General features: G+C 40.2%; 6 protein-coding genes across 8 annotated transcripts; 4 read left to right on the top strand and 2 right to left on the bottom strand.

Annotated features, from left to right (window-relative positions):
- Positions 1-9896: 9896 nt before the first annotated feature.
- LOC143550206 (uncharacterized) lies at positions 9897-13153 on the bottom strand. The gene is made up of 5 exons (XM_077040904.1): positions 12998-13153; positions 12618-12885; positions 12426-12516; positions 12186-12328; positions 9897-10075 (listed from the first exon to the last, which is right to left on the bottom strand). The coding sequence occupies exons 1-5, from the start codon at positions 13151-13153 to the stop codon at positions 9897-9899; spliced, it is 837 nt and encodes a 278-aa protein (XP_076897019.1).
- A 5474-nt stretch (positions 13154-18627) lies between these two features.
- On the top strand, positions 18628-20760 carry LOC143550203 (uncharacterized). Of its 3 annotated transcripts, none has more exons than XM_077040901.1 (3): positions 18628-18745; positions 19703-19789; positions 19977-20760. In XM_077040901.1, exon 3 carries the CDS (start codon positions 20002-20004, stop codon positions 20680-20682), a length of 681 nt encoding a protein of 226 aa, XP_076897016.1. In that variant the 5' UTR covers positions 18628-18745; positions 19703-19789; positions 19977-20001; the 3' UTR covers positions 20683-20760. The 3 variants fall into 3 exon arrangements, with proteins under 3 accessions (XP_076897016.1, XP_076897013.1, XP_076897015.1); XM_077040898.1 differs by having other exon boundaries at positions 19943-20752; XM_077040900.1 differs by lacking the exon at positions 18628-18745 and having other exon boundaries at positions 19672-19789.
- Positions 20761-23630: 2870 nt separating this feature from the next.
- On the top strand, positions 23631-27863 carry LOC143550196 (ATP synthase subunit beta, mitochondrial-like). The gene is made up of 9 exons (XM_077040890.1): positions 23631-24182; positions 25629-25704; positions 25791-25879; positions 25921-26038; positions 26123-26226; positions 26320-26484; positions 26576-26800; positions 27170-27481; positions 27577-27863. Exons 1-9 carry the CDS (start codon positions 23718-23720, stop codon positions 27688-27690), a joined length of 1668 nt encoding a protein of 555 aa, XP_076897005.1. The 5' UTR covers positions 23631-23717; the 3' UTR covers positions 27691-27863.
- A 199-nt stretch (positions 27864-28062) lies between these two features.
- On the bottom strand, positions 28063-31683 carry LOC143550197 (protein DETOXIFICATION 16-like). The gene is made up of 7 exons (XM_077040891.1): positions 31319-31683; positions 29414-29958; positions 29050-29136; positions 28905-28961; positions 28595-28833; positions 28322-28440; positions 28063-28173 (listed from the first exon to the last, which is right to left on the bottom strand). Exons 1-7 carry the CDS (start codon positions 31595-31597, stop codon positions 28078-28080), a joined length of 1422 nt encoding a protein of 473 aa, XP_076897006.1. The 5' UTR covers positions 31598-31683; the 3' UTR covers positions 28063-28077.
- A 2616-nt stretch (positions 31684-34299) lies between these two features.
- LOC143550205 (uncharacterized protein At2g29880-like) lies at positions 34300-35718 on the top strand. The gene is made up of 4 exons (XM_077040903.1): positions 34300-34437; positions 34532-34540; positions 34654-35016; positions 35611-35718. The coding sequence occupies exons 1-4, from the start codon at positions 34300-34302 to the stop codon at positions 35716-35718; spliced, it is 618 nt and encodes a 205-aa protein (XP_076897018.1).
- Positions 35719-61710: 25992 nt separating this feature from the next.
- Positions 61711-67595, top strand: LOC143550199 (protein DETOXIFICATION 12-like). The gene is made up of 7 exons (XM_077040893.1): positions 61711-61967; positions 64509-65053; positions 65147-65233; positions 66274-66330; positions 66422-66660; positions 66939-67144; positions 67236-67595. Exons 1-7 carry the CDS (start codon positions 61716-61718, stop codon positions 67296-67298), a joined length of 1449 nt encoding a protein of 482 aa, XP_076897008.1. The 5' UTR covers positions 61711-61715; the 3' UTR covers positions 67299-67595.
- Positions 67596-71080: the final 3485 nt, after the last annotated feature.

Below are 71080 nucleotides of genomic sequence, written 5' to 3'. Positions count from 1 at the left end.
AAGATGAGGACAAGACCGCCTTCAGAACCGACAAGGGTGTTTTTTGTTACACAAAAATGCCCTTTGGTTTAAAGAACGCGAGCGCAACCTATCAGAGACTTATGGATTCGGTTTTCAACGACCAAATCGGAAGAAACCTAGAAGTCTATGTAGATGATTTGGTGATCAAAAGTAGAGAGGAAAATCAGATGCTCAAAGACATCGAGGAAACTCTTCAGCGCCTAAAGGAAGTAAACATGAAGCTCAACCCGAGCAAATGCACTTTCGGCGCAGAAGAGGGAAAATTTCTCGGTGTAATGGTCACCAAGGATGGTTTCAAAGTGAACCCAGAAAAGGTGGAAGCCATCCTCGACATGCCTTCGCCATCCACCATGAAAGAAGTTCAGAAGCTGAATGGTAGATTGGTGTCAATCAACAGGTTCCTAGCGAACCATGCCAGCAAATCTACTCCATTCGTTAACACTTTGAGGAATTGTTTGAAGAAAAGCCAATTCAAGTGGACGCCTGAGGCCGAGCAAGCTTTCAATGAGATAAAAGAATGTCTGATAAAGCTGCCTGCGCTCACAGCTCCACTTCCTGGCGAAACCCTAACGTTGTACTTGTCAGCTGGAGAACGCGCCATCGGCGCAGTATTGTTGGTGGATCGCGAGGGGATCCAAACGCCAATATACTATGTGAGTCGAGTGCTGACAGATCCTGAGACGCGCTACTCCATCATGGAGAAGTTAGTACTGTCATTGACACACGCGTCGCGCAAGCTTCACATATATTTCAACGGTCACCCTATTGAAGTTCTGACTGGTTACAATATCCAGCAAGTCTTGCGGCGCCCCGCCCTCTCAGGAAGGCTGACAAAGTGGGCGCTGGAGTTAGGTGAGCACACGATCACCTATAAGCCCCGTCCAGCGATAAAGGGTCAAGTCTTAGCGGATTTCATCGCAGAAATCCCTGAGGGAAAAATTGAAGAAGCTCAGCGCGAGGTAGACCCTCCGCGAGCAAATGATGAAGAAGATGTTTGGAGGCTATTCACTGATGGAGCCTCAAACAACGAAGGGTCCGGCGCAGGCCTCAAACTGGTAGACCCAGAAAATCATGAGTATACTTATGCTATCAGGTTGGACTTCAAGAGTACCAACAATGAAGCTGAGTATGAAGCCCTGCTGGCTGGTCTGCGCATCGCGCGCAAGTTTGGAGTTAAAAGGCTAGAGGCCCATGTTGATTCTTACTTGGTAGCAGCACAGGTCAATGGCCTTTATGATGCCAAGGAGAACACCATGCCTCTATATCTAGAGCAGGCAAAAAAGCTCGCTGAGCAGTTTGACTTTTTCAGAATCATACACATCTCGCGCAGCGAAAACAAGTCCGCTGACGCGCTGAGTAAAATGGCATCAACCAACTTCGATCACTTTGGCAAAGATGTCAACGTAGAAGTAATGACCAACCCGTCAGTGCAAGTGCAGTCTGTCCTGGTAATCCATACAACCCCTTCATCATGGATAACTCCAATAATGGAATTCCTGAAGGAGGGAAAGGTACCAGACGATCGCGCACAGGCGAGGAAGATAAGACACAAAGCGCAGAACTATGAATTACTTGATGGTACATTATATTGGCGCTCTTATCTTGGACCGCTCATGAAATGCTTAGATGCTGAGGAAGCAAGCTATGTGATCAGAGAGATACATGAAGGAATATGTGGAATACACGCAGGCCCGCGCATGGTGGTTGCCAAGGCAATGAGCGCAGGCTACTATTGGCCAGGCATGTACTTAGACGCGCTAAAAGAAATCCAAAAATGCAAGGCATGTCAGAGATACGCGCCAAACACCATGCGGCCAAAGAACAATTTGATTCCAGTGACTTCCGCGTGGCCTTTCCACAAATGGGCAATTGATATTGTGGGGCCCCTGCCGCAAGCGCAAGGGCGAGTAAAATTTTTGGTAGTGGCAGTAGACTATTTCACAAAATGGGTTGAAGCCAAGCCACTAGCAAAAATCACAGCTGAGGCGATGAAGCAATTTATCTGGAGTCACATCATTTGCCGTTTTGGCCTTCCTATGGAAATTGTGAGCGACAATGGCAAACAATTCACTGACAGGAAGATATCTAGTTGGCTCAAAGAATTGCACATCAATCAAATCTTCACTTCAGTATACCACCCTCAGGGGAATGGCCAAGTGGAGCGCGCGAATCAAAGTTTGTTAAATGGGCTGAAGAAAAGGTTGGAGGGAGAATCCCATTCTTGGGTCGAAGAGTTACCTAATGTCCTGTGGGCGCACAGGACACTAAGCAAAACTAGCAATGGCGAATCCCCGTTTAGCCTAACCTATGGGACGGAGGCTATGATCCCAGCAGAAATTGGATGCCCATCCCATAGGGTGCTCATGGTGAGCAAGACTGATAACGAGCGCGAAAGAAGGTTGGATCTCAACTTGCTTGAAGGGCGCAGAGAAGCGGCTATCATCAGTGAAGCCAAATACAAGAAAAAGCTGGAAAAATATTATAATCAGCGCGTTAAAGAATGCCACTTCAAGAAAAATGATTTTGTCCTTCGAAACAATGAAGCAAGTCGCGCGATACCCTCAGGAAAAATGTCGCCCAATTGGGAGGGACCTTATCAAGTCTCAGAAGAATTGGGGAAAGGCGCGTATGCTTTGAAAGATTTGAATGGAAAGAAGATCCCGCGCGCATGGAACGCAGCACAGCTTAGAAAATGCTTCATGTAAAAAATCAAGTTTGTAATCAAGGCTTTTAAGCCATTATGAATGATGATTCGCGCTATCTTCAAGAATCTGTTCTATTACCTTTTGCATACATGTTTCACACTTCCTTTATTTTTGAGCAATATGACAACACTATATTGACATCAAAACAAAAATAAAGCGAAGTAAAACATACATGCGCGAGCCTCAAGCTCAAACGCGTTAACGAGTCTTAACTCTAAAACGTCAGGGCCTTAGCCCAAAAATACGAGCCTTAGCTCGAAACACTCACAAACATCTATCCTACGTCCTGCGCAGCCTGATCATAAAAATCCCTAAACACAACTAAGGCAGACTACATGCCAAAACATAGTTGTTAAGGTCTCAGGTCAAGGTCGCGCATGGAATCATGGTGGATATCTGAGTAACACATGCCGACATGTAATGGCTAAAAACTCATAATTTCCTATAAAAATTGCGCGATAACGTCGCGCAAAAAAGGAATAATGAAACGCCAGCGCACGTGTCAGCATAAACAAGATACTGCAAAACCACTTACAAAATATGACAATGGTTAGGTGAATAATTTCCTCACAACCTTGTTCTTATTTTAACGTGCGAGCATATCTTATATTTACACAAGCAAACATGAAGAGATGAATGGAAATGCGCAAGATGTGAAAAAGGGAAAACAAATTTCATTCCATAGCATTGAAATTTACAAGTGTGATGAGTTACAAATTACAAGTATAACAAAAAACAAAAAAAAGAAATATTTTGATGAAGGGCTTCTCAAGTCTCCACGTCCACGTCAGCCTCTTCATCACCCTCAACATCCCCCGCGCCACCATCATCGCCACCAGCCCCCTCGCATTCATCGAGCAACTTCTTTAGCGCGCCGAGGTCGGGCTGGTCAGCAAGCGCAGCTATCTGCAAATCATAAGAAGAGTATTGGGTACAAAAACACTTGGAAAAAAACTCAAGAAAAACTCATTAAGGTCAAAGTACCTGCTCAAGGATGGGGATGGGAGTATTCATATACTTCTCCCCCACCGCAGCCATGTCCGCGCAGGCCGCGTCGCTCTGATAAGGGTACTCGGATGGGTTCTTCTTCAACATGCCATATTCATAGCCATCCGTAAACCCTTCAGCTCGACCCACCAGGCGGGCGGCAGCATTGCAGTCCATCACAAGGGCCTGAAACTCGTCTGAATATTTCATCGCGTAAGCGCAACGAGTCATGCCCTGTGAGATTAGCCATTGGCGATCCTGCGCGAGGCCAGCAACAGACGTCTCGAGGGCAGGAATCTGAGAGTTTAATAACTCAACAGTTTCCTTAGTTTGTGTCAGCTCCTCTTTGACGGACGCTGATGCCGCCATAACTTCTTCCTTCTCCGCACGCGCAAGATCGAGTGCTTCCTGGCTAGACGCTGCCGTCGCCAGGGCTTCGTCTTTTTCGGCCTGCGCGGCCGCCAGCTCCTTCTTTAGGTGCGCAACTTCGCTTTCCAAACTGGATTTGTCACTTATAGCTTGGATAACAGCTTGGTCACGCGCCTCCGCCTCCAGCTACAAGTCACGAGCGCGCCGAGAGTACTTGGCCGCGTCCGCCTCAGCAGCCTGCTGCTTCTCCCGCGCAGCCTGGAGCTCGTGCCCGCGCTTCACAAAAGCGGCGTTGGCACTTGTTCTGTTCTCACTGAGCTCCGCTTCGAGTTTCTCAGCTCGCGATCGAGCATCAGAAAGACTCCAAGCGGACACCTTCGCCTCTTGCTGGGACGCCGCGAGAGCATCACGTACTTTTATATAATCATAGTGAAGCTCTCGGGAGGCAGCAAAGAAGGCAGACCCAGCGGACAGATGATCGTTGAGCAGCTCCGCGCGGGCGCGTTCCTCCTGAAACCTCCTTTCAGTAGGAGGCACGGCATGAGCCCAGAAGTCCTCGCACACACCCATGGATTGGAAAGAGCTATCCTCTGTAATATTCCATCTCGGGTGGAAAATGCGATCGCCTTCCTGCAAAACACAAGAAATGTTATAAGTCATCAAAACATACTTATATGGAAGTACGCGCAGCGGAGCAACAAATGAAAATATACCTGCGGGGATGAAGCAGAAAAGTCAGCGCCAGCCCCACGAGAAGACTGCGCTGCGAATTCTTGTGGCGCTGAAGGGCTGGCGCGGACTCCGAAGGAGTCCTCAGCTTGAACCTCCTCATCCTCCTAATCTTCTTCAATAGGCCTCTTCTCCTGCGACCTGGAGGGCTCCAAACCAGTCTCGCGAGGAGGGCTGCGCGTAGGAGGAGGTGAGGGAGGTCTCGACACCGCCAGTTCGGCGCGCAATACGGCTTCCTGCTCCTTTATGATCCCAATAAGGGGAGACTCAGTACTAGCAGGAGCAGGAGCAGAACCAGCGGCGCCGGCAACGGCGCCAGGAGTGTCACCAGCAGCTTGTACGCCAGCTACAACTCCTATGAACAAATCAACAAGGAAAATTAGTTTATGACTTGATCTCAAAGGAAAAGTCAGAAGACAAAAGTGCAACATTTACCTTGGCGCAATTCCGTTCGCGAGGCGAACATCGCCATGAAGTCCATTCTACCCTTTTTTGAGGGTAGAACATTGGACTTTGAGGCAACCTCAGGAGCAGCCTCGACACCTTTTTGCGCCTGAGGTTGATCTGCTACCGTCGCCGGCCCTGCAAACATTCAAATGCGCAAACATTTAATAATAATTCAATCAGAATCGCGCTCATTGAACCATTATGGATAAGCAAAGTATACCTGTCGCAGGCGCAGCACTGCTTCTCTCTTCAGCCGCGCGAATGGAGGAGGTGACGCCGCCATGCCTCAAGTGGACAGGAGGTCTACCCACTTTCACAGGCAGGGAAGCCAAGGAAATCTTGGTGGTAAACACCTGGGTTTCCTCAGGTCCCTTCGCTTGAGCATGGGGATGAGCGACAGGGGCGTCATTTTTTTTCTGTTTCTTACTGGCCCCTGCGCCAGTTTTCCCCTTAGCTTTGCGCTTTAGTAGGGGCGCCTCCTCTTCCTCCTCCTCTTCTTCCACGAGCTCCAGCTCGTAGTTTTCAAGCGCATCTACAATACGCGCAACAGAAGTGTTAAACCAAATATGATATCATAAGGGCATAAACATAGGTACAAAGGCTTACCAGGCGCATCGCTGTCAAAATTAAATCCCAGATCAACAGGGATGAACATGTCATCAAAGCGATCTGGGAAGCCCACCTCCCCAATGCCCAGCGCAACGGAGCCACCCTCCACTTGATCATCGTAGGCGGCATGGACATACTCCTTCGTCCCTACACAAAACAAGGCAAATGATATCAGCAAAACAAATTAAATTCGCGCAGGAGTAATGCAATGAGTTAACTTACATTGGCCATCCACTTGAATAACAGGCTCCGCCGCGCTGTCGGCCCACCGCCTGCTCATGCCGACCCCCACCAGCGCCTCCTCACAAATTTTCTTGGCGGGGGATGGTTTGGCGGTCAGTTTCTTTACCCAGGCGCCAACTGGGATCTTGATAACATCCACATCCGCAGGCGCAGAATCGATCGCGCGCATTGCCATGCGGATGGGAATCACGCCAGCCCTGATGTAGAAGAACCTCTCAGACCAGTCATGAAGGCTCTTGAATGAGACGGTGCTGCACTTAACCTTCTGACTGCGAGGAATAAATGAAAACCAAGAGACCTGGACTTTTGGCTTGTAAAAAAACTGAAAGCGCCGAGGGGTGGGCTCCTCGCGCTGAGCTTTGCACATGAACTCAAAATGAGTCATGCGCACAAGTCCAAATGGATGGACTTGGGATATATATGAATCCCAAAAAACTGAAGCACCGCGCCTACAAACCTTGTCATCGAAAGACGAAGGTTGCAGTGGGTGAAAAAATGGGAGTATAATGAAATATATCCGGCAGGCGGATTCGCCGCCGTTTGCCCGGCCGTAGGCAACATGCAGCCAAACACAAGGAGAAAACCCTGAGAAGAGATGAGGCTGTCGAGATCGGCCTGCCTCAATTTGCAGGGGATTTCATTCCACCTCTTCGGGGCCTTGGTCCTCCCTACCTCCTCCGATGTGGTCTCAACAACCCTCTTCCCCTTGCCCTTCTGTTTCAATGTCGACATCACCACAGATTTAACACGGCGTCTTCTGGAGGCGATTGAGGTGAGTGAGGGGGTTGAGGAGTCTGAGCTATCAGACATACAACAATCACGGCAGCAAGCACTCGAGTATTCGAGAGCAATAAACAGAAGCTCTGAAAATAAACAACAATGAAGATGAAGATAAAATTTTTCTAAGGGCTTGCTTTTATAGGCCCAGGAAAGAGAAAAATCGGCACTGTTCGGACTTCACGCGCCCCCACTCGCAGGTATGAGCCAACGCGGGCGCGACACGTGTCCCTGACACTGTTTGAGGGGACATAAACGGACATGGAACAGGCACGGAGCAGAGACGCGCCCCCACTCGCAGGTGCAAACCAATGCGAGCGCGACACGTGTTCCTGACAGCTGTGCGAAGAGACGTGAAAGGCAACTGTAGCACCTCGAGCACACGAAACGCCTGACACGTTTCCGGCGCACGTCACCACTAACCAACCACGTGTTTGGACGTTTCGTTTCAAATCAAAAGGATAGAATTTCGCGCAACGATGAATGATAAGAAGAAAAAGACAAAAAACCTACCCAAAGAGCAAACTATTAAGTCTAAAATCTGTCTTCCCTCGCTCGCGCGAGGCAAGACACACATTAGACTGGGGGGGCTTGAAGAGGTATGTACCCGCCTCAACATCGACCGGGGCAGGTCAACCCACAAGATATATACAAGACACTGGAAATCAAAGATATTATGAAGGCACAAAACCAAAACTTATGCGCACAGCGCATATCACATATGCTCAAGCATCACATGCTTACACATATCACATATGCTCAAGCATCACATATGCTCACGCATCACATATGCTCATGCATCACATATGCTCGCGCGTATCACATGCTCACGCACCATATATGCTTAAGCATATCACATCGTGCGTGGCGCATCCGCGCGCGGCGCATATCCCATGCTCGCGCATCATACATGCCCATGCATATCACAATTGCGCATGGCGCAGCTGCGCCACGTGACGCGTATTACATGCTTGTGCGTATCACATCTGCGCATGAAATATCTGCGCGTGAGAATAAAGAGAAGACTTTGCGCGCCCTCAGGGCAAGCGCATATCACGCATGCATATAATCAACCTTGTCCTTATCCAAATCAGGATTAGGGCAACCTTGATTGTGCACGTCAGACAACCTTCCAGAAGGTATCTTTTTAAGGAATAAGAATATGCTGATGTTGACAGATGCCAATGAAAGGTGGACAACTCAGCAAAACCTATGTGCTACCACGTGGTTATAACCAATGAGAAAGCACCAGGTGTCCCAAAGGACACGTGGCGCAGATCAATTGGGGAAGGCCAACAAGGCTGAGCTCAATCAGTGGAAACCCTAGCACTATAAATACAGCATCAACTCCACAAGGAGAGGACAATCATAGACACATTCATTCAGACACAATCATTGAGAAAACATTCAGACTCTCAATACAATCACAATCATACAGAGTAACATACACAATCATATACAGAGTATTCAGCTATTAAGCAATACTCTCCAGATTCCCTTACTCTCACATTATTATCTTCTCCTACAAATACTTATTCTCACGCCGGAGGGTTACCCCAAAGAGGACCCTTCTGTCCCTTTCTGAGGGGTAAGTTAACGGCGCTGTTCATTTTGTAGGTGGAAGAACACAGATCCAGGAGAACCATCGGTGAAATAGTACAATCAAAAACCCGAGGAAAGTAGATCTGCTACCAGTGAGTAGATCCACGTTTCTTCACTGCCAGAATAGTTATAATTGATTATGCAAAATTGGAGTTAGCAACGTTGCATATATTAAATTGATAGAAATTGAATGGGTATTACGACATTACGACACATATAATACAATAATGTTTCATATATTCATTTGAATGGTTTGTGTTGGATTGACAATATATTGGAGAGGGTTTTTTATACCCTCCCGAAACGGTCATTTACACCTCAGCTATCCGGTGAAACAACGCAATGGTTCAACAATCAGACGTTAGGGTTATGATTGACGGTTGAAGGCGATATGATCAGAAAATATAGAAGCATAAAACATGGCTTTCACGTACATCCACTTGACGAAGACATTACAAAGTCACGCTCCCTTCAGGCGGTGGCCTGGACCAGTTAAGGTCATGTGTCTTGCAACGTGTCAATGGCGGTTCATCACCCGACGCGGCTCCCGCTATCCAATAGTACCCGACCACCATCCTTTCCACGGCTGAGTACCACTGAATATGGTTGTTCAATACTTCTCTTGATACTAATTTTGTTTGTCAAGGGACGGCGGAGGAGGCGATGCGGAAGATGATGCCATGATCATTTGGTTGTGATCTTCATTCTTCGGCGACATCATTGATGGGGTGAAGAGAATGGATGGTACGTGATAATGTATTTATAGGTTTGGGAAATGTGGCGGTTGTCGGTTATTTACGGTTATTTAGAAGGTGGTTACATTAAAGAATGACACGACACGACACGACGTGTGAACAATACGTTGTTTAGTTTTTAAATGAAACTAGGGTATAGACCCGCGTGACACACGGGTGGAATAACATGTCACTAAACATATTCAACTTTAACATCAAACATATTACTTGTTTAACTATTAATACTTGATAGATTTACATTGAGACTAAATACATAGCCATACAAACCAAAAATTAATACATTTACATTGTCATTATAACTACCAAATTATATCAACAAAACAACAGTAAAACTTCCAAAACATATCAACAAAACAACTAATATCATTTGCTAGTAAACCATCATAAACATCTTCAAAACTTCAACCAAAAGAAAATCACATTTGCTAACACACCTGGAAAATGTTACAACACAATAGCCGATTATATAAAATGTAAACTAAACAAAACAACATGTATAATAATTAGTAACATATAAACATTACTAAATTGTTATATTGAACCAATAAATCTTAACTTTCAAATTAGAGTTATTAGAAACTGTAAATAGGTCTTGAACATCTACTAATTGTATTAAATCTAAGAACAATATCTAATGAATTTATATTTTACCTTAAAGTTCATCATCAGAATCCAAATTGTCTGGAAGATCTTCATAATCACTCTCATAGTTAGCACATTCTTCTAACCATTTCACCTTCAAACTAACTTCCGCTTCCAACTCAAGATGCGTAAGTTCTTTTCTTGCATTCGATAACTTCAACAGGTCAAGCTCTCTCAACATCACCAAATCTTCACATGACAATAATTGTTTAGGCTTAAAATTCTTATACTCTCCATTCTCAAACCAGATAACAACCTTGTTTTGATAAGGGTAAAAAAACCACTCACTTACATGTTCGTAAGGTAAAACCTATTGCTGAAGATCATGAAGAAAATCATGTAAAACATTTATTAGATTCGTTTCTTGTTGAGATGGAGAAATCTTCCTAAGACCAATCTGATGTATTTGATGTTTTAATTGATTATTGAACATCATGACGGATTCAATATTATCTTTTTCTATTGTGACTAAATTGCTAAACACGAATTGATACTTACGAAACATGTTACAAAATCTCCGGTTCATAATCGCAACCATTATCGGAATTTAGTTATGTTCAAAAAGTTAGGATTGTTAAAGAAGAAGAAGAAGGAGATTAAAATTGAAAATAAAAATACAGATTAATGAAGGGACGGTTGTATTGTTCCAACGCAGTTAATTATTATATCTATATGGTAATTATAATGTATAGTTAGCCTATACTTGATAATATTTAATTAGATATTATAAATATCATAAATACTTTAAGTTTAAAAGTAAATATAAAATTGGTATCTTATAAAACGAACTTTAAACATATAAGTTTATATCCAGAAATTTTTGGTTTATATTAACATTAAAAAGGTATTAATAATTATACATAAATTGGTATAGACTCGCGTGACACGCGGGTGAAACAACATATCAATACAAAAAATCAACTTATACATAGATTTAAGTTAACATACTACATCTTCATATTTTGTTACCAAAATATTTATAAAATTACATTGTCTTAAGATTCAAACTTCAAAGTTACAATAAGTGAATTGAAACAAAACAACCAAAAGACATTAACAAAAACACTAAACATCTTCTTTGATATTAAAACATCATAAAAGTCTTCAAAAGTTATACAAACATAAACTTCCAGTTCCTAACAACCTGAAAAATTATAAAAACAACACAATATTCAATTAAATTAAACTTAACATAACAACATGTTTAATAATTACTAACATCTAAGCATTAAAAATTTGCTATGTACAACCTACAAATCTAAAGTTCATAAAAATACCTATTAGTTGGTCCAAAAATATGTTGACAATATACTTCTTTTATTAAATCTATGAAGAATATCTAAAGCATTAATATATTACATTCTCCTTCGTCATCGGACAACAAACTTTCCAGATAACCATCATAATCACTTTCATAGTTTGCACACTTGTCTAACTATTTAACCTTCAAACCAACCTCCCTTTCCAACTCAACATGTGCAATTTCTTTTCTATGATTAGATAACTTCAACATATCTAGCTCTCTCAAAAGGGACAAATCATCACATGACAAACGTTGTTTAGGATTCAAATTTTTGTACTGGCCATTCTCAAACTTTATAACAACTTTGTTATGAAAACCTTTAGAGTATAAAAGAAGAATATGATGATGATGATGAATTAAATTGATAATTATAAAATACAAAATGAAGTGACGGTTTAGTTTCCAAAGAGGTAAATCATTATATCTATCTAATGAGTATATCATGCATAGTTACCATATATTTCAAATATTTTATTAAATATTATTTTTACTATTTTTAATACTTTAAGTTTAAATTGAAATACTCATATAAACAGTGGTATGTTAGTAAACATTTGAATCCGGATTTTTTTTGTATATATTAACAATAAATATTTATTTATAACTTAATAACAATTTTTAAGATATGATAACAAACAAAAGTATAGAACAAAAAAAGTATAGACCAAAAAAAGTTACATGATAACAATAAGTGTAGAATAGAACAATTTCAAAGACATGACAAATTCACTATGTTTTCATTCTACATTTTCAAATATCTCCTTGTACACAACATTTGTTGTTTTATTTGTAAGCTTTGATTCTTTGTCGAGTATCACTAATTTAATACCATCTCGATTCTTCACTCTTGACAAAGCGACATAAAGCTGACATTAGATCCAAAAGAAATCGACACATACACTTTCTCTAACAAAAATGAAAAATATACAACGACACATTAGTTTAAGTTAGTTACATTTAAAACTCAAGAAAATTAAAAACAGTTAAAATACTTACCTTTACCATCAGAACCGGTATAATACTTAACCCTACCAAACTGCAGAACAATAATGGCCTGGCCTTCATCAAAATGTTCAATTACATATTTGGAGAGCTCAGACGCATAATGATCCCATATTGTTAGATACACACAATTTCCACTTGAAATAAGAGAAGTGTTACAAATAGTAAAACGTATAAATCTTTTATTACAAAACATGTCAGCAAATGTTATGTTACAAACAGTAATAGTAATACCTTAAATCACATATCTCCATTGTACGCTTGTTTTTGTCCTTGACGTTTGAAGCATTGCTCTTGAACACATGAACCACGTGACCAATAATATCTAAAACAAACAAAAATAAATAAATAATTAATTAGCATATTTAAAGGATATCTAACGCTAAATATATAAATCAGTTTATTTGAATGAAAACTTTTATATACCAACTGTGGATTTCAAAGAAACATCTTTATTGATTAGTGATGCAAAAGAAATTATCTTAAAACCAAACAGCCGACTATCAAACTCTTCACATGGATTCACATGTGTGTTTGGTCCCAAAATCAATTTGTTGGAACAGTCAATGACACGGTAATTAGATCCGTTTAGACCAACGCTAGGATTAACTATAGTCAGAGTTGAGCTTTCCTTGAGGAATCTTTTGAACCTAAAGATATCCTGTTTGTAAACTGTTGTTTGGATACGATTCTCCTGTAATTAAAGCCAAAAATATATATGAGAATTTAAATTTCAAGTGAATCAATAATTAAATAAAAAAAGTAGAATCTGTAACATATATACAGATTGATAATTACATACGTACATTTTCATCCATGAGCAACATTTCGATCAGAAAATCCTCATTCACATTTTTATTGTCTTTTATTCTCCAAAGTCTTATAACTCTAACCTTAAGAGTTGATGGTGATGTTTTTAGAACATCAATCTCATTAAGCATGGTAAATTTCTGACCTTCCATTGTCCTATGAATAAAATTAAAATTCAACAGATTAGACAAAAATAATTGAAACATAAAAAAAAAATTCAAACGGTAGGAGCTTACATTGTAGCGGAATTTTAGAATTCAGAAAAGTATGATAAAGGCTTATGTGATTAGACTATGTTATATAGTAGGTTATAGAAAATATAAATTTTGGTAAACGTATTATGTTTAGAAACTTTCTAAATATAGTTTGAATTTAATTTAAGCGGTTAATTGTAATTCATTATTCCAAAAATAACCGATTGATAATTTTATTTAATTAAATCTATAATGTATTAGCATACAATAAAAATCTTTTAAATATTAAAGGTAACCGAAAACCATTATTAATAATATTAATATAATTACACCTGTTTATTGAATATATTTTTTTCCAAAAATAACAAATCGAATTGATTGAAAATTTAAATTTATAATGTATTATTAAACAAAAATATTTGATTTCAATATCTAAGGTTATAATTATTTTATTTTATTGTTATATATTGATTAATAAAATTAGTTACTGAAATCATTAATTCTTTACTTAATTGCTTAATCATTGTTATTATCGCCAAATTTAAAATGATTTGTTTGTTTTACAAAATCACAATTATGATTTAGAAAGCTTACTAAACTTATAATGTTAACAAAATTAAAAGTTTATGTTTTTTGATAAAACTAAAAATAAATTTGCCGGAAAATAAATTTAGACGGAAATTAGCCGGAAATCATAATTAAGATCGGACAAAGAAAACAATTATAAATTTAACACAAATAGATCATAAAATTGGTCGGATAAAAATTAATTAAAATAATATTTCCATATCAATACAAAAACCACCGGGAAAATAAGTTGAACGGAAATTAGCCGGAATTTCAAATATAAATATTTGAAAAACAAAACTATAAGAACAGGTTAGCCGGAAAATTTAATTACTAAGACAAAGAAAACAATTATAAATTATACAGAAATATATCAACAAATCGGAAGTTTGTTATGGATTGGAGGAAACTTTTGCAGGAAGAATCAGTCGAAATCATTAAACAAAAAAATTATTTACTGACCAAAAGAATCAGTAAACATCAGTAAACATAAAATAGGCGTATGACAGATTTGCCTGAACGATTGAGAATTTTTTAAATAAAACAACTGTATTTGCAAAATTGGATTGATAGTTACCTTCAATATAATCATCGGATAATCAAATCCCACTATTTCCATGTCACCAATCGGTTCGAATCCAAAGGTCACAAATAGGGCTCGTATTGTTGATAAATAATGTAGAGGTTCCATGGTGGATCTGAATGACGGATGTAGGATTCGTATATTCATCGGAAAGTTACACCGAAAATCAAAGGTAGAATTGATTGTAGATCTCGCCGTCGGAATTAGGGTTGGTATAATCATCGGGAGATTAGAGAGAGAATCGGTGGTGGAGATCAATATTTTTTGTGAAAAAAAAACCGAGTTTTGTTTTTTTGTGATTCTGGAGACCAGGACACGTGGCACAATATTAGACATTCTGGGATAGGAAACTTGTTGACTGGATTGCCAATATGAACAGCCTAGTTGAAGGTCATGTGTCCACATTGTAATGATTTAATAGTATTTAAAGATTTGATAAAAAATAGGGTTTCAAAATATGTATAACATATAGTTTTACTTGATTTGGGAGGGGGTGGGTTTATTTCCTTTTACAGATAGTGTGACTTACCTTTTTTTATTATTTTATTATATATCTAAAAGTATATATCTAAAATGTAATAGAGATAATTGTGTGATATGGTATGTATATATATCTACTTATTTGTAATAATAATATTAAATAATTTTAAACGTTTGATTAAACACATCACAACTAAATAATCGTTTTTAGAGGTGGCAATGGGAGTGGGTTGGGTTGGGTTGGGTTGGGTTGGGTTGGATTTGAGTTATGGGTCAGGATGGGTATGAGGTCAGGATGGATTTTTAAAATAGAGGGTTAGGTGGATATGGGTCAAGATGGGTAAAGCTAATCCATCTTGGCCCAAGTGAAGGTTGACATACAAAGGGTTTTAAAAACCCTTCAAAAAAATATTCAAAAAAACTATTAAAAAATAATAACTCAAAATATAAATAAAAAACGCAAAATGTAAAATATCTAAAATGTTTCCCCCGTCATCCTCGTTCATTAAAAAAAAAACCGTTTTGTACCGCTTCAGGTTTGAGTTTTTCGGAGTTTTTTTTTCGGTTCGTTTTTTTTTCATTTCGGTCGGTTTCGGTATCTGCTCGGTTTCAATGATTTCGGAAAGAAAACGCCTATTAAACCGATCACAAGAATACCAACTACAGTACCTATTATCCAAAGAGGAATTCTTCCAGTAGTATCGGCCATTTCCGCCACTTCCATCCACATTTCATCAAGTGGTCATGCTAGAGACATAAACAGTCATGGATAATTATGAGATGAGATCCTTTCGAAAGGGCTAAGAGAGAGAATACCTAGAATGATTAGTCTATTATTTTAGTTCTCTCTCGTTTTCTTAATTGAAGAAATAATTGGGAAATAAAACAGCAAGTACAAAAATGAGTAATAACCCCCAGTAGAGGCTGGTACGATTCAATTCAACATTTTGTTCGTTTGGGTTTGATTGTGTCGTAGCTCTATAATTCGGATTAGGTTTATCGTTGTATGCACTGCATTGCTGATATTGACCCCAAAAAAGAAATGGTAGGTACATCTAGGCCGTGAACAGCCAACCATCGCACTGTAAAAATTGGATAGGTTCGATCTATGGTCATTGAGGCCTCCTAAAAAGATCTACTAAATTCATCGAGTTGTTCTAAAGAATCAAAACGGCCGGTGATTAATGGAATTCCTTGTTGGTTCTCTGTGAAATAATTCGGTGTTTTCGGTTTCAGTTTTGTTTTAGTCAGTTTTTTCGGTTTCATTTCATTTTTTGTTTCGTTTTGATTCATTTTGTTTTATTTTGGTCGGCTACGTTTCAGTTTTTTTGTTTTGTTTTGGTAAGATTTTTTTATTGCATTTCGCTATTTTTTGTTTCGTTTTGGTCAGTTTTTCGATTTCATATCGGTTTTTTTGTATTGTTTCGGTCGTTTTTCTATTTCGGTTCAGTTTCGTTTAAGTTATTTTGTTTCGTTTGGTCGGTTAGGTGTTTTTGATTCGTTTTGGTCCGGTTTTTAAATTGCATTTAGTTTTTTTGTGTTTCCTTTTGGTCAGTTTTTCAGTTTCAATTCAGTTTTTTTGTTTCGTTTCGGTCGTTTTTCTATTTCGGTTCAGTTTCGTTTCAGTTTTTTGTTTCGTTTTGGTCGGTTCGGTGTTTTTGTTTTGTTTTGGTCAGTTTTTCAGTTGCATTTCGTTTTTTTGTTTCGTTTTGGTCGTTTTTCTATTTCGGTTCAGTTTCGTTTTGTTTTTTATGTTTCGTTTCGGCCGATTCGGTGTTTTTGTTTTGTATTTATCAACTTTTCAGTTGCATTTCGTTTTTTTTTGTTTCGTTTTGGTCAGATTTTCGGTTTCATATCGGTTTTTTTGTTTCGGTCGTTTTTCTATTTAGGTTCAGTTTTGTTTCGGTTTGGTCGATTCGGTGTTTTTGTTTAGTTTTGGTAAGTTTTTCGGTTGCATTTCGTTTTGGTCAGTTTTTCGGTTTCATTCTTGTTTTTTTTGTTTCGTTTTGGTCGTTTTTCTATTTCGGTTCAGTTTCGTTTTTGTTTTTTTGTTTTGTTTTAGTCGGTTCGGGGTTTTTTGTTACGTTTGATCGTTTTTTGGGTTTCGGATGAGTTTTGTTTCGCACGTGATAGCTTAGGTATTTTGAATTATATAAATTTTGGATAACTTGGATATTTTGTTTTAACCCATTTTAACCTATAAATGAAACTCAATTGTATATTTTCAACCCATCCTGACCCATTTGAAGAATTTTTATGATCCATCCTAACCCATTTTACTTTTAAAGTTTATCCATCTTGACTCAAAACAATCCATTTGGGTTGGGTTTGCCACCCTTAATTCGTTTCTTCTTTAATTATTCACTTGTGGCCTAATGGTAAAAGACTTGGTTTTTTTTAATGAATACCCAAATTTAATTCCCACTTATGACACTTTGGATAGATATTGACAATGAAATATTGGAGCTAGGCCGAGATTGTCATTTCAACCCACGTGATGACGTGATCATCTTCCTTCCATCCTCAAGAGCTAGGATACGTAACATAAGTGAGAGAGCCACTAGGCCTAACATAAATCACCTTATATTTATTTTGTCATAAGTGAGGCTTAAACTTAACATCTCAATTTTCTTTTTAAAATTTTTTAAATAAAATTTGTTTTATAGTAATTGATAATAGTATAAAGAGAACGATTTTTAAAAACAGGGTCAAATACATTTTATTCTTAACATGAAAATAGTGAGAAATCAATTTGTTGTTATTATTGGGTTTATTTTTATAGCTGTTTGCTGTTATTTTTTGTTCGAATTTGCTAATTTTCGATTATGAGACGTTATAAGTATTTGCTGATTTATATTTTGTTGTTATTATTATATATTTTCTTTTGTTGTTATAAGTATTTGTTGGTATTTGCTGTAATTATTTTGTTATTGATTTTGATTCTTTTGTTTTAATTTTTAGGTTTTTTTCTTTGTTATTACAAATCATTGTTTATGTATATTTGTATTGTAGTTGGTATTGTTTCTTACGTTCTCATTTTTCTATAAATTGGTATTATTTTCTACGTTCTCATGTTAAGATTAAAATATACATGAACCTGACCATTTTTTAAACCTTGAATTATTATAAACAGTCTAATGAATATCACATTGTTATTCTCTTCTTTTGTTAGAATACGTATGCAAACCTAAATAAATGAAAATAATTCATATAATAAATAAATAATTAAATAAATCAAACAAAACAAAAGAGCCAGAAACATTTGCTTGTTGCCATTAATCAGGTGTGTATTACAATATGATACAATGAGATGTACATATGTGAGAAGATAACTTGTAGAGAAAACCTAATCTATATTATGTATTGATAACAACAATAGTATATATTTATAACACCCCCCGTGGTTATCAACTTAAGACAGTTAAAGATGATGCCAGAAAAACCAGTGGGATAAAAACATAGATAATGGAAAGAAAGTGCAACGTGTATTGTTTCCCCCAATTTATATATCCGTTAAAATGGTAAATATCGACATTTTATGAAAGGTGCCCACTGATTTATATATCTGTTAAAACTAATCTCAACAATCAAAATCCAAAATCAATGAACTTAAATTCTTCTTATCTTTCCTACTAAAATTAAACTTCGTATTTTAACCCGACCCGGATAATTGATAACAAGTCACATTGGGCCGGGCCGTACTAGAAAGTTGAAACACGGATTTAAAAGTCCACACGGCTTTCTTGTTAATAATTAATAAATAAATATAAATAATAATAATAATATTAAATAATAACAGGAAGCTTCCAGATACATAATAACGTGGGTGAAGCTTACGAAGACCAAATTGAATCTGCTTTTATAAACCCCAATTCATCTGATCCAAAGTTTCCAACTTTCTTCTTCAAAACTCTTTAAAGGTACGTCAATTTCAATCTTGTTATGTTTTCCCTCCTTTTGGATCATAATTTATGCATCTAGGGTTTGTTAATTGTCAATTTGTTCGCGTTGACCAATTGGGGGTTTTGTTAATTGGATGTTTAAATTGATGGGTTTATGATTTTAGGGCTTGATTTGATGTGGGTGTTGGTCAATTTTGGTTTTTACGGTTTGTTAATTGTTAATTTGTTCGCGTTGACCAATTGGGGGGTTTTGTTAATTGGATGTTTAAATTGATGGGTTTTTTATTTTAGGGCTTGATTTGATGTGGGTGTTGGTCAATTTGGGTTTTTAGGGTTTGTTAATTGTTAATTTGTTCGCGTTGACTAATTAGGGTTTTGTTAATTGGACAAAAAAAATTGATAATTGGACAAAAAAACATTGATGGGTTTTTTATTTTAGGGTTTGATTTGATGTGGGTGTTGGTCAATTTGGGTTTATAGGGTTTAATTTGGTGTGGGTTTTGTTAATTGGATGCTTAAATTGATGGGTTCTTGATTTTAGGGCTTGATTTGATGTGGGTGTTGGTCAATTTGGGTTTTTAGTATTGAATTTTGTAAAATATGATCTGGGTTTGTTTTGTTATTTGAATCTAAGGGTTGACTAATTAGGGTTTTGTTAATTGGATGTTTAAGTTAATGGGTTCTTGATTTTAGGGTTTGATTTGATGTGGGTGTTGGTCAATTTAGGTTTTTAGTGTTGAATTTTGTAAAAGATGATGTGGGTTTGTTTTGTTATTTGAATCTAAGGGTTGACTAATTTGGGTTTTGTTAATTGGATGTTTAAATTAACTAACTTTATCTATATTATCACTAATTGCTGTACCAGGTGTGTTTCACTATTTAGTTGTGTTTTAGCAATATTAAGTTTTATCAGTTTTTGTAGCATATTGAATTCTGTCATAATTGTAGACTGAAAGCGATATGAAATTTTTGCAGATTCTTTCGTAGATTTGACATTTACAAGTTTGGGATTTTACGTTCTCAAGTAATCTCAAACTTTGGTTTTACGGCTGTTCATATAAGGTAAGAGTCCCAAACCAATACTCGTTATTCTGTTATATAACTTTACATATTCTTGAAGTAGACTTGTCGCATGTTTAAATATTTTATCGATTTATATAAAGATTGGATTTTTAGGATGAAGTAACTAACATTGTGTCGTATTCTCTTTTTGAGATGCACTTCTGGTCATCATCATACCAAAATGCAGATTTTAAGTTGGTTTTTACATCTGAATGGACGGCAAGTCGTTTATCCAGTTGGTTGAGGAGAAAAAGAAGCGCGTGTTGGCAAAACAAGAAGCCCCTTTGAAATGGCAGCAGAAGCTCGAAGCTGCGATCGAAGCCAACGAAAAGAAACAGAAAAAGCATAAGCGAAGATCCGTGTCGTACGATAGCGACAGTGAAAGCGATAGCAGCCGGGAAGTCAAAAAGTCAAAGAGGAAGAGTCATAAGAAACATAGGAAAGAAAAGAGGTCGAAACGGAGAGCGAAGAGGAGGTCGTCGAGTTCGAGTGATGACGGTGAGAGTTCGGATGAAAATGAAGTTGAGAGGAGACGCTCGAGGCATGATAAGCGTCATGATCGGCGAGCGAGGTCTCGGGATTCGGATTGTTCGAGTGAGGAATCGGAGGATGAAAGGATGAGGAAAAGAAGGCATTCGAGGCATCATCATCATCGTCACCATCATCATAAACGTCATAGACGTTCGGACTCGAGTGATTCGGATGATTCTAACTTTGAAGACGGTGTTAAAAGGCATAAGCATCATCGTAGGTCTCGTAGCCATGACTCTGATAACAAAGAACATCGTCATCGTGATCATCATAATGATGTGCAACCGAATGGAAGTGGTCTTCCCGAAGGCGGGAATCTGAGGGTGGATAGTGATGAAGCTGAAGAGGGTCAGATTGTTTAGGTCTAATATTTCGATTGTTTGAAATGCACTTGTTCTATCACTTACTATCTTTCTTTTACCTATTTGAACTGATCTCCTTTGCTGGCAAATTGTTGTTCTTGTAACTTACTGACCATGAATTGATTATCAGTTTCTTACTTTCTGTATGTCTTGATGTATTGAGCTTGAATCTTTTATGTTGAAAAGTTTGTTAAAAAGGTGCTTTGTCAATGTTTATACATTGGTGAACCGGGTCCGGACAACCCATTTGTGGCCCGTTTTAGTTTGCGCTCTTTGGTCGGCGCGCTTGATGTCAGTTGACCTGTATTTGAACAATTTAGATTTGCAGCAGATGCCATGGGCCTTGAGTTTGTTATTAAGCCAGGCCATCACTTGAGCAATGAGTTCGTGTATTTGAACAAATATCAATTCTGACCATCAAGTTATAACATTACCAATAAATAATCTTTTGGTTTTAATTTTTATTAACGCCTTGCATATGTGATGTGATGTGATGCACGTTTTCAAGCATCGCTCGTCGGCTGTGGAATGAAAACACATCGGTGTTAAAACAAGTTCACAGTGTAACTTGATTACAACCTTTTACTAGTTCCAAGTAAATGAAATTAAACATGAGACCTTTGGTGAGTTTGCCACACCATTGAAAGTGTATTTGGATTGAAATGACGAGTTTTTTACAGATTAATATAAAATGTTTCAACCCGAAGCAACTGGTGCCGCCTTACATGAACTAGTTTTACCATCCAACCCATGGTTGTCACCGAACCTCAAAAGTTCTTCAATATCATCTCATTATGTACTCCATTGCCAACAAGAACAGAAGTAACTTCCTCAGCCATCTGTCTTTGACCGCAGAACCAGTTGACTCAGGTGCTTAAACTTGTTTAGCTCTAGCAAAAGCCGCATGCTCAACACATGTACACATTCATAAGAAAACAAACAACCTTAAAAGAACGAGCCGAACATGCACACAATTCGTACCAGTAATAGTGTACTACATAACCATCTTCACCATCCCAGACAATTCCCATGCCCTAAATTGGTTGTAAAAACACAATTTTACAATAATAATTTGAGGATATAAAGTCTGATTTGATTAAAGATCTAATGGGGCTGCATATCAAATGAAATTGTTTTTCGGTTTCTGTTGAATTAAGCTTGGAAATTGAGGTGTAAACAAGCCGAGCTTGGCTAATTTTGAGATCTTTTAATAAATTTCCAGCTTGGCTCGTTTCGAGTTTTATTGATCATATCTCAAGTTGCTCGCGAGCAACTCACCTCGTTTGCACCCTTACCTGGAAATGAGTAATCTTAACATTGCTAAACTTAATAACATGATCATAAAACACTATTAACATATCACCAACTTTAAGACATGTTTATGTGTATTCGTTAAGACTTTGGTATCACCTTTTGAAATCGAATACAATCACCCATTGAATTGGCCATTATATGTACGAATAACTTACCCTTATGCTTTTACGTTATATTATCAAACCATCTAAAAATAATGTGGTGGAAAGTGAAGCGATCAGAGCAATTTTATTAGTCACATGTTGGATGATTTAGAAGGCTCGAAATGATAAGATTTTTAATTTTAATAATAAATCATTCTCGGTAGGCAATTTGGTAGATATCAAGACAACTAACTTCGTCTTTTTGGTTTAAGTATAGGAGTAAACATGTGGGCTTGGAGTGGGAAAAATGATTCATGTTTAATTTCATTAATTTTCTGATTTAGTCGGTTGTAAAAGCCTCTTTGCTTTGCCATTGTCATTTCTTTGTATGCTTTATGTCTCTTACGGCTTACAAGTAGTTCTTATTTATTTATAATTATTTTTATAACATTGAGCCTTAAAAAGATCGAAATTAACAAATTTGTAACGAACATTTTGTAAACACAAAATAAATAAATTATGTAATCGACCACTTGAGGCGTAGTGGTAAGAAAACTTGGGTCACTTTTGATGAATATGTCAATGAATGATTTGAGTCGGGCGTTGCAGGATTGTTAGTTCGAATCCAAGCCACCGGGTTTTCATCCCACCGTTTGTTACACTAGAGAGTTATGCTTTTATGGCAACACAACAACTGCCAATTGGCAGTTTGCGCCTATGTTGTATGTTTTCTCGAGGAAACACCCAAGCCACTCTAAAGCCAGCATAGTTTGATCAGAGTGGACAACGAGTCTCTTCAAACTTGAAGAGTGCGATGATCTAAACACAAAAAAAAGTAAACTAATGATCACACATTCATTTTTTTTAAATGACGACTTTGTTGTATTTAGGACACCACACTCTCTAAATTTGGAGAGTCCAGATTATGCTGTTTTAACCTGACTTCAGAGTTTGACTTAGACGTTCCACCGGGGAACCATACCGCCAGCTGACACTTGACAATCATTAAATCATTACAAGAACAAAACGATCTAATATAATACACAATGAGATGAAAACCTAAATGAGCTCGAGATTTAAAATTACAACCTCACGTATTAACCGAAATAAAAATGATCCTCACATTCATACTTAGGGAATTAGACCATCCGCTATGGGGCTTGGTGGGGGCGATTTTTTGGGCCCGCAGTGGGGCGCGGTTGGAGGGTGGGCGCCAACAATCCGATCGATGTGTTGGCCGGCGCGGATGAAAGAGTTTGGTGGGCCCCCTCTCAGCAGCTCTCTCCATCTCTCTCTCTCACACACATACATACATATGCATATATATGTATAATAGGGGCGTCCTTAAGGGATTCAACCATAGCGGGGCATCTTTGGGGTGGGGCTTCGATGCCCTCGGTGCTTACGTAACGCTAACGTAGACGATAGAGGGGCGTCGAAGCCCCACCATAGTGGATGGTCTTATGACCCAAATAAATAAAAGTTGGAAAGAACATTAATGAAAATGATCTTTTCACTCACACAAAACGCCACAATATAAACCACACCAACACCCCACGCACACTCCATCTGACCGAGTCAACTCGGTTTTCAAACCCTAGCATCCTCTCATTTCATTTCTCTCTCATTTCCTCCGTCATGGCTTCACGGCGGCTCGCCGCCACCCTCCTCCGCTCCTCCCTCCGATCACCATCCCGATCTCCACTCCCACGCGCCGCACGCGCCCTATCCCAATCAAACCCTAACCCTAACCCCTTCTTTACCCGTACAGTCAACCACTCCACCTCCGCCGCCGCTCCGGCCAAGCCACCGCCGACCACCGGCGGAGTAGGATCTGCCGCAGCCGGAAAGATAACCGATGAGTTTACTGGAGCTGGTGCGATCGGACAGGTGTGCCAGGTGATCGGTGCGGTGGTGGATGTGAGGTTTAGTGAAGGGCTGCCGCCGATACTGACGGCGTTAGAGGTGTTGGATAACTCGATAAGGCTGGTGCTTGAAGTGGCTCAGCATTTGGGTGAGAATATGGTTAGGACCATTGCTATGGATGGAACTGAAGGATTGGTTAGAGGTCAACGCGTTCTCAACACCGGGTCTCCGATTACGGTTAGTGGTCAACGCGTGTTGGTTGATTGTATTAGATCTAGGTGTTATGGATATTAATTTGATTTTGATTTGTGGAAAGTCAACTGCGTTGAAATGCAGCTAAGTTTTATAAGTTTGTGTTTACGCCTGCTTTATTGCTTTTTACGAAATGATGCGGGAATCGGCGATAGGGGGTGGGGTTAGTGATTAATCCGGATAAATTAGAAATAATTGAGATTAATATGGACCGGCTTGAAATGAACGGGTTTGGAACCGATTATCTAGAAACCAGTTTGGACCTGATCACCTGATTGAAACCGTAGGTTTGGAACTGGTTTGTAATTCTACTGGTTTCGAACCGGTTAACCGAACCGAAACTGGTAAAGATGGTACAAAACCAGTTTAAAAGCGATTGTAAACTGATCCAAAAACTGGTTTCCACTCGTATCAAAACCGATCGTAAACCGGTTTTGACTTTTTTTGACCAAGCCAAACAGGTCTCAACTCAAATCGAAACTGATTGTAAACCGGTTTTGACATTTTTTGACCAAACCAAACTGGTTTCAACCCAAATTGAAACAGATTGTAAACCGGCTATGACTTTTTTTGACCAAATCAAACTGGTTTCAACCCAAATTGAAACTGATTGTAAACCTGTTTTGCCTTTTGTTGACCAAACCAAGCTGGTTTTAACCCAAATTGAAACTGATTGTAAACCTGTTTTGCCTCTTGCTGACCAAACCAAGCTGGTTTTAACCCAAATTGAAACAGATAGTAAACCGGTTTTGACTTTTTTTGACCAAACCAAACTGGTTTTAACTCGAATTGAAACAGATAGTAAACCGGTTTTGACTTTTTTTGACCAAACCAAACTGGTTTTAACTCGAATTGAAACTGATTGTAAACCGGTTTTGACTTTTGTTGACCAAGTCGAACTGGTTTCAAACCGAAGTGGTTTAGGGGTTGAAACGGTTTGTGCACCTTTGGTGGGATTATTTGGGATCAATTGGTGATTAATCGGGATTTTTACAACCATGTTTTTACATAATGATTTTGTTTGTACTTTGATTTTTTTTGTAGTACACAGCTTATTTTTCTGATTTTGATTCAAGTGTTTATGATATTGTTGTTGCGTATTTGACTTTGATTTTGCTGAATAGTAGTTGTTTAAGGATGGGATCCATATTCATATATCTTTATTTTCACAAGTTTTTCATAAGAAATTACAATTAAGAAGGTTTGTGTCGTGTCTGACTGTCTGTTTATTCATTTATCTTGTTTTTTCACAATTTTTTCTAAAGAGTTACAATTAACAAGATTTGTGTCGTGCCATCTTCTTTTTTCACAAGTTTGTCAAAAGAAATTTCAATTAACAAGGTTTGTGTAGTGTCTTTTTTAACATACAGTAAACAAGGTTAAACTGTACCATGCAAAGTTTTATCGGCCTAATTTCGACTTTTTTTATAGGTGCCTGTTGGTAGAGCAACTCTTGGTCGTATCATCAATGTTATTGGAGAGCCTATTGATCACAGAGGCGAAATTAGTAAGTTTTATTATTTTATTTTTTCCTGTGCATAAGATGTTTTTTTTTGTGATTTATATCTTAACATTTTCGTTTCTTTTCAACAGAAACCGACCACTACTTGCCAATTCACAGAGAAGCTCCTGCTTTCGTTGAGCAAGCAACAGAGCAACAGATCCTTGTCACTGGAATCAAGGTAGAGCCATCATTTGATCGGCCTATAAATCCAGAATCAAGGTTGTTGATCTTCTAGCTCCATACCAAAGGGGAGGAAAGATTGGTTTGTTTGGCGGTGCTGGTGTAGGAAAAACCGTGCTTATTATGGAACTTATCAACAACGTTGCTAAAGCCCATGGTTTGTAGATGCAAAATTAAAGTTTTAACCTTTTTATTTGATTAACATGCATACAAATTAATTTACCTTTTTATTTTTTGATAGGTGGTTTCTCTGTTTTTGCTGGTGTTGGTGAACGTACCCGAGAGGGTAATGATTTATACAGGAAAATGATGGAAAGTGGCGTCATTAAGCTAGGTGATAAGCAGGTTTGTATATCGTAGTTTAATTTTTTTATGAGATTTGCTTTCACATTTTTGATTTTGTACTGTAAACTGATGCTTTTACCTTTATGTTTGTAGAGTGAAAGCAAGTGTGCGCTTGTGTATGGTCAAATGAACGAGCCCCCAGGTGCTCGTGCTCGTGCTCGTGTCGGATTGACTGGTTTGACTGTGGCCGAACACTTCAGAGATGCTGAAGGACAGGATGTGCTTCTTTTCATTGACAACATTTTCCGGTTCACCCAGGTAATAAAATATTTTTTCTTTTGTGAAAGTTAACAAATTTGTCTGTTAATGAGTTTGGGATTAAGGTAGAACTATGTTTTTTAATTTGCAGGCTAACTCTGAGGTGTCTGCTTTACTTGGTCGTATTCCATCCGCTGTCGGTTACCAACCAACTTTGGCTACCGATCTTGGAGGGCTTCAAGAACGTATCACCACAACTAAGAAAGGTTCAATTACATCCGTTCAAGCTATTTATGTGCCTGCTGATGATTTGACCGATCCTGCTCCCGCCACAACCTTTGCTCACTTGGATGCCACAACTGTGCTTTCCCGACAGGTAATCCATTTTTTTCATCGGGTTGAATCTAAATCTGAAAATTCAATTTTTTTAGTTTTTGAAAACTGTTTGATATTTAGAAGATGTTTGGTTTCGGTTTTGACATTTGGGCACACATGTTTTCGGGCCAAATAATTAGTTTTTAGCTTTTTTAATAACCGTTTGATTTATATTTTTTTAGTTTTGACAATGGATTTGGTTAAAAGATTTTTTTTTGTTTTTGTTTTTTTTTGCGCTTTGAAATTTTTATAATTATTTAATTAATATTCAAAAATGAAAGTTATTAGCCGTGTATTTTGGCTGGTTCATGGGTTTCTATTGGCTACCTTTAATTTTGTGTTTAGCTCATACTGATTTTACACATGACAGATCTCTGAACTTGGTATCTACCCTGCTGTGGACCCACTCGATTCCACATCCCGTATGCTCTCACCACACATTTTGGGGGAAGACCACTACAACACCGCTCGTGGTGTACAAAAGGTTCTCCAAAATTACAAAAATCTCCAAGATATTATCGCCATTCTCGGAATGGACGAGCTCAGTGAAGACGACAAGTTGACCGTCGCACGTGCCCGTAAAATTCAAAGGTTCTTGAGTCAACCTTTCCATGTTGCTGAAGTCTTCACTGGTGCCCCCGGTAAATACGTGGAACTCAAAGAAAGCATTGGCAGCTTCCAGGTCAGCATTTATATATATTATATATATGTATATATAAATTTTTATATATTAAAATGTTATTGAATAGTTGCTAATCGGGTGAGTTGACCATGCAGGGAGTGTTGGATGGGAAGTATGATGATTTACCTGAGCAGTCGTTTTATATGGTTGGAGGAATCGACGAGGTTATTGCAAAGGCTGAGAAGATTGCTAAGGAAAATGCTGCTTAGATGTTTGTTTGTTTATTCACTGATAGTTGCGAAAAAGAATGAAATAATTTTTACTGATGTGGCGCTGAATGTGCCTGGAGTTTAATTTTAAAAAAACTTGTGATTTTTTGTGGATCCATGTTTTTCGAGTTTTATTGCAATGAAATGGAGACTGAGGTTAATCCTCTGCAAAATCTGGTTTTCGGCTTTTTAATGTCAATACATAAGATACTGTTTTCTTGTTTTTCTAGAGCAATAAGTACACGAGGTCAAACCGAAAGTCAACTCCGTGAAGTTATTCTGTGGTAATGCTTGTTTGAACTCTGTTAATCGCCTGAAACAATAAAAATCATAACCATTAGCGCGTAAGGTTGCTTAGGTTTATTATCAGGATGAACTTAAACGGAGTTAATGTACCTTGTCGGTCCAATTAGTCGACAAGTTAATAGCAATGAGTGCTACAACCTGTACAGAAAGTGCACAGATGATACCCATCCATAGCCCCTGAAACACCTCATAAATAACAACTAAATACACGATCGTCTACCTTGGTTTAGATGATTCAAAATCACATAATCACCGTCAAAAGGACATGTGATTCGTCCTTTGAGTTCACACTCGACGAAGTTAAATATAAGGAAGCAGATCTTACCATGCCTCCGACGTGGAGGATAAAAGCGAAGAGCACTGCACAAGGAATTCCCACAATGTAGTAAGCTCCAAGATTTATAATTGCACAAACATTTTGCCACCCACATCCTCTTGCAGCACCTATGTTTCATTTGACTAAAAAATTTCAGATTTACCATATAAAGAGTGCTTGATGTAATGGTTTGAGCATTCAATAATATATCGTTTTTCTCTCTCTGAGAATAATTCATTATTATTTCTTATTCCGTTTTATGTCAACTGGTATATCAAGTACCTGAAAGAACGCACTGGAACCCATCCAAGAAATCCGACAATGCAAGCAATGGCATCATTTTTGCAACATATTTGATAACTTCTTCGTCATTGCTATATAACCTTCCCCAAACATTGCGTACAAGAAGAGTAACGCTTCCAACTATCACACCTTCCAAAATCGCAATTACAACCACTACACAAAGAGCCAAACGGGCAGCTTCCGGTCTTGCAGCCCCTAATTCATTTGAAACTCGTGTACTATAACGGATAAATACATGTTATATGTAGAACATATGCGCGTTAACTAAATGGTCATTAGTTGTACTAACCTTATTGCTCCACCAAGCCCCACAGAGATCATGTACACCATCCAACATGTGTTAAGGCTGTTAAAATGTAAACAACAAACCAAACATAAAACTAAAGGTTTTTTTTTTAACTACAAATCTTAACGACAAATATAACAAAATCAACCTGATCGATAAAACGGATGTTTCCAACTTTGGATTTGGAAGAAGACCGGATAACAAAACAACCATATCGAATGACCAAAATTCAAGGCTGCAACACAACATTGTCAAAGTACTTTAGATATACAACGTCGTTATGTTTTATCTCAAACAGGTCAACGGTCTAAGTCAACAAATTTAGCTAAAAGGGGAACGAGCCAAACAGGTTGAAATCACTCGAAGTTCATTATTACTACATGCAACCTATTAAATCGTTTTATTCATATTGTCCGGTTATACAAGAGTTTAAATTCCCATTTTTTTTTATAAATTTTTTTATCTTTTTATTTTTATTTTTATATTTTTTATTTTTGAGGAAGTAAGCATACCAAATCATAAATGCTGACGGAACCGCAAGTTTAAGGAAACCAATAACATCATTCAAAGCTTCTTTTGAAAAACCGGTCCACGTGTGTTTACAAGCCGGAGACAGTTTCACATAAGCTCCCAACAAAACAACGTTTATCCAATTCGATATAGTATTCGCCAATGCAGCCCCCTTGATTTCTAACCCGAGTTTAAACACTAACACCCAACATAAAAGTATGTGGAACAAAGCTGTCACACCAGAACTAATCATCATAGGAACCACAATGTTTTGTGTTTGAAGAAATCTATTTAGACATTGAAGTAAACCGTAGGCGAACACACTTGGAATCATCCAACGCATAAACATTCCCGCCCCGGTTGATATTTCGTGATCTTGACCAAGAGCTATGAAGATTGTGGTTGTGTAGAACCACATGATTGCTAGAGGAATGCTTAGCGCGGTTAGAGTGATCATTCCTCTTTGCATTTGAATCCCGAGCATGTGGTATTGTTTAGCTCCAAACGCTTGTCCGCATAATGTTTCTAATGCACTTCCCAGTCCCAACTATAAAAGAAAAAAAAAATTGATACAAAGTTGATCCAAGAGTTGGCAGACTGACTATCGGGCTAGAAAGAAGCCCAACTTAAAAAAGACATAACTTGCGTTATGTTTAGAGCTATGAGGACCATAAAGTAATAGACGGAAATGTCTCAACAGGTCGGAGTATGTGACAAACCGCCTAAGTGACAGATCTAAATTCATCGTCTAGATCCTTGATTTTAAATTCAATCAGCTTTAGAAAGTTGACATGACAAATTTAAATTTAAAATATAAAAAGGGCTAGATGGTAAGATTTATTAACTTTTTCTCAATAGTATTCACTTTCTTATTTATGTAATTTTTTAAAAAGTTATTTTGGGTACCCTTTTCATGCGTCACAAGGGGAAAAAACATGCTATTGCAACACAAAGGACGGTTGTCAATAGAAATGACGACCTCTCCGGCCAAATCTAGTTTTGTTAGCTGTACGAGGTTGGGATAGGTCACAGGTCGTCATTCCCATTGACGCCCTCTATGTTTCCATGTCAAATCAAAGATTTGATTTTGTAAATAGAAAAAGAAAAATGAAGACCACTCTAAGACTATGCGTAATGGACGATAGTTGGTGGTTTTTTGGGCGACAAGGAGCTACAATACCGCCCCCTGTTAATATTAGAGCGATAAGTGGAGGGGGCGATATAGATTTGTCGCCCTAATTTGTTATGAAAAAATAATAAGTAATTAAAAAGGGGGCGGCAAATGACTACAACACCACTACACCCCTTAAATGAAAATCGTCCCACTGCTAAGTGCTAACGCGACTCCAAGTGTCAACCCTTTTTGTAGCCCTCCACTACAAAACCTAACTTGTGTCACATGGTATTTTTTTTCTCTCTTAATGTAGACCCAAATGTATCGAAAGCAAAAGAAATGAAGGCGTGTTGATTCTCAACACACGTCTTCTCGTGCTTAGTAATTTTCCTTGATTTCGCCTTTAACATGGCCTATCTAACAACAAACTCGGTGTCCTGTCCACAATTGGTATGCTTTCAAGTTAACTACCTAAACTAGAAAAGTGAAAAATATGACTGGGGTTCTGAAAAAAGTGGAGGGAGAGGTGGCTATTCCCATTTTGGACCACCTTTTTTTTAAATATTCTTTTTACAATAACAAGATTTTTTCCTCCTTGTGGGCACCCCAAAATATAAACAAATTCTATTTCTGTTTGTCCACTAATGTAACATTATTAGTTACAAAGTTCAAACATATCATTGTCTGCTTCAAAATCCACTAATGTAACTAACACACTATATGTGGTAGAAAGTCAAAGTGAACTAAAGGACAAAACATGCAATTTAATATGTAACAGAAAACAATAACTGACCAAGACACTGAAACCAGTCATTGAAGCAAAGGCAGTGGCCATTGAAGCACTAGATAGAGGAAGTTGACCAAGATGACCAACAAACATGATTGATATAACTTCCAAACTGTATTGCAACAAGCTTACTGCTACCAATGGTCCTGCTAATCCTATTTGTTTTTTCACTTCATTAACCACTTGTGTTCTTAAATCACCATCTTCTTGATGCAAGTTTTCATCATTAAACTGGCTTTGAATTAGTGGATCTTGAGTAGAGTTTGCTTCTTGGTCTTCTCTCATTTTTTGTTGGTCTGATGTAATGTGTTTTCTTCTTTCATTGTTCTTGTATATTTAACTGGTTATGATTTATAATAGGAAAAAGATGTGTCATATGCTACATTAATTAAAGCACTTAAAAATTGGACATGTGGGTCTTATTTTCTTTTGTTTTGTTCTGTTTTCTAATTTATTTTTTGAAAATGTTTAAATAACAAAGATTTTTTTATCATATACAAATTGTAAAATGGGATCTTGGTCATTGACTTCATTTAAAGCAAATATAATGTGACATAATTATAATTACATAACCTAGATCACTCATAACACATAAATTTTTTTTTTGACCATTTTCAAGTTTTTAAATTGTTTTAAAACGTTGATAATTTTTTTTCGGAATTAAAAAAAAACTACACTATATAATTGAGCATTGTAAATTATGATGGAGTTCAGTATCAGTTTTATAGCTCGTGGCTCGAATCAGATGGTTTGGATGAAGTTTTTATATATTCATGGCACTCGGAGATAAGTGATAGGGGTATGAATAAGTTCAGAGAAAAAATTACACATTTAGAAAATGCATTGTAGATTCGGGTTAAACAAATTATAAATCAAGTAATGATATGAACACCGAGCTCCAGTTAGAGTTTGAGATTTGTGAGGGTTGGACAATTTCGATATTAAAAATCCAAACTCTAGTTAGACTCTAGCTAGATAAAATTGAAGTCTAACGAAACATCATAAATGGCCTTAAAATACAAGAATATGTGGCCGAAGTTGGCGATGAAAACTCTAGGTTCTTTCATTCTCAACTTTAAAATAAAAGGAGACGACACAATTATTGGGATAAAAGTTTAGGAGGTGTGTGTGGATGAGCTTGACCGCGTAAAAAAGAGTTTATATGATTCCTTTTCAATTTTGGACATACGATATCGCGTAAATATGGAAATCGTCTCTTCTCTCCATTGAAGCTCATTTATTATTGATAAAAAATCGATACCTAGTGCTCTAGGTATTTTTTATATGTTGCTCTTTCGTGTTCTGGTGGGAGTATTCAAAGAATGGGAGCAATTTCGGCCCTCCTTTTTTTGGGTGGAAGGAAGAAAGAAAAATGCGCTGGGCGCCATGGAATTTGTTGTTGGTGTCAAAAAAGTAAAGGTGGTTTCGGTGTGGAGTCGTTGGAAGGGTTTAGCAATACCTTATTATCTAGGGATGAGCTTTTTTTCCGAAATACCCGTACCCGTACATGTTCAGTACCCGTACCTGTACCTGCACGTGTCTATTGGGTACGGGTATGGGTACGTAAATTTACTGATTATAGGTACGGGTACTTTCGGGTACATGTACGGGTATTACGGGTGCTGGTACCCGTTTAGAATACGTATGGGCTTTTATTAGGTTTCTAACATTTATGACTTAACTTTCAAGCGGCATTTTCAAAACATAATATATATTAGTTGAATAAGCTCATTCTCAATTTATATGTGTATATTCGTATATTTTTATTTCATTAAAACGTGTATGTGTAATTGTGTATATAATTAAATAACATCTATTAACTTTCACTTTTTTTTTTTTCTGTAGAAATTGAGGAATTAATAAACTAAGAAAAGGAAAAGGGAATGGATTTTATATTATGGTGAATTTGTTTCATTTTTAGTTTTGGTTGTGGTATTACGGTTTTGGTATTATAGATAATTGATTGTCGGTATCGTACCGTTATCGATACCTAATTTGGTGTAGATTTTTTTTAAAGAATAAAGAGGTACCAAAGCGAGTACCGTACCCAAAGTACCTGTACCCGTACCTGTACCCGTACCCGTACCCGTACCCTATAATTCAGGTACGAGTATGGGTACTAAGATTTACTGATTTTAGGTACGGGTACTTTCGGGTAGAGGTACGGGTATATGTATGGGTACGATCCCGATCTCATCTCTATTATTACCTTGTTACTAAAGGAGTAAAGTGCAAATTACTTCCTTTATGTTTGTGCTAGATCTCAGATTATTATGTCCTTCAACTTTAATAAGTATAGTGAAAGTCTCTAAACTACAACGACCTTTAACTTCGCCTAGTTATTTAATTTAATAGTTTATTCAGTCAAAGTTATTCCACCACCATCGCCGCTGCCATTGCCATTTTTATATTTGGTATTTTTTAAGGTAGGTGTATATTTGTCATTTGTATGTCATTCTCACTTATTTTTATATCTACCAAATAACAAAAAGTAATGATTCATTCCATTCACACAGCTTAACAATGAATGATAACCTCAATTTCATCATGTTGTCCATTTCATTCACTCTTCTATTTCATTTTCTCTCAAATCTATTTATTACCTCATACTAAACAAAATTTGATCATCATCATCATCATCATCATCATCGTACTCATTATATCCCAACAATAGCAAAGCTATGGTAGGGTTAGCTAGGACCTGATAGTTTATGGATTCAATATCCGGAATTACTTTACTACGTTGCTACATGATTAGTATACTTGCTGTATTGTAAAGTGTAGTTTGGATGAATGGACGAAGACCGGAAATGCTTGAAGAGTACTTTAACATGAAGCACTCAGCCGCAAGGAATGTCATCGAACGTTGTTTTGGTGTTTTGAAGAAAAGATGGGTTATACTTAGAAGCCCATCTTTTTATCCAATTAGAACACAAAATAAAATTATACTTGCATGTTGTCTTATACATAACTTTATAAGAAGAGAAATGGCATATGATCCTCTTGATGATGGTGAATTTATTGACATAAATAATGATGCGGATGACGAAGATCTTGGCTCACATGTGGAACAAATTACTACGATTGGGACCTCGAATGAATGGACCAACTTTAGACAAAATTTGGCAACATCAATGTTTAATGCATGGACATCAAGAAATCATTGATTTATTTAGATTACTTTGTTTTTAATTAGGTTACTTTGGTATTTTTACTTAGATGAAGTTTGTAAGATTAAATTTGAATATTTTATGTGTTTGTTATATTATGTTGGTTATTTCAATACATATGAATTTTTTATGTGTTTTATTAATAATACAACATTGATGTTTGGTGTGAAGATGATGAAAACACAACTTGATTCTGAGAGGGGTCCAGGAAAGAATAAAAGAAAGTGGAATGAAAAGGAAGATGAGAAGCTTGTTGCAGCCATGCTGGATGTACTTAACTCGAGTCCTCATTACAAATCAGATAACGGGTTTAAACCCGGTTTCTTGCAAGCGGTGGAGAAGCAACTAGCAATTTTACTTCCTGAAGCAGGCATAAAGGCAAAGCCACATATAAAGTCACGTATAAAGACGATGAAAAGTGACTGGTCTATTGTACATGATATGCTATCATGTAAGAATACAAGTGGGTTTGGCTGGGATTATAATAACGAAATGCTCGATGCTCCACAAGATGTTTGGAAAGCTTATTTACAGGTATTGTATAATAATTTTTTTATTGTAGTTTTTTATAGTAATCGCTAGGGGTGTTCGCGGTTCGGTTTAAAACGGTGAGACCATCAATTCAGTCATCGGCTTGGTTTTAAAGTTGGTTTTGAAAATTTTTTGAACGGTCAGTCTTTAAAAATTTTAAACCGTATCAGACGGTTTGGCCTTGACTCGAAACTGGTCGATAAAAACTGTACCGGGCCGTAAAGGTATTATATAACTTATTAATTTATATACTTCATTTTAGGGGCATACCAACTAATAAAGAATCCACTAAAGTGAATTTAGCTAAGCTGCTGACTTTGTTTTTAAACCACAGATTAGTTTAGATATAGACGCTGGTTGATTCTTTGAATACTGGTATGAAGTATAAAAAGAAGGATAATATATTTTACCATATTGCTTAGTTTTACCAAATCTTTTGGTTACAGTGGTTTTTGGTAGCTCATATCAAAAGAAACACAAGCAATTTGGGTGAACTAGAAACTTGATTTTTTTTTAAACAGGGATGTTGTTGGTGAGGGTCCTGCATTATTATTTTTTTATTTTGTTAATTCCAATCATGTTGATGTGGCTATTTAGGTGCACACAAATGCAAAAAGATGGAGAGGAAAGAAATTCCCTCATTACCGAGACTTGTGTAATGTATTTGGAAATGATCGAGCAAATGGAAGAGATGCTTTTGGATGATTTTAATATTTTGTTAGTTGGATACTTTTGGATGATCTTTATTTCTGTTACTTGAAAACTTTTGCATGATTTTAAATAGTTTTAGATGATTTTGAAATTTTTTTACATAAAAAAAATCATTTTTATAATATAAATTTTAATTATATAATGTTGTAAAAATTGGTGAATTTTGAATTCATTCAATTCCATGTTAACCAAACAGGATAATGGAATGGTAATAACCCATTCCATTCTGTTGTTCATTCCATTCCCATGCTCATTCCATTCCTCCATTCATTCCATTACCTCGTACCAAACACACCCTAAGTTTGTGAATCATTTTTTTAATATAAAATTATATCATTAATTTCACACCAATTCAACCAACCACCAAAACCGCTTTAGTGGGTTACTCAGATGCGGATTGAACTTTTGCATTGAAAATAGACGCTACGTAATCTAGGCGGAAACCATGTCTCATGGAGTTCAAAGAAGCAACCAACCGTGTCAAAGTCAAGCTGTGAGTCTGAATATAGAGCTATGACTAACACCGACGCCAAAATCATCATTAGTTAACTCATTTCTTACGTCAATTACATGCTTGTCCACCGGACCGTCCAACCCCCTTATATGTGATAACAAAAGTCCATTGTTTTAAGTCAAAACCTCGTATCACATGAACAAGCAAAAACACATTGACATAGACTACCACTTTGTTCGTAAGATGGTCTCTGCTGACCATCTTCATTCTCCACACCAAAGCTGTTCATACCACGCTCCAAATAGCCAACATCTTCTATTTGAACGTTGCCTGTTCGCTTGACGTACATGTGTAATAGGCACCAAACACCAAATGGTTAAAGTTAAGTATGTTACAATGGTCAGATTTTGTGATTATCTCAATATAGTACGGAGATATATGTAAAAACAACTTTTCACATTATTTCCGTTTTAATCTTCATGTTTATTTTTGGGCTATAGCCTTTAAAAGTTCGATGTTAATTTTCTTTTGAGGGGCTAAGTCTATATTGTAAGGGTCGTGAAGACATAGCGTTACAAATTTTAACACCCACGCAACAATGTGTATGTTACTCTCACTCGTTTAAAATGTACTTGTTAATAGTATTTATGGAGTTTTGTAGATATAATTTCTTCAGTAGGTTATAAAACAATAATTTTAAATAAATCATTTCTTATAATAAATACGATACGAATAAATTTATAAGACGTGTAAATATTATACTATATATTAAATGAGAAGTGCTGCTACAGTAACAAGGGTATTTTCGTAATTATACTACATATTAAAGCAAAACCCCTTGCTACAGTATACTTTAGCTTTATGTATGTTCAGCCCTCTGCTTTTAAAGGAAATCAGTTTTAGCCCTTGGCTATTATTGTATTACAATATCAAAGGAGTGTTCATGTTCTTTAAACAACTTTTGCATATAAGTTAACCTCAAATAGTCAATACCCTAGGAATTTGATTTTTTGTGTACGTAATTTAAGTGTTGCAGACAACTTTTGTATATAGATTAACCTTACATAGTCATAAGCTAAGAATGTAAAAGTAATGTCTAATTATGAATCCTATGCCGCAACACCCTTTTTTGTGTTGAAATGATAGTCATTATGATGGATTTGTGTACCCGCGTTGTGATATTCATGTCTGTCCGGTGCAACGAGCCGGTGCAACCACTAGTTACGTATTAAATAAGTTGCGATGTAAAAGACTTTTACACACAAAAAGTCGCCATTAAAAAAAAGCCAATTACTTTCATAGTATTTAAAATAAGTACGTACTGCATATATTACGAAAATAGTATTTAAGGTTTTTTTTTTTTGGAAAGACCAACAAATTCAATTCCAAAACTCTAGCAAGAAACTAAAAAAGTTTACAACCATACTACATGTTAGAAACAATCCAAACTCACACCAACTATAAATTACCAAACGACACCGCTAAAGACTAAAACAACGCCATTTATCCCACGTAAGATTGTTTCGCCTCCCTTTATTCTTCACCCACAAGAAACACATTACTTTTATTTCTTCCACAAGTCCGGCTATGTCGATCCGACCCCCATCATGAACCAATAAATTTTTCCTTTTCCACAAGCACCAAGTTGCAACTAAGCACACCGCATAGACGGCCTTCGCTTTCTCCGAGGACATGGGTACAAATTTGTGTAGATCCAAAACATCCCGAAAGGAAAACAAAAGCGGAGGAGGAATCTTACACCATTGGGCAACCTCACTCCACATCGCTTGAGCCATGCTACACGAAACAAATAAGTGTTCCACGGACTCCTCCAACTCATTACAAATCAGACATAACCGGGTACTCACCGAAATTCCCCGTCTTTCTAGAGCATCAAAAGTTGGTAAACGACCTAAAGCCGCTCTCCATGCCACAATGCCCACATTCTTTGGTAGATATTTACTCCATTCAAACACAAAACCCGAGTCATTATTAGAACGGGCCGAAATTAGTTTTTTAATGGACTGGGCCGAAAAATCCTCACAATCTCCCCGACCCACACCACCCTATCTACACCATTTACCAAATGAACTTGGAGGCAGATTTGGAGCAGCTGCCTCAGCTCCAACACATCTGATTCGCGGGACGGTGGCCTAGACCAATTCCAATTCCCACGAATGAAACCATCAACCATGAACAACCTATCGGCCACAACACAAGTTTTATTCTCCTCCAAGGCAAAGAGTCTAGGAAAATGAACACATAATGGGCCCGAATCCAACCACCAATCAAGCCAAAACCATGTACTTCTCCCGTCCTTAACTATGCTCCGAAAACTCTTATTTAAGTCAATACCCAACGAGAGAAAAGTAGAATTCAGGCTTACTATTTGGTTTCACGGACACGATGCGGACATCTTCGCCGGGATAGCAGACCATGATCTTGATGAACTATGATTAGCCCAAACCAACTTCCACCACAAACTACTTTTCTCGTTTTTGAACCGCTACCACCACTTAGCAAGAAGTGAGACATTAACATTTCGTAACCCGAGACCTCCCTCTTCACCTGGAGCCACAACCACATCCCAAGCAACCCAATTCATCTTTGTCTTCTCCTCCGACCCTCCCCAAAAGAAAATTCTACGAAGTCTTTCGAGTTTCTCCAAAACCCCTTCCGGGTCTTTGAATAATGAGAAATAGTAAGTGGGAAGAGAATTCAAGACCGATTTGATCACCGTAATCCGACCACCATATGATAATTGTTTCGCTTTTTACAATGATAACCTTTTTTTAAACACCTCAATAATCGGCTCCCATGCATGAATTCTATTCATATTCACCCCGACATGTAAACCGAGGTAAATAAAAGGCACCTTCCTGACTTTGCAACCCAAATCCGAAGCCACTTCCCCCAATTCAACCTCCCCCATCTCAGTCCCGAAAATTTGACCTGTTTTCCTTTAAGCCCGAAACTAAGGAAAAACACCTTAAAATTCTCTTCATGTTTTGCACGTTGGCACGGTTCCATTCTCCAATAATGATCGCATCATTTGCATATAAAAGATGAGAAAGAAGTGGTCTTCCTACCTCACACTGTAACCCTTTGAAAGTCCCACTCCTAACCGCTTTTTTAATTAACCATGAAAGCCCTTCCATTGCAATGACAAAAAGGAACGGGGATAGTGGATCCCCTTGTCTTAACCCCCGGGTACATAAAAATTCCGGAGTCGGAGACCCGTTAACAAGTACCGAGGCCCAGCTAGCCCTCAATATCCCCACCACCCATCTTCTCCATTTTGATGGAAAGTTCATTTGACCCATAACCGAATCCATGTAAAACCAACTAAGCGAATCATAGGCCTTTTCGATATCAATTTTATAAAACATACCTTTCCCATGCGACTTTTTTAACCATGCGGACGTCTCGTTAAGAATTAACGGACCGTCAAGAATACTCCGATTCATGATAAACGCCGATTTCTCTTCCGATATTAAGCCACCGATCACTAATTTTAACCTTCGGACCAGCACTTTAGAGAGAACTTTATTCATACAACCAATTAAACTGATCGGTCTACAATCATTTAACCCACCCGGATCTTTCGACTTAGGAATTAAGGCAATAAAAGAGGACAAACATCCGAAACTAAACGGTTTATTTGCATATAAATCAGTAAATATCTTAATAAAATCACCTTCAAAACAACTCCAAAATCTCTTTAGAAACTTGAAATTGAAACCGTCAGGGCCCGGTGCCCGCTCCCCATCACACTCCCAAACCGCGTCTTTAATTTCTACTACTGAAAATGGGGCGTCCAAAATGCTAACATCGCCTTCCTCTAGTCTTTTGATTCCATCAAAACTGCCACAGTCTGATCCGTTTTCGGTTCCCGAAACCGTTCCTCAAAAACCCCAAAAACTGCCTCTTTAATTAGTATCGGATTTACCTCCCAAACTCCATTAATTGACAGGCCATGTAATATGTTACTACTAAGATTGGCATTGAGAATACAATGGAACAACTTAGATTTCTCGTCACCTTCAACCGCCCACCGTACCCTTGCCTTTTGTCTTAAGTCCGCACACTTTAATTTCTCAAACTCTTTCACGAAAGCCACACACTCCGACCTAAGCCCCAACTCGTAATCCGACAAAATTCTATGCTCCGCCTCTCCCTCTAGACTTTCAATCTCCTTTTTTTTACCGTATAAAGACCTTCCTTCTTCTGTTTTTCTACCAACAACCACCTTTTTATATGACCTTTCAACCATCTCAACTTAGTGGTAAAACCCAAGTCCGCCGGCCCATCAAATCTAAAGGCGCTACATTTGGATGAAACGAACTCTTCAAACCCTTCAAGTTCAATCCACGAATTATAAAAGCGGAATGGTATATGACCAAAATTATTATTTACCGTAGATAATAGAATCGGCCTATGATCCGAGTCACCTTTTGCCAAAACTGTTACCGAGGCTACGGCCACCGATTATGAAACTCCGAACACACAACAGCCGATCCAACTTACTCATTTTTACCCCATTATCGGAAATATAGGTAAATAAGCCCCCTCCCATTTGATACTCCGCCAATCCTGCTCTTTCAATGAAATCATTAAACACATTAGCATTAGGCTGTAAGAATTCCGAGTTTCTTCTTTCCACGGAGCTCCGGACCTCGTTAAAGTCTCCCATAAACACAACTATACCATTTAATGACGATCATAACCCCAATAGTTTAGCCCACAAACTCTGCGTCTCCCTCGAATCATTTGGCGCATACACATTTACAAAGCATATATCACACCCTAGCGGCTTTATCTCGCCGATAGTTACCAAATACCGCCTATGTATTATTCTGCCCACTTTCCGAAAGTATGATGGGTCCCAAACACTCAAGATTCCCCCAGATCTACCTTCCGCATCAACACTATCAAACTCAAATGCAGATTTCCCCCATAACCGGCTAACCAAGTAACCCGGAATGTTAATTTTTTTTGTTTCTTGAATTGCTAAGAAGTGAACCCCATTGTTTGTCTTTAGACCCCTTACCCAATCGGCTTTACATGCCTCGCCGATTCCCGTAATATTCACCGTCATAATATTCATAACCCACCGTTAATACCACCTTCACCCAAGATAGATGTTCTCACCAATGTACCGTGTTTGGTTAAATCAATCCCAATTACAGTACCAATTTTCATTGTCTCACTTACCTCATGGTAATCAAATCTTCAGAATTAGCGCTAACCAGCGGCGAGTTCCGGGTACCCTCAAACCCCACTGCTGAGTTCTGACTAGGCTCTGCGGACTTGGCACCCCCCTCTTCTGAACTCGTCTCCAACTGGTGATTAATCTCCCCGTCGCCCGACTCTTCGACCACCATTTTATCTTCTCTGGCACCTACAATATCCCCCACCATGCCCCCTGTTTTTTGACTTTGAGCGTCTTCCCCAAAAATTTCCGCCATTAAATCCCTTTTCTCACCCACAGTCCCAACGTCCACCGGGCTCAAGGAAGGAGATTGAGCGGCCCTAGGTCTTTTCCTGGAAATGGGGGTCTTAATTGGGCCTAAACCTCCTACACCTTCATGACCTATAGTTGTGTTTGACATAAAACCACCCCCCACATATCTAGAACTTGTGCACAATACCTCCTTCATGGGGCCCACCCCCATATTAATACTCTCCTTGGGAACATGAATCCCATGCACGTCCTCTCCAACTTTTTTACCCCTATTTTCATCATTTCCCAAGTTTACCCCATCCCCATATATGCAGTCCGCCCCCTCGACTTCCGGCTGCATCCCTACCTTTGTCGGCGGTGATGAGGGTGGAGAAGGTGGAGGTGGTCGGAACTCACCCTCTTCTAACACCTCATCCCGATTAACTTCATCCTCACCATCATCCGACAAGGAATTTCCCGTTCACTCAGAAGACGTGTCACCAGAAAAACTGGGTACCCACGACCTCAACTCTTCGATGACCCAAACCGTGTACACCTTTCCTTTCCACATAACGTTAATCGTTTCCTCTATTCGAGCCCCAACATGTGTTAGGACAAAGCATTCCCCGACAAATTATCGGACCTCGACCATGAAAACTTAGAATTGCAAACCAACATGCCAAAAAGCATACCAGTCTTATCATAATTGGAATCTTCCCTGAGCATAACCGGCAGACCTAGTATTTTCAAGCTGACGATCCTTCCAGTGTTAACTCTTGTCCATTCCAAAGATTCACCTTATTAAGGTGACCTCCAAATCTCCTTTTTATTGGACAAAAAATCAACGGCCATGTCTTTCCTCTTAAACACAATCAGCAATGTAATTCCCCCAATGTACGATAACGCCACGTTCGAAAATCCAGCCCGTGACATCCTCTCTTTTACTAGCTTCAGGAATAACCACACCCTTCCTATCAAACACGGCACTCGATACCGACACTACAGCTCCCCGTTTTCTCATTCCATTCAGCCTATCAGCGAACTAGAACCCAAACCCCATCCCGCCAACGTCCTTCTTGTTTGCTATATAAGCATCGGACATGATTCCTGTCGAAGCACGAAACGAATCTTACCTGATCCATGACGATGTTTCCACGGATTTTCGAGATGAACGAACCACGTCTTGATCTTCTTCTTCTTCTGCGGCTGCGCCGGCGACCTGCAATGTCGAGACCTGCAATGGTTTCGGGGGTGTGGAGGCGACTGCTAAGATATCCTGAGGATTTCTTGTTCACAGACACAAAAAGTGATGGTGGCTCTTACTGAGCATGACCAATGATAAGGAGGTGGAGACCTCCTTATATAGAGTCTCATGGCCACCATCATGGTACCCTAATGGGCCTAGCCCAGTTAGGGTTACCTCCACAAAACCCCCTCGGCCCAATAACATCGTATTAGTCCATGAAATGAAATAAGCCAAACATAATAGATTTAGGGTCGTAGAACCGGGTTTCAGTACCATACCCCTACAAGCCCCCCCAAGTCCAGTGTTGCTCCTGGGCGCGCAAGCGTCTAGGTGGAGCGCTGGACTTTATAAGGTGTGAGGCGGTTTTTTCCCTTTTCTTTGGCCTTGTCTTTATTGTCTGAGTTTTGAGAGGCCTTCTTCATGATGGTGACATGTTGTAATAAAGCCTGCGCGCGAGGCGACTTACAAGCTATAACAATAATGAAGCTCGCGCGTGAGGCGACTTACGAGCTATAATAATAGTGGAGCTGGCGCGAGAAGCGACTTACGAGTTATAATAATAATGCCTGCGCGCGAGAGGCGTCTTACGAGCTTAGAATAATAAAAGCCTGCGCGCGAGAGGCGTCTTATGAGCTTTGAGAATAATAATTGAGCTGGCGCGTGAGGGGACTTACGAGCTGTGAAAGTAGTAAAGCTTGCGCACGAGAGGCGTCTTACGAGCCTGTAGAATAATGAGAGCCTGCGCGCATGGCGACTTACGAGCTGTAATAATAAAGAAGCTGGCGCGCGAGGCGACTTACGAGCTGTAATAATAAAGAAGCTGGCGCGCGAGACGACTTACGAGCTTGTAGAATAATGAAGCTGGCGCGTGAGGCGGCTTACAAGCTGTAAAATAATAAAGAAGCTGGCGCGCGAGGCGACTTACGAGCTTGTAGAATAATGAAGCTGGCGCGTGAGAGGCGTCTTACGAGCCTGTAGAATAATGAGAGCCTGCGCGCATGGCGACTTACGAGCTGTAATAATAAAGAAGCTGGCGCGCGAGGCGACTTACGAGCTGCAATAATAAAGAAGCTGGCGCGCGAGGCGACTTACGAGCTTGTAGAATAATGAAGCTGGCGCGTGAGGCGGCTTACAAGCTGTAAAATAATAAAGAAGCTGGCGCGCGAGCCGACTTACGAGCTTGTAGAATAATGAAGCTGGCGCGCAAGGCGACTTACGAGCTAAGAATAATAAAAGCCTGCGCGCGAGGGGCGTCTTACGAGCTAAGAATAATAAAAGCCTGCGCGCGATGGGCGTCTTACAAGCTGTAGCATAATAAAGCCTGCGCATGAGGCGTCTTACGAGCTAAGAATAATAAAAGCCTGCGCGCGAGAGGCGTCTTACGAGCTTTGAGAATAAAAATGCCTGCGCGCGAGGCGTCTTATGAGCTGTGAATAATAAAGGCCTGCGCGTGAGGCGACTTACGGGCTGTAAGAATAATAACAGCTTGCGCGCGAGGCGTCTTATGAGCTGTGAATAATAAAGGCCTGCGCGTGAGGCGACTTACGGGCCGAAAGAATAATAACAGCTTGCGCGCGAGGCGTCTTATGAGCTGTGAATAATAAAGGCCTGCGCGTGAGGCGACTTACGGGCCGTAAGAATAATAACAGCTTGCGCGCGAGGCGTCTTATGAGCTGTGTGAATAATAAAGCCAGCGCGTGAGGCGACTTACGGGCCGTAAGAATAATAACAGCTTGCGCGCGAGGCGTCTTATGAGCTGTGTGAATAATAAAGCCAGCGCGTGAGGCGACTTACGGGCTGTAAGAATAATAACAGCTTGCGCGCGAGGCGTCTTATGAGCTGTGAATAATAAAGCCAGCGCGTGAGGCGACTTACGGGCTGTAAGAATAATAACAGCTTGCGCGCGAGGCGTCTTATGAGCTGTGAATAATAAAGGTCTGCGCGTGAGGCGACTTACGGGCTGTAAGAATAATAACAGCTTGCGCGCGAGGCGTCTTATGAGCTGTGTGAATAATAAAGCCAGCGCGTGAGGCGACTTACGGGCTGTAAGAATAATAACAGCTTGCGCGCGAGGCGTCTTATGAGCTGTGAATAATAAAGGCCTGCGCGTGAGGCGACTTACGGGCTACTTTATGTCACGCGCCACGTGCAGATGTTGCATGCACGTGCGCGTAGACTTTGGTTTTGTGTTATGCGCCACGGGCAGATGTTGCGTGCGCGTGCGTGTAGACTGTGACATGTGCGAGCATGTGATGCGTAAGCATGTGAAATATGCGTGAGCATATGTGATGCGTGAACATATGGTATGAGGATTCCCAACCCCTAAGTTTGGCGTGTAGCCATATGGGATCTTAGGAGGATTCCCAACCTTGCAGTTTGGCGCGTAGCCATATGGGATATTAGGGGGATTCCCAACCTTGAAGTTTGGCGCGTAGCCATATGGGATATTAGGAGGATTCCCAACCTTGAAGTTTGACGCGTAGCCATATGGGATATTAGGAGGATTCCCAATCTTGAAGTTTGGCGCGTAGCCATATGGGATATTAGAAGGATTCCCAACCTTGGCGTGTAGCCATATGGGATATTAGGAGGATTCCCAACCTTGGCGCGTAGCCATATGGGATATTAGGAGGATTCCCAACCTTGAAGTTTGGCGCGTAGCCATATGGGATATTAGGAGGATTCCCAACCTTGGCGCGTAGCCATATGGGATATTAGGAGGATTCCCAACCTTGAAGTTTGGCGCGTAGCCATATGGGATATTAGGAGGATTCCCAACCTTGGCGCGTAGCCATATGGGATATTAGGAGGATTCCCAACCTTGGCGCGTAGCCATATGGGATATTAGGAGGATTCCCAACCTTGAAGTTTGGCGCGTAGCCATATGGGATATTAGGAGGATTCCCAACCTTGGCGTGTAGCCATATGGGATATTAGGAGGATTCCCAACCTTGAAGTTTGGCGCGTAGCCATATGGGATATTAGGAGGATTCCCAACCTTGGCGCGTAGCCATATGGGATATTAGGAGGATTCCTAACCTTGAAGTTTGGCGCGTAGCCATATGGGATATTATGAGGATTCCCAACCTTGAAGTTTGGCGCGTAGCCTGATGCGCGCATGCACGGCGATAGAGTGGTGACTCGCAAGTGCGTGTGCATGGCGGAGGTCTCTTGCGCAAAACCCAGATGGTGTTTTCCGCGGCGGCACATGCACGGCTGCGGAGTGAGAACCCACGGGCGTGCGTACATGGCGGCGGAAGTCTGGTAATTTCAGGATCTGCAATTTAAGAGTCAGATCTGCAACTTTAGACCTAAAATCCAGGTCTGTAATCTAGACCTAGATCTGTAAATCAGATCTGGACAGATCTGAAGCCCGGAGCAGATTTAAAACCATCACAGATTCGGAGATCTGATCATTCCAATCACGGATTTTCCTTCTTGCCCAGATCTGGAAGCCTCTTTTTAGATCTATGGATCTTTTTGAGCTTTAAATAGAACAAGCTTTGAAGCCTTTTTCTGTAAACTTCCAGATCTGTGTTTTTCTTGGGAGAGATCTGACAGCCGAGATGAAGATCGAAGGGCAGTTCGTTGCGGTCCCACGGATGGCGCCAATGTCGAAGTACGAAACGAATCTTACCTGATCCATGACGATGTTTCCACGGATTTTCGAGATGAACGAACCACGTCTTGATCTTCTTCTTCTTCTGCGGCTGCGCCGGCGACCTGCAATGTCGAGACCTGCAATGGTTTCGGGGGTGTGGAGGCGACTGCTAAGATATCCTGAGGATTTCTTGTTCACAGACACAAAAAGTGATGGTGGCTCTTACTGAGCATGACCAATGATAAGGAGGTGGAGACCTCCTTATATAGAGTCTCATGGCCACCATCATGGTACCCTAATGGGCCTAGCCCAGTTAGGGTTACCTCCACAAAACCCCCTCGGCCCAATAACATCGTATTAGTCCATGAAATGAAATAAGCCAAACATAATAGATTTAGGGTCGTAGAACCGGGTTTTAGTACCATACCCCTACAATTCCAAAGTGCCGAAAAGCAAATCACGGAACCCTTAACATCACTCCATTCGGTAGATTGACACATAGAAACGAAGTTTCTTTTTCGTTTTTCCGGTGACCCTTCGTTCCCCATTTTCTTTATTTGTTATTATCCTTACTAACCTTGGATTATTTAAGGTTTTTAATTAGCAAGGTTTGTTGGATTATCTATTTTAAAATTTTCAGTGTATAGAGACATAAGAGTTGGTAATAAAATGGTAAAACAAGGGAAAAAAACAACAAATACGGATATACAAAAATAAAAATAAAAGTAATAAAAAGTTAATCAGCTATACAAAATGACAAAATTAATAAATATATTTGAGTCATTCTCACTTGGTATGGTGGTTGGGATATAGAATAAAAGATTAAAGGTTTAATTATTGAAATGCAACAATTAGTCATTTAAAAGGATAAATCTACTTTAAGTTACACGGTGGCATTCGGTAAATACTTTTAAACCAACATCACTTATTTTAGTAAATAGTTAGTAAATTTATAGGTTATTTTAGTAAATATTTATAAACCAACATAGTTTATTATTCACTAGCTGCTAATTAATTTTAAGCTATATCAATCTAAATTTTAAAATTTAAGAATATCAGGAGAAAAAAGATAAACTATTAAATTTTGTCTTCATCAAGAAAAGGGAGTCGGAAGTTTAAATTATTTTTCACTTTTCTATATAACTTCAACCATCTTTTATAAGTAATTAATTTTATTTTAATTACTCAAATACACTATTTTTCGGCTTCCAAAAAATAAATAATATCATGAAGTTAACCTAATAATGATAGATGAAAATATTTAAACTTAAAATTTACTACCAAACAAACTCAACTTTTAATATTCCTTTACCAATAAATTAATAAAACATCTATCTGAATTTTAAATATTAAGATTAGTAGAAAATAATGGATAACTATTAATCTTGCCATCATGAATAAAAAGCGAGTCGGCAAAATACATATTGAATAAGTAAAACAAAGAAAGTAAATTTTAATTTTTGGCTTGCAAACACCAAGTAATCTATGAACTTAACATGATACATATACAAACTTCAAACTTAAATCAACTACCAATAAACTCGATTTATAACATATCCTTAACCAATAAATTGATAAAATTCTCTCCATAAATTAATAAAGAAATAATTAATTAATCAATTTATCATCAATGAGCTTGTGGTAGACTAGTTAGAAAGATATTTTGTGTTACATATGACGTGACCCATGTTCGATCATGCTCTTATCATTTAGTTTCGACGATAACTTGTGATGATGACAGACTAGACGAGTTGGTGACGTTCACTAGTTCGATTCTTGAACTGAACACGCGTTGATCTTAAACAGTGTTGCAAAAATCCCAACTAGACACCGATTAATCCCTGATCAATCGCTAGTCCCCATTTAACTAATTAATTTTTCGCTAGTCGGCTAATTAATCCGTCAAGGGTCAAATTCGACCAAAATCAGGGATTTCCGGCGAGATTCCGACCAAAAGCAACGGTTTCCGGCTAGATTCCGACCAAAATCAACGGTTTCTGGCGAGATTCCATAAAAAACCATCGGTTTCCAACAAGATTCCAGCTAAAATATGTTTGTGTATGTATAAGAATGAAAATTACATGTTAAAATGTGTTTTTATATATAAAACTGAAAAATATACATTAAAGTCTGATCCAATTAATCTCGATTAATCCCAATTAATCGTTTGTTCCCAACCAACCGCTCGACTACGAACTAGCTATTTTTACAATACTGGCCTTAAGTGAGATTTTCTCCGAATCAGAAAGTAAGTATATCTTAATGTGATAAATTTAACCAATATCCTATTTAAAAGATACTGTTATTCATTTAAAAAATCAATTCATTAATTAATTCACCGAAAAGAGCCGTAGTTGAACACACTTACACACATGGGGAAATTACCAAAACACCCTTACTGTTCCACTATAAAAGAAATAATAATAATAATAATATCTTCTACATATTCCACCATAACACGTACAACAAACTATCACCGCCGTAACAAACTCAAACTCAAACTCACTCGGTTTCCGTTATGGCAATTGAAGAAGCGTGGATCGACTCACTGGTAGACGATCTACTTTCCTCGGGTATGATTATACTATTTCACCGATGGTTTTCTTGGATCTGGGTTCTTCCACCTACAAAATGAACAGCACCGTCAACTTACCCCTCAGAAAGGGACAGAGGGGTCCTCTTTGGGGTAACCCTCCGGTGTGAGAATAAGTATTTGTGGGAGAAGATAATAATATCAGAGTAAGGAAATCTGGAGAGTATTGCTTAATAGCAGAATACTCTGTAATTGGATGTTATTGTGTGTGTTACTGGCTGTAACTCTCTGTGATTGAATATGATTGAATATGATTGAATATAATTGAATGAATCCCTCTCCTTGTGGAGTTGATGCTGTATTTATAGTGCTAGGGTTTCCACTGATTGGGCTCAGCCTTGTTGGCCTCCTCCAATTGCTCTGCGCCACGTGTCTTCTGGGACACATGGTGCTTTCTCATTGGTTGTAATCACGTGGTAGCACATGTGTCATGCTGAGTTGTCCACCTTTCATTTGGCAGCTGTCAACATCAGCATATTCTTATTCCTTAAAAAGATACCTTCTGGAAGGTTGTCTGACGTGCACAATCAATGTTGCCCTAATCCTGATTTGGATAAGGATGAGGTTGATTATGTGCATGTGTGATACGCGCCTATCCTGAGGATGCGCGAGGTCTTCTCTTTATTCTCACGCGCAGATGTTTCATGCGCAGATGTGATATGCACGAGCATGTGATATGCGCCGCGCGCTGATGCGCCACGCGCATATGTGATATGCGTGAGCATATGATATGCACCGCGCGCTGATGCGCCACGCGCATATGTGATATGCGTGAGCATATGTGATGCGTGAGCATGTGTGGTGCCTGGGCATATGATGCCTGAGCATGTGTGGTGCCTGGGCATACGATGCCTGAGCATGTGTGGTGCCTGGGCATATGATGCCTGAGCATGTGTGATATGCGCCATGCGCATAGGTTTTGGCTTTGTGCCTTCATAGTGTCTTGATTTCAAGTCTCTTGTCTATATCTTGTGGGTTGACCCGCCTTGCTCGGTGTTGAGGCGGGTACATACCTCTTCAAGCCCCCCCAGTCTAATGTGTGTCTAGTCTCGCGCGAGCGAGGTAAGATAGATATTAGACTATAGTTTGCTCTTTTAGTATGGGTTTGTCTTTTTCTTCTTATTATTTTTTGTTGCGCGAAATTATATCCCTTTGTTTGAAAACGAATCGTCCCTATACGTGGTTGGTTGCTGACGTGGGTCAGTGATGTAGACGTGTCAGACATTTCGTGTGCTCGAGGTGCTACAGTTGCCTTTCGTGTCCCCTCACATGCTGTCAGGGACACGTGTCGCGCTCGCGTTGGTTCGTTCCTGCGAGTGGTGGCGCGTGAACTCTGGTAGCAGCTGTAAAGTTTATTTTCGTGTCCCCTCCCACAGTGTCAGGGACACGTGTCGCGCTCGCTTTGGCTTACACCTGCGAGTGGGGGCGCGTGAAGTCCGATCAGCACGAATTTTTCTCTCTCCTGGGCCTATAAAAGCCAGCCCTTAGAGTTTTGTTATCCTTCATCTTCTTGTTTATTCTTCTGAGCTTTTCTTTCTTGCATTCTATTACTTTTCTTCTGCTTCCAGATTTCTGTTGTTCAGAAGCATCGTTTGTTTGTTGTTACAGTTGTATGTCTGATAGCTCAGACAACACAATCTCCCCCATCCATTGCCGTAGAAAATCGTTAGTAATGTCTACATTGAAGAAGACCGGCAAGGGGAAGAAGGCTGCTGAGGTCTCATCGGAAGAGGTAGGGAGGGCCAAGGCCGTGAAGAGGTGGAATGAAATCCCCTGCAAACTGAGGCAGACTGATCTTGACAGCCTTATCGCCTCTCAGGGTTTTCCCCCTCTGTTTGGCTGCATGTTGCCTGTGGTCGGGCAAACGGCGGCGGACCCGCCCACCGGCTATATATCCCTTTTTAGCCATTTTTTCACCCACTGCAACCTTCGTCTCCCGATGACAAGGTTTGTGGGTGCGCTGCTTAAGTTCTATGGGATTCATATATCCCAAGTCCATCCGTTTGGACTTGTGCGCATGACTCACTTTGAGTTCATGTGCAAATCCCAGCGCTAGGAGCCCACCCCTCGGCGCTTTCAATTTTTTTATAAGCCCAAGATCCAAGATTCTTGGTTCTCCTTCATTCCTCGCAGTCAGAAGGTGAAGTGCTCCACTGTTTCATTCAAGAGCCTTCATGACTGGTCTGAGAGGTTTTTTTATATCAGGGCTGGCGTGATCCCCATCCGTATGACCATGCGCGCGATCACTTCTGCGCCTGCGGATGTGGGTGTCCTCAAGAACCCAACTGGCGCCTGGGTTAATAAGTTGACCGCTGAACCATCCCCCGCCAAGAACATTTGTGAGGAGGCGCTGGTGGGGGTTGGTATGAGCAAGAGGTGGGCGGACAGCGCGCTTGAGCCCGTTATCCAAGTCGACGGCTTGTGTAAGTTTATCTCATTGCTTTACTTCTGCGCGAATATAATTCCTTTTGCTGATATCATTCGACTTGTTTTGTGCAGTCACCAAGGAGTATATCCACGCCGCATATGATGAGCATATGGAGGGTGGCTCCGTCGCGCTCGGCGCTGGGGAGGTTGGTTTCCCCGATCGCTTCGATGACATGTTCATCCCTGTTGATCTGGGATTTGTCTTCGACAGCGATGCGCCTGGTAAGCCCTTGTACTTATGCATTTTCCTTTATAATACCTTATTTTGCTAACACTTCTGTTGCGTGTATTGTAGATGCGCTTGAAAACTACGAGCTGGAGCTCGCGGAAGAGGAGGAGGAGGAGGAGGCGCCCCAACTAAAGCGTAAAGCAAAGGGGAAAACTGGCGCGGGGGCCAGTAAGAAACAGAAGAAAGATGTTGCCCCTGTTGTTCAGGATCCTCCTACTCAGACGGGGAGATTTGGGAAAACCCAGGAGTTTACCACCAAGGTTTCCTTGTCTTCCCTGCCTCAAAAAGTGGGCAGACCTCCTGTCCACCTGAGGCATGGTGCCACTACCTCCTCCCTTCGCGCGGCGGAAAAGGGAAGCGGTGTTGCGCCTTCGACATGTATACTTTGCTTATCCTTTATGTCTCTATGAGCGCGATTCTGATAGAATTACTAATGAATCTTTGCTCACTCAAATGATTGTAGAGCCGGCGACAGCGCGACAAGATGCCGAGGCTGCGCCGGAGGTCGCTTCGAAGTCCCCCGTTTTACCCTCAAAGAAGGGTAGAATGGACTTCATGGCGATGTTTGCTTCGCGAACGCAGTTGCGCCAAGGTACGTATTGCGCTCTTATTTTCTGACTTTCTTTTAGATCAAGTCATGAACCATTTCTTTTTGTTGATTTTTTCATAGAAGCTGTAGCTGGCGTACAAGCTGCTAGCGGCACTCCTGGCGCCGGTGCCAGCGCCGTTGGCTCTGCTTCTGCTCCTGCAAGCGATGAATCTCCCCTCATCGGGATTACTAAGGAGCAGGAGGCCATTTTGCGCGCCGACCTGGCGGCGTCGAGACCTCCCTCACCTCCTCCTGCGCACAGCCCTCCTCGCGAGACCGATTTTGGCTCTAGGTCGCAGGAGAAAAGGCCTGTTTCCGAGGAGGATGAGGAGTTTGAAGTTGAAGACTCCGACCGCGATCGCGCCAGTCCTGCAGCGCCGAGAGGCTTCGCGGCGGAGCCTTCTCGTGGGGCTGGCACTGACTTTTCTGCTTCATCCCCGCAGGTATTTGTTATTTTTTGCTCCGCTGCGCGGACTTCCATCTTAATGTTTTGATGACTTAGATAATTGCTTTGTTTTTGCAGGAAGCCGATCACATTTACCGCCCGAGATGGAATATAACTGAAGACAGCACATTTCAGTCCATGGGTGTGTGTGCGGAATTCTGGGCTCATGCTGTGCCTCCATCTGAAAGGAGGTTCCAGGAGGACCGCGCTCGCGACGACTTGCTCAATGATCATATGTTTGCTGGGTCGGCCTTCTTTGCTGCCTCCCAAGAGCTTCGCTCTGATTACGTAAAAGTACATGATGCTCTTGCGGAAGCCAAGCAAGAGGCTAAGGTGTCTGCTTGGCATCTTTCTGATGCTCGCGAGAGAGCTGAAAAGCTCCAAGCAGAGCTTAGTGAGAACAGAGCCAGTGCCAACAGCGCCTTCGTGAAGCGCGGTCATGAGCTTCAGGCTGCGCGGGAGAAGCTTCATGCGGCGGAGGCGGACGCGGCCAAGTACGCGCGCCGAGCGCGCGACTTGGAGCTGGAGGCGGAGGCGCGTGACCGAGCTTTTGTCCAGTCTATCACTGAAAAATCATCACTGGAGAGTGAGGTTGCGCGCCTGAAGAAAGAGCTGGCGGCCGCGCAGGCCGATAAAGATGAAGCCCTGGCGACGGCAGCGTCTAGCCAGGAAGCACTTGATGCTGCGCGGGCGGAAAAAGAAGAAATCTTGGCGGCAGCAGCGTCCGACAAAGAGGAGCTAAAAAAGACTAAGGAAACTGTTGAGTTATTAAACTCTCAGGTTCCTGCCCTCGAGACGTCTGTTGCTGGCCTCGCGCAGGATCGCCAATGGCTGATCTCACAGGGCATGACTCGTTGCGCTTACGCGATGAAATACTCAGGCGAGTTTCAGGCCCTGGTGATGGATTGCAACGCTGCCGCGCGCTTGGTGGGCCGAGCTGAAGGGTTCACGGATGGTTATGAATATGGCATGTTGAAGAAGAACCCATCCGAGTACTCTTATCAGAGCGACGCTGCCTGCGCGAAAATGGCCGCGATGGGGGAGAAGTATATGAATACTCCCATTCCCATCCTTGCGCAGGTATTTTAACCTTAATGAGATTACCTTGACTTATTTTCTAAGTCTTTTTGTACTCATATTTTTGCTTATGATTTGTAGATATCCGCGCTTGCTGACCAGCCCGACCTCGGCGCGCTAAAGAAATTACTTGACGAGTGCGAAGGGGCTGGTAGCGGCGATGATGGCGCGGGGAATGCTGGCGTTGCTAGCGGCTCTGGCGTGACCAAAGGATCCGCTCCTGACACTGTTGCGATAGAAGACTCCATTCAAGACGAACAACTTGACTATGGTCAGTTTGGAGATGACGAGGAGCAGGCTGCGCCAGATGCTGAGGGCAGTGATGAGGATGATGAAGAGGCTGATGTCAACGTGGAGACTTGAGAAGCCCTTCATTTTTTTTTTTTTTTTTTGTAGTTTGTATCTCATCTTGTAAACTTGTAAATTTCAATGCTTTGGAATGAAATTTTGTTTTTCCCTTCTTCGCATCTTGCGCATTCCCATTCATCTCTTTATATAAGATATGCTTGCACGTTGGAATAAGAACAAGGTTGTAAGGAATTTATTATACTTAACCCTTGTCATATTGTAAGTGATTTTGCCATATCTTGATTATGTTGACACGTGTCTTGGCGCTGTCATTATTCCTCTTTTGCGCGACGTTATCGCGCGTTTATGGAATTATGAGTTTTTAAGCCTTACGCGTCAATGCGTTACTCAGATATCCATTACAATTTTATGCGCGACCTCGACCTGAGACCTTAACAACTATGTTTTGGCATTCGCTTTGCCTTAGTTGTGCTTAGGTATTTTTATGGTCAGTCTGCGCAGCATGTAGAATGGATGTTGTGAGTGATTTGAGCTAAGGCTCACATTATTGGGCTAAGGCCCTGACTTTTTAAAGTTAAGACTCGTTAACGTGTTTGAGCTTGAAGCTCGCGCATGTATGTTTTACTTCGTTTTTATTTCGTTTTGATGTCAATACAATATTGTCATATTGCTCAAAACTAATAAAGGGAAGTGTGAAACATGTATGCAAACGGTAATAGAATTGGGCTAAGGCCCTGACGTTTTAGAGTTAAGACTCGTTAACGCGTTTGAGCTTGAAGCTCGCGCATGTATGTTTTACTTCGTTTTTATTTCGTTTTGATGTCAATACAATATTGTCATATTTCTCAAAACTAATAAAGGGAAGTGTGAAACATGTATGCAAAATAGAATCCACATTAAGAGAAGATAGCGCGTATCATTATTCATAATTGCTTAAAAAGCCTTGATTACAAACTTGATATTTTTTACATGAAACATTTTCTAAGCTGTGCCGCGTTCCATGCGCGCAGGATCTTCTTTCCGTTCAAATCTTTTAAAGCATATGCGCCTTTCCCCAATTCTTCTGAGATTTGATACGGTCCCTCCCAATTGGGTGACATTTTTCCTGGGGGTATCGCGCGGCTAGCTTCATTGTTTCGAAGGACAATATCATTTTTCTTGAAGTGGCATTCTTTCACACGCTGGTTGTAATATTTTTCCATTTTTTTCTTGTACTTGGCTTCACTGATGATAGCCGCCTCTCTGCGCCCTTCAAGTAAGTTGAGATCCAACCTTCTTTCGCGCTCATTATCAATCTTGCTCATCATGAGCACTCTATGGGATGGGCATCCAATTTCTGCTGGAATCATTGCCTCCGTTCCATAGGTTAGGCTGAACGGGGATTCGCCATTGCTGGTTTTGCTTAATGTCCTGTGCGCCCACTGGACATTAGGTAGCTCTTCGACCCAAGAATGGGATTCTCCCTCCAACCTTTTCTTCAGCCCATTTAACAAGCTTTGATTCGCGCGCTCCACTTGGCCATTCCCCTGAGGGTGGTATACCGAAGTGAAGATTTGGTTGATGCGCAATTCCTTGAGCCAGTTTGATAACTTCTTGTCAGTGAATTGTTTGCCATTATCGCTCACAATTTCCATGGGCAAGCCAAAACGGCATATGATGTGGCTCCATATAAACTGCTTCATCGCTTCGGCTGTGATTTTTGCTAGTGGCTTGGCTTCAACCCATTTTGTGAAATAGTCTACTGCCACTACCAAAAATTTTACTCGCCCTGGCGCTTGCGGTAGGGGACCCACAATGTCGATTGCCCATTTATGGAAAGGCCATGCTGAGGTTACTGGAATCAAGTTGTTCTTTGGCCGCATGGTGTTTGGCGCATAGCTCTGACATGCTTTGCATTTTTGGATCTCCTTTAGAGCGTCCAAGTACATGCCTGGCCAATAGTAGCCTGCGTTCATTGCCTTGGCAACCACCATGCGCGGGCCAGCATGTATTCCACAGATTCCTTCATGTATCTCTCTGATCACATAGCTTGCTTCCTCAGCATCTAGGCATTTCATGAGCGGCCCAAGATAAGAGCGTCGATATAATGTACCGTCAAGCAGTTCATAGTTCTGCGCCTTGTGTCTTATCTTCCTCGCCTGGGCGCGATCGTCTGGTACTCTTCCCTCCTTCAAGAATTCCATTATTGGAGTTATCCATGATGAAGGGGTTGTATGAGTTACCAGGACAGACTTCGCTACCACCGACGGGTTGCTCATTACTTCTACCCTGACATCTTTGCCAAAGTGATCAAAACTGGTTGATGCCATCTTACTCAGCGCGTCTGCAGATTTGTTTTCACTGCGCGGAATATGAATGATTCTGAAGCAGTCAAATTGCTCGATGAGCTTTTTCGCCTGCTCTAGATATAGAGGCATGGTGTTCTCATTGGCATTATAAAGGCCATTGACCTGTGCTGCTACCAAGTATGAATCAACATGGGCCTCTAGCTTTTTAACCCCGAATTTGTGCGCGATGCGCAGGCCAGCCAGCAGGGCTTCATACTCAGCCTCATTGTTGGTGCTCTTGAAGTCCAACCTGATGGCGTAAGTATATTCATGATTCTCTGGATCTACCAGTTTGAGGCCTGCGCCGGACCCTTCGTTGTTTGAAGCTCCGTCAGTGAACAATCTCCAAACATTATCTTCATCATTGGCTCGCGGAGGGTCTACCTCGCGCTGAGCCTCTTCAATTTTTTCTTCTGGAATTTCCGCGATGAAATCAGCTAAAACTTGTCCCTTTATTGCTGGACGGGGCTTATAGGAGATCGTGTGCTCTCCTAATTCCAGCGCCCATTTTGTTAGCCTTCCTGAGAGCGCCGGGCGCCGCAAGACTTGCTGGATGTTGTAACCAGTCAGAACTTCAATGGGATGACCATTGAAATATCTATGAAGCTTGCGCGACGCGTGTGTTAGTGACAAAACTAACTTTTCCATGATGGAGTAGCGCGTCTCAGGATCTGTCAGCACCCGACTCACATAGTATATTGGCGTTTGGATTCCCTTGCGATCCACCAATAATACTGCGCCGATGGCGCGCTCTCCTGCTGATAGGTACAGTGTCAGAGTTTCACCAGGAAGTGGAGCTGTGAGCGCGGGCAGATTTATCAAACATTCTTTAATCTCACTGAAAGCTTGCTCGGCCTCAGGAGTCCATTTGAATTGGCTTTTCTTTAAGCAATTCCTCAATGTGTTGACAAACGGGGTAGATTTGCTTGCATGGTTCGCTAGGAACCTGTTGATTGAAACCAATCTACCATTCAGCTTCTGGACTTCTTTCATGGTGGATGGCGAGGGCATGTCAAGGATGGCCTCCACCTTCTCCGGGTTCACCTTGAAACCATCCTTGGTGACCATTACACCTAGGAATTTTCCCTCCAGTACGCCGAAAGTACATTTGCTCGGATTGAGCTTCATGTTAACTTCCTTTAGGCGCCCAAGGGTTTCTTCGATGTCTTTGAGCATTTGCTTTTCCTCCCTGCTCTTGATCACCAAATCATCCACATAGACTTCTAGGTTTCTTCCGATTTGCTCGCTGAAAATGGCATCCATAAGTCTTTGGTAGGTGGCGCCCGCATTCTTCAAACCAAAGGGCATTTTTGTGTAGCAAAAAACACCCTTTTCGGTTCTAAATGCGGTCTTGTCCTCATCTTGTGGTGCCATTTGAATCTGGTGATAGCCTTTGTAGGCATCCAGGAAACATTTGAGCTTGAATGGCGCCACGGAGTCCACCTTTGCGTCGATGTTTGGGAGGGGGTAACAATCCTTTGGACACGCTTTGTTGAGGTCCTTGAAGTCAATGCACATCCTCCACGACCCGTTACTTTTCTTTACCATCACAGGATTGGCTACCCACGTCTGGTATCGTATCGGGCGGATGATGTTTGCGCGCAGTAGATCCTCAACCTGCTCATTCATGGCCCTCGCCTTTTCATCCCCCATGACTCTCTTCTTTTGAGCAATTGGCTCTACAGACTTGAAGGTGTTGAGAGAATGTTGTGCCAGGTCTCGCGGAACCCCAGTCATATCAGAGTGTTGCCACGCGAAGACCGACATATATGCTGTGAGCAATTTTTTCATTCTCACCCTCGTGTCGTCTGATATCGTAGCGCCAATTGTGATTTTTTGCTCCGGGAATTTCTGGTTGAGAATCCATTCCGCTGGCGCGTTTTCTACCATTGGAATTTTCATTCTCCCCTCCCGCGGAGTACTTGTCACTGCGCACAAATGATCTCGGTATACAAAAGTTACACCTGTTGGTGTTGGGAACCCCAACGCGCCGTGCGCTGGCGACGGTATGGCGTTGAATTGGGCAATCGTTCCCTTACCCAAGATCATATTGTGGCAAGAAGTGGTGGGCAAGACCAAGAAGTTAACAACTTCGGCTCGCTTGTGTTTCTCATCCCCCATAGTTAGCTCAAATTGTATTTGACCTAGGGGATGAATGATTTCATTTGAAACACCAGAGATTGGTGCGTTCACAATTTCAAGCCTTGCTTGGTCTGCCGGATCAAGTTTTCTGAAACATTGCTCATACATGATGTCTGATTCGCTGCCAGTGTCCACCAGGACTTTTGACACCTCGTAATGAGCAATGTGTGTAGTGATAACAAGAGGACTGCTGATGGAAGGGCCTCCCCTGATTCTTGGGAAGATTACTTGTTGCTCGCGCCAGTCTCCTTGTATTTGCGCGCTTCTCTTTCTTGATGTTTGCCCTTGCCTTCCTCCCTCGGCTACACAGATTCTTTTGTACTTTTTGCTGGCAGAGGCTCCTTCTGGTTGTTCATTTTCTGGCCTTGAGTTTTTCACCAGGTGAGCCAGCTTGCCTGATTTCACATCCTTTTCAATTGCATCCTTCAAGTGGTGGCATGCATCAGTGTTGTGCCCTGTGGACTTGTGAAACTCACAGTACTTGCCACTGTCTGATGGTCCCTTGTAGTGTAGTGGCTTGGGGCTTTTGAATTGGACATTCTCAGTGCTTAACACCTGTGAAGGCGTTTTAGTGAGGGGAGTCCATATTCTTGGCAGAGGTCTGTTAGAATCTCTGCCGCCTTCCCTCTTGTCACCCTCCCCGCGATTACGAACATCTTTTTGGGGCTGGGGTGAGCTTGGTTGCGCTTGCTTTTCTGTGGAAGAAAAACCGGTTGGTTGCAACCTGGACCATACAGAGTTCTGTTTGCCCCTTTTTTCTTTGCTGCGCGGTGACTCAGCTTGATGCGCTCTTTCTCTTGCCCTATCTTGGGCAATTTGTTTTTCATTTCTCGCGAAAACTCGCGAGGCTTCCATTAACTTGGCCCACGTGGTGGGCATGCCATCTCTGCTTACGAGAGCTCGGCGGAGTTGATCACTGCGCGCGCCTTGTATAAAGGCCAAGCGCAATAGTTGCTCAGTGATACCTCCGATTGCCAGAGACTCCTGATTGAAACGAGTGATGTAGTCTTCAATCGTTTCATCATTCCTGCGCACGCAGTGCATGATGTCATCAGGGTCGCGCGTGTGACTGCGCTGCTGTACGAAGTGGGCTTGGAACTTTTCCAAAAGTTCCTCGAACCCATCGATTTGCCCAGTCGGCAAGCTCTCGAACCAGACACGCGCCGCGCCCGTGAGGCAGCGAGCAAACATGTGACACCATGTTGGCATCGTCCAGCTCTCTAGGTTTCCCGTGTTGTAAAAACCTTGCAAGAAATCGTCTGGATCTGTTGTGCCGTCATATTTGCCCAAACCACTTGGCATCTTGGTTTTGTGCTGGATGGGAGCCTTAGCGATGCGCTCAGTGAAGTTTGAATGTTTCACCAAGATGGCCGGTTTGTACGGTGTGGTTACGTCCACTTGCCCTCTAACTGGTGGGCTGTACGGTATGTGCAGATCCAGATCGGCTCTGGCTCCAGGCGCCATGTTCACAGGCGCGCGGAGCTGTGAGCCTCCTGCATGAGTATCTCGCGTCTTCCTCATGCTATGCACTTCTTCATCACTGAACTCAGTGTGTGCAGTGTGAACAGAATGTCCTTCTTCCGGCGCGCGCGGCCTTTTTGTTCCATGAACAGTTTGCTTATCAAACGCTTGCCGTTGTGTTAAGTCGGCTAGCTTTTTCTGCTTGACCATCTCATTGTACTTGTCCATTAAACGCCGCTGCTCGTTTATGAGCCATTCTTTAGGATCATTTGTTTCATCTTCTGGACCCATTGGTCCCTTTTGTTTCGCGCCGGCAAGATTTTGTAGCGTGAGATCGTCTGGAGGAGTTTCAGTCTGGCCATGAGGAGTTGTGATGAAGGGACGGTTACTGGTGGTGCTCGTAGAGTCACGCGGTGCCCTCAGAAACTGCTGTCCCTCATTAACATCCTCACGTTCAATATCCTCCAGAACTTGATTAACGTTATGAACGCCAGAAACCATGGTGAAAATTTGTTTTTATATATAGATCTGATTGCCGTTGTAACAGTGGATGGCGCCAATGAAGAAGCGTGGATCGACTCACTGGTAGACGATCTACTTTCCTCGGGTGTGATTATACTATTTCACCGATGGTTTTTTTGGATCTGGGTTCTTCCACCTACAAAACGAACAACACCGTCAACTTACCCCTCAGAAAGGGACAGAGGGGTCCTCTTTGGGGTAACCCTCCGGTGTGAGAATAAGTATTTGGGGAGAAGATAATAATATGTGAGAGTAAGGAATTTCGAGAGTATTGCTTAATAGCTGAATACTCTATAATTTGATGTGATTGTATGTTACTGGCTGTAACTCTCTGTGATTGAATGTAATTGAATATGATTGAATATCAATGAATGAATCCCTCTCCTTGTGGAGTTGATGCTGTATTTATAGTGCTAGGGTTTCCACTGATTGGGCTCAGCCTTGTTGGCCTCCTCCAATTGCTCTGCGCCACGTGTCTTCTGGGACACCTGGTGCTTTCTCATTGGTTGTAATCACGTGGTAGCACATGTGTCATGCTGAGTTGTCCACCTTTCATTTGGCAGCTGTCAACATCAGCATATTCTTATTCCTTAAAAAGATACCTTCTGGAAGGTTGTCTGACGTGCACAATCAAGGTTGCCCTAATCCTGATTTGGATAAGGATGAGGTTGATTATGTGTATGTGTGATACGCGCCTATCCTGAGGATGCGCGAGGTCTTCTCTTTATTCTCACGCGCAGATGTTTCATGCGCAGATGTGATATGCACGAGCATGTGATATGCGCCGCGCGCTGATGCGCCACGCGCATATGTGATATGCGTGAGCATATGATATGCACCGCGCGCTGATGCGCCACGCGCATATGTGATATGCGTGAGCATATGTGATGCGTGAGCATGTGTGGTGCCTGGGCATATGATGCCTGAGCATGTGTGGTGCCTGGGCATACGATGCCTGAGCATGTGTGGTGCCTGGGCATATGATGCCTGAGCATGTGTGATATGCGCCATGCGCATAGGTTTTGGCTTTGTGCCTTCATAATGTCTTGATTTCAAGTCTCTTGTCTATATCTTGTGGGTTGACCCGCCTTGCTCGGTGTTGAGGCGGGTACATACCTCTTCAGCAATGGAAGAAGGATTATTAATGTTGAAACCAGAAGAAGAAGATAATAATAATAACAACAGGCTGACGTGGCGAGTGTTGACGGTTGAGATGAAGAAGCTCGGGTTTATTGCTGGACCGATGGTGGCGGTGACGCTGTCGCAGTATTTGTTGCAGGTTATCTCCGTTATGATGGTCGGTCATCTCGGTGAGCTTTCGCTCTCGAGTACGTTCATTGCGATTTCGCTGTCGAGTGTCACCGGTTTCAGTTTAATCGTAAGTTGTTATATTACATATATATATATATATATATATACAGTTCTTGTGTATTATTAATCAACTATATATATAGTATATATTTTTAATTAACTGTATATAGAATACGGTATAAATAGATAAAAGAGGTTGGATGATTGTTTTGACTAATAGTAAATTTCAAAGTTTGACTGTCTATTGTTTAATGATTAGAAATTATATAGGGATATTTGAGATATATTTATTTGATTGGTTTGTTTATAGTGTGTTTTGGTAGAATTGTTTGTTAGCACGGCTTCAGACTAATAATTTTCAAAGTTTTAAGTTACGTTTTCTGACAGAGGTTGGACGACTTTTATGATGAAAACTTTCAAATTTTGATAGTCTAGTTCTTTCTTGATTAGAAATTATATAGGAATTTTGAAGTGTATTTATTTGATAGGTTCATTAATAGTGTGTTGGGGTAGAATTGTTTGTTAGCACGGCCGTCTGGATTTTGACTGATAACTTTTAAAGTTTGACATAGACGGGGATTTGAGATTATTGATAGACTATGTATATACATATAATACACACTGTCTGACGTCTAGTCACAAAGTGTTTTAAGTGACGGTGTTGATAGAGGTTGGACGACTGTTTTGATGAAAGCTTACGATGTTTGGCTGTCTAGTCTTTCTTGATTAGAAATTATATAGGAATTTTTGAAATCTATTAATTTGATTGGTTCATTAACAGTGTTCGTTGTCAGCACAACTGTCCGGCATCTGACTAATAATTTTCAAAGTTTATTATTTAAACGGGTGTCTTGACCAATCGTTTTCACAAAACTGCTATTTTGTTGATGGCGTTGTAACCAATAATTTTTAAAGTTTGTCACATCTATGGCCAAAACAACCGTTCAGATATTGTTCAAACGGCTGTTTTGACCAATAATTTACAAGGTTTGACTTTTTTTGTCAACACGGCCGTTTGTGTTTTGTGGACGGTTGTTTTTATGATGTGAAATTATATTGGGGTGGTGTGGCTGTAACATGACCGTAGAGATAATTACAAAGGAAAGTCAATTAAATATTCTCTCATAATTATGGTAACAATATAATTTATAAACTTTACATCTTGCTAATTACTTTTTTATAAAACTGTATTCGTATTGATAGTTGGATCTCTATCCAGTTTGTTTACTAAATTTCTGGTTACTTGTCAGATTTGAACTGCTCAATAATTTTTAGATCTAGAAGAACATAGTGTGGAAATTAGTTAAATAAAAGTTGTCATCTGTTGATCTAATATTGCGAATTTTTGTTCTGTTTTCCCTCCATTAATGTCTTTAAACTTCTGTAGTTGGAATGTTGATTTTTCTTGTGGGATAGTTATTAGGTGTAATTAGTGTAAAGTGAGTGGGATTCATCTGTTAAATTACTAATTATATGCAGTTTTTAACGCTCATGCCATATATATAATATATTCATTTATGTCCAAATCCAAATGAAAAGCTAATAAGTTAGCATTAAGATGATTAAATATGATGTATTTAAAGTATGACTGTAAATTCCTTCCAAATTATTAGACACAGAAAAGTATAATTTCTTTAAAAATTTAATACTATCTATTCAGTTTTTTGCTTTAAGATGATAAACATTGTAAGGTAAATCTGGATAAGTTATTATCCAAATTGTTATCTTTAAATGTAATAATAGAAAAATTTACAATTTGGAAAATTTTCTTTCAATACCTCTCTTTTTTTAACAGTGTAACCTGTTTTTTTGTTTTAATCTTTAATTGTTTAGTTGGTAGTTTTTTAGTCAATAATATGCTGTTTATCTTTTGTCAAACCATGCAGTATATGAATATTTATATGTAGTATAAAAAAAGAAACCATGAAAAACTTGCAGATGATACCAGAACCGAACGTTAACCAAAATTGATCATTAACCGAAGCAAAATTAGTTTGAACTTATTGTTTATTGTAGGTAAAATAAGTTGTAAGGCTTCCTTTTGTTAACCAAGAGGCCATGATTCCTGAATTATTATCTTTATTTGTAATAACATAAAATTTTTGGATTTGGAAATTGTTTCTCCCAACCTTCTCTTTTAACAGTATAACCTGTTTTTTTTGTTTATTCAATCTTCAATGACCCCTAAATTTAAATTTTTATTTTTGAAATTAACGAGTAAAAAAGTTTCTTTTCTTTTAATAGGACACGATAATTTTTTTTATCGTTAAATTGGTAATTTTTCAGTCAATTATCTTTTTTTTTGTTAAACTATGCAGTAACTAAAACTAATAAACATACTTAAATGTAGTATGAAAATTTAATAAATGAAAAACTGGCGGATGATCCCATAACCGAATGTTAACCGAAACCGAACTTTAACCAAAACATAATAATATTGACCTTAATTGTTTATTATTTGTGTAAATAAGTTATAAGGCTTCCTTTTGTTAGGCTGGAGGTCATAATTTCTGGACACTCTTTCACATAAGTTTTCACTGTTTTGAGTATAATTATTTACATACATTTGTTTGTTTAACTGAATTTATATAAATTATGGGTTTGACAGTTGGGAATGTCTAGTGCTTTAGAAACTTTATGTGGACAAGCTTATGGAGCTCAACAATACAAAAAAGTTGGAGTTTTGACTTACACTGCAATGTTCTCACTTTTAATTGTTTGCATACCGCTTGCTATCTTTTGGCGATACACCGGATCACTACTCCTTCTTATCGGTCAAGACCCTTCGATTTCACACGAAGCCGGGAAATTCATCACGTGGCTCATTCCCGCACTTTTTGCCTGCGCGATTCTTCAACCGCTTGTTAGATATTTCCAAATGCAAAGCATGTTAATGCCCATGCTTACCAGCTCAGCAGTTGCTTTATGCCTGCACATCCCGCTTTGTTGGACCCTTGTGTATAAAACCGGATTGGGTAACATTGGTGCAGCAATGTCGGTGAGTGTTGCCATGTGGTCAAACGCGGTTTTTCTTTTAATTTACATGATGTACTCTCCATCGTGTGCGAAAACGCGTTCTCCAATCTCGATTGAAGTGTTTCATGGGATTAAACAGTTTTTCAGCTTTGCTATCCCATCAGCTATCATGATTTGGTAACTAATCTTATCAAATTAAATTAGTTATCCGTGTTAAAAAATTTATTAATCAGTGATTAATGTTTTTTTGTGAATTTTCAACGTGTGCAGCCTCGAATGGTGGTCCTACGAGTTTCTCATATTGCTTTCTGGGCTTCTGCCAAATCCCGAGCTTGAAACTTCAGTTCTCTCTGTTTGGTATGATATCATCTGTAGACCGTAAACAACAATATGCATGGGTCGGTTTTGGGTTCAAACCAAACCAAAAACTAAATTCGGTTTTTAAATTTTGAAAAATGTTTGATTTTGGTATTTTCGGTTTGTGTTAGGTCCGGTTTTGGTTTTTTAGTATTACCATTTGGGCTTGAAATTTTTGTACCAAAAAAAATTGGCCCAAAATAATAAATTTGGGCTGAAACTTTTTGGTTAATTAATAACTAATTGATTATCATACATTTTGAGCTAAAATATTCGGGTTACAATATTTATTAAGTTCTTATAAATTACTTAAAATTCAAAATGTAATACAAAAATCCTTACTTTCGGTTCTGTTCTAATCACATGCATAACCGAAAACTCGTTTTGCAAAAACATAGAACCAAGCTGTCCGTAGGGGTGTGTGTGGTGCGGTTCGGTGCGGTTATGGGTTAAAACCAAACCGAAAACCAAAACTTCGGTTTTTGGAGTATTTGAAACCATTCAGTTTCGGTTTTTTCGGTTTTCATTTTGGTTTCGGTTCGGTTTCAGTTTTTTCGGTTTTTGCCATTTGATCTTGAAATTTTAGATCAAGAGAAAGTTTTCAAAAAATAATTAATTTAGGTATAAATGATTTGTTAATCGTAAAATAATAGACTATTAAACATTTTACTAAAAATATTTGAGTTACATGTTTATTAAATTCTTATAAATTACTTAATATAAAATATAAAATAACAAATATTTAGGAATTCGGTTCGGTTTGGTTTTTTCGGTTTTTATTATATGCAAAACCAAAACCGAACCGGTAGTTCGGTTTTTACAAAAACATAAAACCGAACCGTCGGTTTTTGTTTTGGTTCAGTTTTTTCGGTTCCAGATTGGTTTTTTCGGTTTCTTGCACACCCCTATCTGTCGGTTTTTGTTTGGGTTCGGTTATTTTGGTTGGGTTTTTCATTTTTCTTTGGTTTCATGCACACTCTAATAAAAAGTGCCCTGAACTAGAGTTAATAATGATTATAATTTGTGAATTTCTTAAACAGTCTCAATACTATTGCTACACTCTATTCTATACCATATGGACTTGCTGCTGGTGTAAGGTTTTTTCAAAATCTCATAATGCAGTTCCTTTTTTTATCCTGCATATATCTATAAATGCGATTGACTGACTGTGTTCGTTTATTTTCTCAGCACGAGAGTATCAAATGAACTTGGAGCCGGGAATCCACAAGGCGCGCGTGTGGCAGTTAAAGCCATCATGATCGTTGCAGTTGTCGAGACATCTATGGTCAGCATGATTGTTTTCCTCAACAGACACATTTTTGGATACATTTTCACAAACGAAAAAGAAGTTGTCGATTATGTGATGAAAATCGCACCTCTTGTATGTGTAAACATTATAATGGATAGTTTACAAGGAACTCTTTCGGGTAAAATCTTTTACTTTTTGCATGTTATTTTGTGTGTGTTTACTGACTAACTGCATATAATATAGGGGTGGCAAATGTGAGCCATTTGGTTGAATGAGTTGTACTAAAATGTATATAATGGGTTAGAATGGGGTTAAACTAAAAAAATGATTGAAACAGGTCAAAACGGGTTAAAATTTCTCAAGTTTTTTTTATTGGAACGAGAAAAACGGAGAAAACTTTTTAGTAATATAATATAAAAGACAGTCGTTTTATTATATAATATTTTGATGAAATAGGTGTTGCGAGGGGTGTGGGATGGCAACATTTAGGGGCGTACGCGAATCTTGCAGCATTTTATCTTGCTGGAATCCCGATCGCTGCTTTATTAGGATTCTGCACCTCATTTAGAGGAGAGGGCTTGTGGATTGGAATATTAGTTGGTGCCACCGTTCAAGTGATTCTACTTTCAGCTGCAACAATTTGTACCAATTATGAAAAACAGGTATTGCCTTATAATTTTTCTGTTTTATCCATATATGTATAATCTAAATGAAGCAATTAATAAATAAATTTATTAAAATTTATTAATATAGGCAACAAAGGCAAGGGAGAGAGTATTGGAGGAAGAATGTTTAACACAAGATGTACTAATGTGAAGGAAGCCATTTTTTTGGTTTACCAAACAATATACGAAACACGCAATATACGAATCACGCGATATGTTTTTGAGATTTTTGGTTCAACGCCAACAGTTTTACGCGGCTTATAATTTGTTACACAAGTTGAGGTTGGTAAAAAGTGTTGTCTCTCAAGAAGTTGTTTAGGAGGCAAGATCATGAGGGTTAAATGGACAAGGTTTTTGTTATACAAAACATTTGTTTTTTGTGGATCAAAAAGTGTATTATGGTATAAACAAAACATCTTAATTGGGATTAGGCAAATTTTCCTTTTTTTTTTTTTTGGTTAAAGAAGTCTAGAGATAAAAACATCATTTCCTTCAACACATGTTTCTCATTTGTTTTTGTATTTAGTTTTATAGATAGTGTTTCCTTCTTATCATAGGTAGTTGAATTTTAATCTTTTACTATTTTTTGTTGTTACTATGTCCAACTTTGCTCAAAATCCTTTGAATTAAACCTTCCAGTAATAATCATGAATATGATATTTTTACTGTTGTAGTTGGTAAAGGGTTGTAGAGTGGTTTTAGACTAGATAAATGTAACACTATTTACAGAGCAATCTATGAGATTTTGGTTGCTCTGAGCGAATACTAAAAAAAAGCCTTTATATATAAAAAAAGAATTTATAGATCGAGCGAGTATTAAGAAACGAGCCTTTATATATAAAAAGAATTTATAGATCGATGATAATTGTGATAATAATAAACAAAATAAAGTTATTGTGGCCAAATAATCTATTTTACATAGTTAAATGAATCGTGAGACTTTCATAGCATTCTTTGAAGATAAGTTGTTGAACAATTCTTCATAAACGATACTCTAATATATCGTTCACAATAGCTATTGAAGAAACGTGGATCGACTCACTGGTAGACGATCTACTTTCCTCGGGTGTGATTATGCTATTTCACCGATGGTTCTCTGGGATCTGGGTTCTTCCACCTACAAAATGAACAGCACCGTAAACTTACCCCTCAGAAAGGGACAGAGGGGTCCTCTTTGGGGTAACCCTCCGGTGTGAGAATAAGAGTTTATAGGAGAAGATAATAATATGAGAGTAAGGGAGTTAGAGTGTATTGCTTAATATAGCTGAATACTCTGTAATTGGATGTGTCTCTTTGTGGAGTTGATGTGGTATTTATAGTGCTAGGGTTTCCAATGATTGGGCTCAGACCCAATTAGGGCCTTGTTGGCCTCCTCCAATTGCTTTGCGCCACGTGTCCTTGGGACACCTGGTGCTTTTTCATTGGTTATAATCACGTGGTAGCACATGGGTTTTGCTGAGTTGTCCACCTTTCATTGGTAGCTGTCAACATCAGCATATTCTTATTCCTTAAAAAGATACCTTCTGGAAGGTTGTCTGACGTGCACAATCAAGGTTGCCCTAATCCTGATTTGGATAAGGACGAGGTTGATTATGTGCATGTGTGATATGCGCCTATCCTGAGGATGCGCGAGGTCTTCTCTTTATTCTCACGCGCAGATGTTTCATGCGCAAATGTGATATGCACGAGCATGTGATATGCGCCACGCGCGGATGCGTGAGCATATGTGATGCGTGAGCATATGTGATGCGTGAGCATCTGTGGTGCCTGAGCATATGTGATGCCTGAGCATGTGATGCCTGAGCATGTGATGCATGAGCATATGTGATATGCGTGAGCATATGTGATATGCGCCATGCGCATAGGTTTTGGCTTTGTGCCTTCATAATGTCTTGATTTCAAGCCTCTTGTCTATATCTTGTAGGTTGACCCGCCTCGCTCGGTGTTGAGGCGGGTACATACCTCTTCAAGCCCCCCCAGTCTAATGTGTGTCTTGTCTCGCGCGAGCGAGATAAGATAGATATTAGACTTAATAGTTTGCTCTTTTAGTAGGGGTTTGTCTTTTTCTTCTTATTAATCATCGTTGCGCAAAATTCTATCCTTTTAGTTGAAAACGAATCGTCCCTGTACGTGGTTGGTCGTTTCTGACATGCGTCAGTGATGGAGACGTGTCAGACCTTTCGTGTGCTCGAGGTGCTACAGTTGCCTTTCATGTCCCCTCACATAGTGTCAGGAACACGTGTCGCGCTCGCGTTGGTCCGTACCTGCGAGTGGTGGCGCGTGAACTCTGGCAGCACCTGTATCGTTTGTTTTCGTGTCCCCTCACACAATGTCAGGGACACGTGTCGCGCTCGCGTTGGCTTACACCTGCGAGTGGGGGCGCGTGAAGTTCGATTAGTACCAAATTTTCTCTCTCCTGGGCCTATAAAAGCAAGCCCTTAGAGTTTTTATTCTTCATCTTCTTTGTTGTTTATTCGAAGCTTTCCTTTCTTTCATTCTATTCCGATTAGCTGTCTTCTGCTTCCAGATCTCTGTTCTTCAGATCATCCTTTGTCCGTTTTTACAGTTGTATGTCTGATAGCTCAGACAACACAATCTCCCCTATCCATCGCCGTGTTAAATCGTTAGTAATGTCTACGTTGAAGAAGACCGGCAAGGGGAAGAGGGCTGCTGAGGCCTCATCGGAGGAGGTAGGGAGGACCAAGGCAGTGAAGAAGTGGGATGAGATCCCCTGCAAACTGAGGCAGGCCGATTTTGACAGCCTTATCGTCTCTCAGGGTTTTCTCCCTGAGTATGGCTGCATGCTGCCGGCGGCCGGGCAAACGGCGGCGGACCCGCCTACCGGCTATATATCCCTTTACTGCCATTTTTTCACCCACTGCAACCTTCGTCTCCCGATGACAAGGTTTGTGGGTGCGGTGCTTAGGTTTTATGGGATTCATATATCCCAAGTCCATCCGTTTGGACTCGTGCGCATGACTCATTTTGAGTTCATGTGCAAATCTCAGCGCGAGGAGCCCACCCCTCGGCGCTTTCAGTTTTTTTATAAGCCCAAGATCCAAGATTCTTGGTTCTCATTTATTCCTCGCAGTCAGAAGGTCAAATGCTGCACTGTTTCATTCAAGAGCCTTCATGACTGGTCTGAGAGATTTTTTTACATTAAGGCTGGTGTGATCCCCATCCGCATGACCATGCGCGCGATCTCTTCTGCGCCTGCGGATATGGGTGTCTTCAAGAACCCAACTGGCGCCTGGGTTAAAAAGTTGACTGCCGAACCATCCCCCGCCAAGAAAATTTGTGAGGAGGCGCTGGTGGGGGTTGGTATGAGCAGGAGGTGGGCCGACAGCGCGACTGAGCCCGTTATCCAAGTTGACGGCTTGTGTAAGTTAATCTCATTGCCTTACTTCTGCGCGAATATAATTCGTTTTGCTGATATTATTTGACTTGTTTTGTGCAGTCAGCAAGGAGTATGTCCACGCCGCCTATGATGAGCATATGGAGGGTGGCTCCGTCGCGCTGGGCGCTGGGGAGGTTGGCTTCCCCGATCGCTTCGATGACATGTTCATCCCTGTTGATCTGGGATTTCTCTTTGACAGCGATGCGCCTGGTAAGCCTTTGTACTTATGCTTATGCCTTTATAATACCAGATTTGGCTAACCTTTCTGTTGCGTGTATTGTAGACGCGCTTGAGAACTACGAGCTGGAGCTCGCGGAAGAGGAGGAGGAAGAGGAGGCGTGTCACACCCGGCCCTGAGCGGCGGAAACAGCCGGGCGCGCGCGAGTGGGGATTGATACTTAAGCACGGGCCATTGCAAAACATTCAAAGATTTTTATTGCGCATGAGAAGTTTAATACAAATACATTACATTGTTTAAGGATTACATAAAAACATCCAAGTACAAAAACTGAAGATTTTCTCGCCATATCCCCTTG

The sequence above is a fragment of the Bidens hawaiensis genome, unplaced genomic scaffold (assembly GCF_021521415.1).
Source record: "Bidens hawaiensis isolate Kalapana, Puna unplaced genomic scaffold, B.hawaiensis_p1.1 tig00015937_1, whole genome shotgun sequence".
NCBI lineage: Eukaryota > Viridiplantae > Streptophyta > Magnoliopsida > Asterales > Asteraceae > Bidens > Bidens hawaiensis.
This window is presented reverse-complemented; position numbering and strand designations above follow the sequence as displayed.

Coding starts and splice junctions, on each gene's coding strand:
- LOC143550206 (XM_077040904.1), bottom strand. CDS start 13,153: ATGGAAGGTCAGAAATTTACCATGCTTAATGAGATTGATGTTCTAAAA. Junction 12,517..12,617: donor TTCTTTGAAATCCACAGTTG/GTATATAAAAGT, acceptor TGTTTGTTTTAG/ATATTATTGGTCACGTGGTT. Junction 12,329..12,425: donor ATGGAGATATGTGATTTAAG/GTATTACTATTA, acceptor TCTTATTTCAAG/TGGAAATTGTGTGTATCTAA.
- LOC143550203 (XM_077040901.1), top strand. CDS start 20,002: ATGGACGGCAAGTCGTTTATCCAGTTGGTTGAGGAGAAAAAGAAGCGC.
- LOC143550196 (XM_077040890.1), top strand. CDS start 23,718: ATGGCTTCACGGCGGCTCGCCGCCACCCTCCTCCGCTCCTCCCTCCGA. Junction 26,227..26,319: donor TTAAGCTAGGTGATAAGCAG/GTTTGTATATCG, acceptor TTATGTTTGTAG/AGTGAAAGCAAGTGTGCGCT. Junction 26,485..26,575: donor ACATTTTCCGGTTCACCCAG/GTAATAAAATAT, acceptor TTTAATTTGCAG/GCTAACTCTGAGGTGTCTGC.
- LOC143550197 (XM_077040891.1), bottom strand. CDS start 31,597: ATGAGAGAAGACCAAGAAGCAAACTCTACTCAAGATCCACTAATTCAA. Junction 28,962..29,049: donor ACATCCGTTTTATCGATCAG/GTTGATTTTGTT, acceptor ACATTTTAACAG/CCTTAACACATGTTGGATGG. Junction 28,834..28,904: donor GGGCTTGGTGGAGCAATAAG/GTTAGTACAACT, acceptor TATCCGTTATAG/TACACGAGTTTCAAATGAAT.
- LOC143550205 (XM_077040903.1), top strand. CDS start 34,300: ATGGCATATGATCCTCTTGATGATGGTGAATTTATTGACATAAATAAT. Junction 35,017..35,610: donor TTTGGAAAGCTTATTTACAG/GTATTGTATAAT, acceptor GTGGCTATTTAG/GTGCACACAAATGCAAAAAG.
- LOC143550199 (XM_077040893.1), top strand. CDS start 61,716: ATGGAAGAAGGATTATTAATGTTGAAACCAGAAGAAGAAGATAATAAT. Junction 61,968..64,508: donor TCACCGGTTTCAGTTTAATC/GTAAGTTGTTAT, acceptor TGGGTTTGACAG/TTGGGAATGTCTAGTGCTTT. Junction 65,054..65,146: donor CCATCAGCTATCATGATTTG/GTAACTAATCTT, acceptor CAACGTGTGCAG/CCTCGAATGGTGGTCCTACG.